This window comes from Lutra lutra, chromosome 15 (assembly GCF_902655055.1).
Source record: "Lutra lutra chromosome 15, mLutLut1.2, whole genome shotgun sequence".
Taxonomy (NCBI): domain Eukaryota; kingdom Metazoa; phylum Chordata; class Mammalia; order Carnivora; family Mustelidae; genus Lutra; species Lutra lutra.
Window position 1 is genome coordinate 66,534,796 of NC_062292.1, and position 71,049 is coordinate 66,605,844.

A 71,049-nucleotide genomic window follows, 5' to 3' on the forward strand; every position below is an offset into this window, starting at 1 on the left:
TGGGTTTGGGAGCAAAGCTGCCTACGTCGCTTACTAGTTATGTGCCCTTTGTCTCCTTATCTTTAGAATGGGAATAACAGTGTCTGCCTCAGAATTGTTGTGAGGACCACATGAGTTAATATGTGTCAAGCGTGTAGGACAGTGTCTTCTGCACAGCCGACTGCATTTGGATGTTTATTAGTATTCAATCAGGTTTAACTGTACCATAAAATAGGTACTTTGCTTATTTATTTATTATTAATTTATTTATTTATTCATTCATTAGAAAGAGAGAGCGCATGCAAGAGAATGGGGAAGGGCAGAGGGGAGGAAGAAAGAATCCAAAGCAGACTCTACACTGAGCACAGAGCCAATGTGGGGCTCAATCCTATAACCCTGAAATCATGACCTTTCCCCCCAACAAGGGCTCCACAGCACGTTCTGCATAAAAATCTCTCTTCCCAGCAGGTGGCATTCTGGGAGGCTGGATCCCTGTCCCAGGGAACATTGCTCCATGTAACCAAGTTGTCCACATCCTTGGCCATCTTTGTTTCTCAGGCAGAAGACAGCAGATGAGTGTTCTCTCAGCCGTGGTTGCCTGAGGTCTTACGGCTACTGAGCATGGCCCAGCCCATCCTGGTCCCACATGGTCCCACTGCAGCCTCCGCCAACAGTCACTGCCAGTCCTGGAGAATTCACCAGCAACCAGGAATCATGCCTCCATCTCTGCTTCCAAATGGTCTTGTAGTGTTTGTACCACATTTGTGTGTGTGACAGAATACAGCAGGCTCCGGGTTGGACAGGCAGCAGAGTAGATCCCCTTCTCAGTGGTATAGCTGGTGGGTGTGGAGAGGGTTACCTCTCACTACCTACAACACCTGGCCCTCCAGAGAAATAAGCCGGGTTCCAGGAGTTCAGCCTGAAGCACACAGTTAAGAGTAGTAGGTGATAGCTGTCCTCTGGGGTCATGAGGTGACACATTTTGCTCTTAAATACTAGGTCCTCACCCAGGAGCTTAAATTACATGAGATTACCCAACCCGAACGTCTACACTAGGATGACACCCAGATTCTCTGACAATCTCCTGAACCTGTATGTCAAACTTCTCCATACGTATCCGGCAATACAGTCATTTACCCCAGGGCTCTCTCTGAGCTCATCTGTGACAGTCTGAGGGGAGAGAGGAAAGGGACGCACATGTGTAGGCAGCCCCAGTCCATCACCTTTGGGTACGTATCTTGTGCCTCAGCCAAACATACTCCCACCACTCAACTACGGGACCTTGCCAGAAGTAGAGCTAAGATGGGTTAGGGTATCATGTTTAGGAACCCAGAGTTTCCTGAAAATCGCTGTATTCAACAATCATCCTTCCCTAAAACACTCCCGGATGATCTGTACAATTCAGCAGCAGAGAAACCCAGAGCAGCACTCTGTGGTTAACTGGTATCCTCACTTACAGTATAAAGAGTCCTGAGGGGAACTTCTGAGATCTCCCTCCTGCCTTTCTCCCTATCTGCATCTCGGGCTCTGGCTACATGTATCAAGACAATAGCCCAAAGGAAAGAGAGAGTCGCCGGTGACCACACGACCACAATGTCGAGGATGCACTTCATCTTTCACTGACACCAGCACTTTGGAAACCTGTCACCTCCTGAAAACCTAGAGTTTCCTAGAGAACTGATATCTCCAAGATCTTTTCTGGGAAGTCAAAGATGATGGTATTTGCTCATTCAACAAACATAATTTTGGTCACCCACTGTATGTCCAGCTACACTCTAGGCACTGGGATTCACATGTGGTCAAGACAGATCATATACATGATGTCACAGTGCCTACATGGTAGGTGGGAAGGACACTAATATGTAAAAGAAAATGAGATAATTTCAGCTCAACCCAATATTTAACACAAATAACTAAAGAACATTGGAATAGAAAGTGACTGAGAGAGAGGGGCCACTTGGGCTACATTGGCCACAAAGGGCCTCTGCGTGAGGATGACTCTTGAGCTGAAAGCTGAACGTTGTCTTGGAATCATTCACAGATCAGCGTGAATGAAGATGGTTCCAGGCAGAGGGAAGAGTTACAATAACGGTCTAGAGCTGAGGAGCTTGGCACAGCGAAGGACAGAGAGAAGCCTAGCCTCCCAGGAGCACGACACACACTCGGGAGGACGGGTGGACACGGGACCTGAGAACTGAGCTTCAGGCATCTTAGGGGTTCAAGAATTATTGTAACCAAAAAATTAGAGTAGTGGGGAAAGGTCCATCCAAGTCGGAATCATCTAAACTATATTTTCATCCCACACTTGTGCTAGGAACCTAGAAGTCCTCCGTGGGCCTCTTCATTTTGGTAGAGGCCCCCACTTATGGCCTTGTGCCATGTGGGGGGACCTCGAACTTCATCACAGAGGGCTCCAAACCGCCTGGAAATTTCTGTGTTCTTCCTGGGGCTCCTCTATCCAAGCTGCCTGAATATGTCATACAGAAAGTGATGGACTTGGTGGGGGAAGGCCAGACCCCAAAACCTTGTTCGTAAGTGAGAGTATGGCCTGGATAAGGGGTCATGGAGCCCTGTGTCTTAACCTGAAAATGCCCACTATAAAGAGTGACTACATTTCCACTAAGAAATCTGCACATGGTGCTCAATTATCCTATCTAAGGGGAGGTGTCTGCTGCACATCTGGACGAACTCGACACCTTACCGGCTTCCTGCTCTCCGGCAGGCTCAGACAATGGGTCTCAAAGTTAAGTAGATAATTTTTAAATCTGTATTTTTAAAAGTTAGGGGAAAACTAAATAATAATGTTAATAATTATAATAATAACCTGAACCAATAAAGAGACGTAAACACAGCGACTGATCGTTCTTTTCCTTCGCTGCCGTTCACTCTGCCCATCCCCCATCTCCTCGTCCTCTTCCCGACCACTCCAAGGAGGAATTTCTTCCCTGAGTATCTGCCACGTGAAGGCAAACGTGGTCACACACAGTCTCAGAGAAGTGGGAATGCTCCGTCCTGCTCTGACGGGAGATACCTGCTGTATTATTATTTCCTTGAGATGTCTCAGAAGATGCACGGACGCGCCAATCACAGAGCCATCTGGAGCACACACACACCTGCCCTCCTCACCTCTGGTGAGAGACTCAGGGAGGCACAAAGAGGTTTTTGTTTGTTTGTTTGTTTTTGTTTTTTGTTTTTTAGATTTTGTTTATTTATTTGACAGACAGATCACAAGTAGGCAGAGAGGCAGGCAGAGAGAGAGAGGAGAAAGCAGGCTCCCCGCTGAGCAGAGAGCCTGATGCGGGGCTCGATCTCAGGACCCTGGGATCATGACCTGAGTCAAAGGCAGAGGCTTAACCCACGGAGCCACCCAGGCACCCCCAGAAAGAGTTTTAATGAGAACACAGCCAGATGGTGCCGTGAAGTCAAAGGGGCGTGGACGGAGAAAACATCACTGGATTTGACACAAATTTATTTCAGGCAGCATTTATGGAGAAACGTTTTACTCTGAACCAGCTACATAATTTGTGGGGTGAGTCCAGAGTGAGAATGCAGTACCTCCAAGTGTTATGAAACGTTTCAAGACAGCAAGCCCTGCGTAGATGACATGCCTGAGAATCTGGCCCCAAATCCAGGTCAGGGTTAGGGTCACAGGTGCCATCCCAAACACCTACATCCTGCGTTCAAGCAACTCGGGAAAAAAACAGAAAAGTAGAAATCTAAATAAGCAGTGTTCCGAGTAGGAAGAGATGAGCGTGTCCAGGACGACCCCACCCGTCGCGGAAGTGCAGACGTGTTCTCATTTGGGCAAGGCAGGGCCGCTTCCGTGCGAGAGGAGCACCTGAGTTAGAGTCTGAAGAGTCAGTAGCAACTGACGCACGGCCGCGCAGAAGAAATACTGCTGGACAATGGGAAGTGGTAAGACAGGTTTCCAAGGGGTCGAGATTTCTGCGGCAAGAAGCCGTTTCATCAAAATTATGCTTTGCTCATAGGTGCAAACCGTGTTTAAGAAGCAGAAAAGGACATCATGCGCTGGGTAAAACTAACGTCCCCAGAGTTGGTTTAGGCTTGTTTTCCATTTCTTTAAAAATCTATTTTTGATCCACGACTCCTGTGGCGTGTAGACCTGGTGTCTGAGAGTCCTGGGTCCCTGGCCATCGGCCCTGGTGGGCGACTCAGGACTGGGGACAGCGGGCGCCAGGGCCTTCCAGTTGGAGCTGTGGGAGAAGAAGAGGATTTTCATCCCAGGGAAGGAAATCGGAGAGAGAGTGGGGAGAGTGGAAGAAAGAAGAATGAGCTGGTAAGTTGAAGAAACAGACGTAGAGGAGGCTCACCTGTGCCTTCTCAAGCAGAAGTGCCCTACAAGCAGCACCAGCAGGCTGCCTGTGGCCACGAACCAGAGCAGGGTCAGCAGGGCTGAGTTCCCACCGCCTGGGGCGTGAAGCAAGGATATCAATCTACGCGGCTCTCCGTGGGCCGCCACCATCAATGCTTCCCTCCTTCCTAGAATTTTCTTCTGCATCTGAAGACTTCATCTCAATTCCTCCTGAGTCGGTGTCCCCAATCCACACCCCATCTATTTCCCAAGTAACCAGGTCTTTCTTCCTTTTCTCTTCAGTACTCCAATCTCCTTCCTCCATTTCTTGAAATCTGATGGCGCTCACTCTCTGCCCTTCTTTCTTCAGGTGGTCCCACCTCTGTCCTCTTGTGCAGTGTGTTCCCATCTACCTCCAAACACCTCCCTCAGCAGCCCAGGACTGTTGCTTCCCAGCCAGGCCCCAGCTCTTTCTCACCCCAGTGAAGGACGATGTCCTGGCCTCCCAGACTGCTGTGTCTCACTCGGCAGGACAGACCGGCCGCCTCCCGGGCCGCCACATCCAGAGTCACTCGGAGATACCACGTCCCATCAGCATGGGGCAGGACGTCACCTCGCTGGGCGCCCTGCTGCTCCTGCTCACCCCGCATCCACATCACCCACACAGGCTTCGGGTGGAAGCCGGAGACATGGCACACCAGCAGCAGACGGCCGGGACCGGGAGGGGGGCCAGCGGACAGCCAGGCCTCGGGCTTCACTGGAGAGAAGACGAGGAGACGAGGCACTTAGGGGCACCTGGGCCGAGCTCAGTGACTCGGTGGTCTTAGCAGCTGGAGTAATCACTTCCTTCCCTCATTTAAGGAACAATCCCAAACTCAAACCCCACCCTCGAGCCTCTCAGTATATGTTACAGAGGGATGGTAAAGGGCAGAATATGAAGCTCAAAGTGTCGGGAAACTCACCTTGTCGTTCCAGTTCTGACTTCCCGGCTTTAAGGATTCCTGCCAGGAACCGAGGGCAGGTGTTGCTCAGAAGGCTCTGCACAATTTCCTTAATGTCTAAGTAGCTGTTGAGCACCTCGCAGGCCTTCTGAGCCGGACTCCCGGCTCCTGGAGACGGCTTCCAGGAGTTTCCTTGGAAACTCAGGAAATCGGAGCCTTGATACGCCGCATTCAAGAAGCTTCCAGAGGCCTTGCCGGCATGTTCCATACAGCCAGCTGACACCTGGAGCTCAAAGGGGTCTGGGGGTGGACAGAGCCATGTGGAAACAATTACAGGGAAGGGAAGTAAGCCGTCTAGGAACTTTTCTCTGCAATCACACAGCAGGTGGAGTCGGGTGCAGGAGGGGAGGGAATTTGTGGGAAGAAAATGTGAAGATATGAAGGTATTTAGGAATAATTGATGCAGACGGGCTAGATGGGAAGCGTTGGGGCGTTGAGGGCCTGACTGGAAGGGCTCCCTTGGCAATGGTTAGGTACAGGCTGGGCCTGATTGACTCTCAGGCCAGGGACAAGGGAGGGCAGAACTGGCTGGAAAGGCCATGTCTAGGGTCAGGGGTGGTGGGCGGAAGATCACAGGGAGACACGATTGCAAGGAGCCAGAACACGGAGGGGTATACGGTGTGAAGGGCTGTGTCCTTGCAAGCCCGTCTCTGGCGGGTGGGCGGGTGGACTGGGGAGGGTGGTGACTGGTGAGGCAGAAGAGAGAGCAAGAGCCCAGCAGGGACAGGGAACAGGTCGGCAAGACTGGGTGAGGTCAGAGCCCCTTTGGAAGCGGGCTGGAGCCTTCAGGCAGGTATGGGCTTGGGAAAAGGAACTCACATTCGAACTGAAACTCGTGGGCAAAAGCCTGCACCTCTATGGTGAAGCCGTGGAAGTAGAGCATGAAGAGGTTTTGCAGGTTCTTCAGCTCCTGGGTGCTGAAGTTTCCCCGGGACCAGGGCCACAGGAAGACGATGGTGCCCAGGACACTGTCCCAGCCATGTGTCTGCAGCTCGCCCAGCCAGCCTGAGCCGTGCGAGGACGCCCAGCTGCTGTTGGCAAAGGAGGAGGACTGGAGCACGCGGAAGGAGAGGGGCTCTTCTGTGGCTGGGTGAGGGGGTCCTGGGACCTGGGATGCTGAGAAGCCAGGCCATGCAGACAGAGTATGCGAGGATGGGTGAGGGAGAGTCCACATGGGAGTGAAACGATGTAGACAGTTACACAGACTGCACACATTCCCGTAGCCCACCCTGCTCCCCGGGTCTGCTCCCTCTCCCCAAAACCAGGAACAGAAAGTGAGCTGGCGCAGGATGCTTTGCCTGGAGGCAGTCTGGCATGCAGACTCGGAGGGCATCCAGTGGGAGCCATCCTCCCTCCCGCAGGTCCTCCCAGACGCCCCCCTGCGCGCCCAGCCTCAGGAGCCTTTCCAGGGCCCTTCCTACCCTCTGCACTCGCCCCGAGCTGGAGCAGTCCCTCGGAGAACAGGAGCAGCAGGAGCAGCATTGCGGCTCGGTCAGGTGAAGGATGCCTCTACAGGCCTCAAATACCACTGCCCTCCGAACCCTACTGCTCTGTCTGACTTCCCCTGCCACAGAGAGGCACACCTCCCCCTCTGCCCACTTCCCTGTCAGGGAAACCCTCCTGCCTCCTCAGCACAGCCTCACGTGGCTCTCATTTCCCTTCCCTCTCTGCCCCTCTCTGGCTTCCAGGTTTTCTCCCTGCTTCCCCTGACTGTCCCTGTGCACATGCACTGTCAGAGGGGTCCTGGGCCGGCTGGAAAACATCGGTTCTTCTGGCCTCGGAGGAATCAGGTCCACACGTGGGTTCTTGGTGTCCTGAGGGGGTGGAAGTGGCCCACAGTGCTCATGGCCTTTCCAGCAGCCCCTCGTCCAGCTGCTGCAACCCCTTCTCCCTCTCAGTGGTCCTCCCCAACCCTCATCCTCTACTTGCCCCTGTTTTTCCCTCTTGAGACTGCTCCCCCCACCACTCCCCTCCTTCCCTCCCTTCCCTCACCCCCTCTGTCTCTTCCTTCTGTTCTTCTCAAACCAGCTTCAGAAGACACAGGACATCTGGAGAGCTGCTGTACCACCACCACGACAGGGAGCAGTCGTGGCCATGCAGGCAGCCTGTTAATAAGAAAAGGCCCTTATGCCCAGCTTCCGCCATCAGACCAGCTACCACTGTTGAAAGGGTCCTAGGGTAGGCTTGCCCTGACAGTGGGAAGACAGGTAATTCTCGCTTGAGTGGTATGAGTGGGTCTGGAGGGAACACACAGGGGCCTTGGGTCCCCCACCCCAATTAGTCTAGAAGTCCATGGGCAAGCCTCACTCTGGGTGTGAAGGGTGCTCAGCTCATCGCCTGGGAGCACTGGTGTCTCCTGGGGCTGTCTGGCCGGAAAGAGTTCCACTGGAGCAAGGAAGGCATGCTGGCGGCCTGTTGTGTTGCTGGGAGAATTAATTACCATGTGGAGTCCTTATTTTTGTTCCCCTCAGGATGCTGGCCAGGGTAGCCTGAAACCAGTAGGAATACTGCTGTTCTGTTTGGTTTTCCTGGATTCATCAAGCTGATGTGAAGTCAGAACCTACCTGTTGTCAAAATATTCATAAACAATGAATCTTGGAACACTGAAAAAACAAAATTAATTAAAAAAATAAAATAAAAAAACATAAAGTCTCAAACATTAACTTTGGAGAAACCTCAAACAAACAAACAACAAAACAAAACAAAACAAAATATTTGCCAGGGACAAAGATGTCAGAGACGGAAGTCCCTTAGAGAAAACAAAACAAAACGAACCTAAAATCTCGACTTCTCCTGTAGAGAGGACTCACAGAATCGTGACCAAAAATTAGAAAAAGCCCACATCCCCTCTCATCCTGGTATTATTTCTGAATTCTAGGGGTAAAGAAAAGCCCTACAAAGTTTCAGACAAAATGCTGATTAGTTTCAAAGAAAAATGGCACTGGCTTCGGATACCTCCCACTCAACGCTATGGGGAAGCATTTCAAAATCCTGATCTTATTACAAGATCATCCCAAAGTTTTTATTCAAGCAAGTTTTCATTCTCTGATGAGACCAAAATTAATCCATATTTGAAGACTCAAAACCCCAAAGAATATGTCACACACTCTTTCCACCGAAAGCAGTTGTCTGAGTAAAACCAAAATCGACCTGAAGGAAGGACCCAAGAAATGATTTTTGTGAGAAATCCCCATACCCAAGTATGTTAAAAAGATAGAGTTAATTTTAAATAATTATTTAAAATGTATTTGTAAAGCTTTTCAGTGTTCCAAGATTTGTTTGATATTTCAGAAAAAAAGTTAGTAATAATTGAAGAATCACTTTCCTTATAACCTCAACAAAGCTTGGGTGAGGGATGAAAAGAAAGAGAGAAATAGGATTATTTCAAACATCTCTTATTGACCAAGAACACAGTGCAAAATGGAGTCAGGAAAATGGGATAAATCATGGTGTTTGTAGAAAACTAGACGGTGTTAGTGATGGAGAGGAGTGGAATTACAGAGATAGCGTGGTGCCATTCACAGAGGCCGATGACGCAAGTTTGCAGGGACGGTATTGAGGTGCACAGATCTGTCTGGGTCGCGTTGAGACTGAGGCTCCAGGTGGAGGTATCAGGTGGTTCGCAGCATGAGGGTTGTGGCATGGGGGCGTTACGAACCTGCCACACACATGGTGCCACAGCCAGAAGTGTAGGTGTCTACAAATCTGTCCCTCTTTCAAATTACATTTGTAAGTTAAATTTAATAAGTATTACATCTGTATCTTAGAAAATCTACAAGTCTCTTGAAGTTTGGTCATTTATTTGTTCTTTCTTTCATTCATTAAATAAACATTGATTAACACTTAACTATGTGCCAGGCTTTTTTTCCAGGTACTGAGAATATTAAATTAAGAGCAAATTAAGAGTAGGGAGGGAGGCTATAAACCCCTTGTCCTGGTAGAGTTCAGTGTGAATAAAAGGACTCACACACATCAACATATATACAAATTCTACATCCAACCGTTGGGAATGACCTACACCAAACATCCATGTCACAAGTAACTGTACTGATTTGAGGAATTTTAGGATCATGTACAAAATAAAATAAAGCAAAAGTAAGTTGGGGATAAAACGGTTGCCTTATTCCACGAGAAACCACGGTTACGTGGGTAAAACCACACAACAGTTTTCTATTTGGAGGTTACTGAATCTGCAGGTCACTGTAATGAGCTGAGCAAAACAAATCGTTTCCTGATAGCAACCCAACAACGGTGAACGAAACCAGTAAGGGGATTCCTTCTAAACTGAAGACATGCAGAAGACAAATTTTGCAGGAAAAATACATAACTTTAATTTTAATTTCTTGCTACCTAAAATGGCATAATTATTTCCTCCTTGGTTGACAAAATTTCCTTAGTGCATAACCACAGATTTTTACTAAAAACAAAACAAAACAAAACAAAACAAAAAAACTTACCATTTGTGGTCCGGTCTCTTTTAAGAGGAAATTTCCCCTCCTACACTTGTGTCTGTCCCTCAAGCTCCCAGATCCCTTTTGTAAAACTTCTTGCCCAAACTGAAAGGTTCCCTGGAAACCCATCACGAGTTGTGGTTCTAGACAAATTCCTAAGAAAGAAAGGGTTGGGGGGTGAGGGTGGGCATCACCTAGAATCGATTTAACACAGCAAATACGTTTTGGAACAAGTTTGTGTAAATGTAAGGAGATGTTCCATCTGCTACTCCTGGAAACTCTGTAATCCTATGAGGACCTTCCTGTTTTTCCGACAAAGATGTCTGATTTACGACTTTAATGATTTTGGAATAAACAATGTGAACTTAGCAAACTGTTAACAGAAAACTATGCCTCAATTCTTAGTACATCTACAGTCCGAAGCCGACCACAGTTTTGTGTAACAAAATCTCATCTTTGCCGCTGAAGGTTTTGCCCTTCCGGCCCAGCCTCAGGAGGAATGTGGACAGGAGTGCAGACTGCCCTAGACCGTCACTTAACCAAGCCTTTCCTGAGCCTTCTTCCTCTACAAGATATCGGCAAATGCTTAATCTTCCAACTGCACACACAGTCAGCTCCTTCCTGTGGCTAATTTCCAGGAGGTTTAGAATTCCGTTCCTTCCTCATCTAATTCTAAAGCCCAGTGACATTTTCTACCTGAGCCTCATTCTTTCTCAAAGAGATTTCCCTAGATAACAATTTCATTCATGCGAAGAAAGGAAGCCAACTTTGTCATGGATAACTGCAGTAAAAGGACATGAAGAGGGTTCTGGCTCAGATCATGGCCCTTGCCATGCCTTTCCTTCAGGTCCCACAAGAGGTGATACTGCCATAAACTCACCAAGGTGTCCGTGTACCTCCCACTTTTGGAAAACCTGTGTGCGACATCCTCGGCCCCGTCACTCACAGTCACCACCTGTCATGTCTGAGAGCAGTGGTGGCCATTGACATGAACTGGACCCACGTGTCCTGGAGAACAGTACACTCTGAGGTCCTCACAGTGCCTAATTCAATGAAAATCCCTGTCTTTCTCTGCACTTCCAGTTGCGTTTTATTGATGTGGCTTAAGACGTTTTTGGTTATGCTCACCACGTCTTACAGCGGTGCCCTGTAATAGAACTATCTGCATGATGGAAATGGTCTATTCTGTACTGCCTAGTATGCCATTTAATTTAATTTAATTTTTAACTTAATTTAATTTAGTTTTAGAAAGTGCAGTTTTAGTGTCTAAAGTACAAGTAATAATTTGCAGTTTTTATCTTCATCTCTATGGCTTTCTATAATTCAAATGTGTCCACCCACAGATGAACCAGACCTTCCCCTCACATCTGGAGTCCCAAAGACTGACGCTGTTCAGCCCAGACTGGAGCCCCTGACAGCTGGGCATGGTCGTGCTTCCTTTAGGGAGTCTGGAGGATTCACCACCACATCCTACGCTTCTCCATCCACGCTACCAACTTCATGATATCTTATATTCTATGGCTAACGATGACTAGCCCTTCATCCCCTGCACTACTAGTCAAGCAGTGTGAAGATGGAGCAGCCATTGGGGAAGGTTGGTCTCTCATGACTCACATGCTGGTTCTCTCCAGCTGGGAGACTTGACCCTTTTCAGTAGGTTCATGAACACATCCAAAGACAAAATATTTGAATAACAGGTTTGATGCTGAATTTCAGCCTGTGTATTTTTATTCCAATTGATTCAACATGTTGTCCATCTATTTCTAATTTAAATTTTTCTTTCTACTGCTCATACTCCAGGAACTTTTTCTCAGCTGTTCTTAGTTTCTGTCCTAGAGAGTGTATGTTCTCAGAGCAAGTGCTGTCTCATGAGGCACACACTTGTGTAGGTCATCTTATCAGTTAACAGAATTGGAAGGGGAGGTGAACCATGAGAGACAATGGACTCTGAAAAACAATCTGAGGGGTTTTGAAGGGGCGGGGGGTGAGAGGTTGGGGGAACCAGGTGGTGGGTATTAGGGCACGGATTGCGTGGAGCACTGGGTGTGGTGCAAAAACAATGAATACTGTTATGCTGAAAATAAAAAAAGAAACAGACCTGAAGAACTCTGAACTCTGCCCTTCTTAGGTTTTTCTTAGGACTTTACTAGGACTTTTAAAGAAATGTTTTATTTCAGAATAATTTCAGATTTAATGAAAAGGTGCAAAGATGGTATGGAGATATCTTTGACCTGGTTTTCCCTGAAATTAACATCTTACATAACTGTGGCAAATTTATTGAAACTAAGAAACGAACCTTAATATAATTATCATGAACTAAAGGGCAGATTTACTTGGATTTCACCAGGTTTTCCACTAATTTCTATTTTCTATTTTCTGTTCCAAGTTTCAATCCAGGGAACTAGGCTGTATTCAGTGACACATTTCAGTTTTTTCAGTCTTGCCTTGTTTCCATGACCTTGATTTGGAAGTGTACTGGTCAGATTTGTAGAATTTCCCTCACTTTGGGGATGTCTGATGTTTTTCTCATGACCAGTTTTGGGTTGTGGGTTTGAAGGAAGAATACCATGGAGGCGGCATGCCCTTCTCTTCAGACCATCTGAGGCACCTGTGTTATCAACATGACTTGTGACTGGTGATATTCACCTTGATCATTTGGCTAAGGTCATCTGCCAGGTTTTTACACTGTAAAGTTATTCTTTTACTGTCCACACTCTGTCCATTGGAAGTGAGCCCAGCCCACTCAAGGGTAGGTAATCAAGCCCTATCTCCTGGAAAGGAAATATTTACATAGATAATTTGGAATTCTTCTGGAAGGAAGATGAATGCCTCTTCTCCCATTTAAGATACTATTCATCATTTATTATATTTGTGGGGTTTGTGCATATTTATTTTATACGTTGGGGTTTTTTAAATCATTTTTAATTTATTTTCAGCATAACAGTATTCATTGTTTTTAGGACTGGGATGCCTGTATGACTCTGTTGGTTAAGCCCCTGACTTTTGGTTTTGGCTCAGGTCATGATCTTCAGGGTTATGAGATGGAGCTCCACATCAGGCTTCCTGCTCAGTGAGGAGTCTGCTTAAGACTCTCTCTCTGGGGGTGCCTGGGTGGCTCAGTGGGTTAAAGCCTCTGCTTTCGGCTCAGGTCATGATCCCAGGGTCCTGGGATCGAGCCCCACATCGGGCTCTCTGCTCAGCAGGGAGCCTGCTTCCCCATCTCTCTCTCTGCCTGCCTCTCTGCCTACTTGTGATCTCTGTCTGCCAAATAAATAAATAAAATCTTTAAAAAAATAAAATAAAATAAAAGACTCTCTCTCTCTGTCTCCTCCTGTTCCTCCCCCCCTAAAAAAATAAATACGTAAAATATCTTAAAAAATTTATTAAGACCATCATCATCATCACCATCAACACCACCACCACCACCACCATCACCATCATCATCATCACCATCACCACCACTACCACCATCATCATCACCATCATTATCACCATCAACACCACCATCAACACCACCATCACCACCAACATCATCATTGATGATCTCTGCAGCTTGAGAAAACAACAATGTCTTCCTTGAATGTGCTAATGTCATGGGTCAATCCATTTCTATCTGCCTCCCTGATTGCTAAATCTTTATACTTTCAAGGTCATGGTCCTAACCAATTTTATTGACTTCTAAAATAACACTGGTAGTGATTAGTTACATTGTTTAGGGGAAATTATCCTGCTGAGAACAGCTGGCAAAACTAGATTTTGAAAAATATCATCTATTTAAAGCATTAGAGAATGGAAAGAAAATGGAAAGTCCATGATCCAGGAAAGGAAAGAAGTCCTGAGAATTGAAAGCTAGCATTTGGAATCATTTTTTTTTTTCTCTGATAAGTCCCTTCTAATCCCAAGAGTGGCACCCAAGAGGCCAAGAAGTTGAACAGAAACTTCCACAGAACCAAGGGGCTAAAGGAGACAAACACTGGAATTTGGGGTCTAATTGGAAGAGAAGCCCTGGTAAACAGCATGGGCTCCAGGTTGAGACCTGAAAAGCTTCCATTCTAAAGCCCTCTACTATAGGAGTGCAAATGAGTCAGAAATAGAAAAAATAGAACAGACTTCACAGATATTGAAATCCACACTTGAAGAATTGCAATTCCTTGTTCAAATAGGGTCAGCTGACACTGTTAGGCCCCAGCACTAACTGCCACTGTGAGCGCTGCAAAGAGCAAATAAACAATAATGAATGTTTATTGTGTGAAATAAATTTAACTCTGAATTGATTTAAAATGTTAACTTTGCTCTGTGAAATAAATTAAAATATATGGCAACTGCAGCATGTAAATTAGGAGAATAGATGCAGTTAAAATGTGTTAGGGTCATCGCACTGGCACAAAGCGATAAAATATTAACTTGTAATACATTTGATAAGCTTTGGAGGGATGCAAATGTTTCTTGAATGACCAGTAAAAGAATTATAAAGGACCATGAAGCCAATGAGCTTACATGGGGAGAGGATATAATTAAAAAATACTTAATCCAAAAGTGCGCAGGGAGTCAGGGAGGGAAAGAATATAAAAGGGACTGGAAATTGCACTGCTGGGTATTTACCCTAAAGATACAAACGTAGTGATCCGAAGGGGCACGTGCACCCGAATGTTTATAGCAGCAATGTCTACAATAGCCAAACTATGGAAAGAACCTAGATGTCCATCTACAGACGAATGGATAAAGAAGATGTGGTATATATACACAATGGAATACTATGCAGCCATCAAAAGAAATGAAATCTTGCCATTTGCGACGACGTGGATGGAACTAGAGGGTATCATGCTTAGCGAAATAAGTCAATCGGAGAAAGACAACTATCATATGATCTCCCTGATATGAGGGAGGGGAGATGCAACATGGGGGGTTAAGGGGGTAGGAGAAGAATAAATGTAACAAGATGGGATTGGGAGGGAGACAAACCATAAGTGACTCTTAATCTCACAAAACAAACTGAGGGTTGATGGGGAGAGGGGGGTTGGGAGGGGGGTGTTATGGACATTGGGGAGGGTATGTGCTATGGTGAGTGCTGTGAAGTGTGTAAACCTGGCAATTCGCAGACCTGTACCCCTAGGGATAAAAATATATGTTTATAAAAAATAAAATTAAAAAAAAAAGGGGACTGGAAAAGAGGGAGGCGGGAGTAAGATGGTGTGTGTTAAATTTAAACCCCAAGTTTCAGTAGTTATCCTGAAATAAGTAGACCAGCTAAAAGATAAGGATTCTCCAGCTGAACAGAACACAACTATATCAGATCATGTTCATAAGAGAAACACCATGCATGTCAGTAAGCAGAAGATTTGAAAACTCAATCAATGGGAAAGACACGCTATGGCAACAGGAGTCACAAGGAAGCAGGTGCAAGGCTAACACTAAGGGATAACAAACTAACCACACAGGTGAGGACATGAGGCTGTAAAGGGAGAAATGCTTTTCAAAGAAGATGGGACATTTGTAAACTTGTACACATCTAGGCCTTTAGTCTCAAAATTATAAAGCAAACCCTGAAAAAAAGGAAAACATATTTTTAAAAAGAAAATATTTTTCAAATGTATAATAGTGGTGGAGATTTTTTGAAGTATACCTGTCTGAATGATAGAAAAAGCAAATCAGCAAGTATGTATAAGACTCACACAACACACTTAATGAAGAAGACTCGGCTGATACATTTAGAACTCAACACTTACCGATAGAAAAATACCTATTCTTTTCAAGTGCACATGTATCATTTATTTAGATGACCGGATAAAGAAAATGTGGTTTATACATACAACAGAGTATTATTCAACCTTAAAAGAAAGAATCTTGCCATTTGGGAACCCAGAAGACATTATACAGAATGGAATCAGCTCATTACAGAAGGACAAAAACTGCGAGACCCCACATACATGAAGCACCTAAAATCATCAAAACCCACAGAAGCAGAGAACAGAATGGTGGGGCGGAGGGGGAAGGGAGATTGGGAATTGTTTTTTAATGGATATGAAGTTTCTGTCATGCAGGATGAATAAGTCTTCCTGATATGTTGTATTTAGTGCCTAGAGTTAACAATATGGAATTGTGCACTTGAAAATACACTGAGAAGATAAATCCCATGTTAAGTGTTGTTGTTGTTTTGTTTTTAAATATATTTTTAAATAATATTAATTTTTAATAAATTAAAAATAAATATTCAATTTCTTGCTTAAAAAGATGTAGATATTAAACGTCTGTGATTTTTATGTATCAAAGATAAGTCAGTGAGGAGGAGTCAAGATGGCGGAGAAGTAGAAGGCTGAGACTACTTCAGGTAGCGGGAGATCAGCTAAATAGCTTATCTAAAGATTGCAAACACCTACAAATCCAATGGGAGATTGAAGAGAAGAAGAACAGCAATTCCAGAAACAGAAAATCAACCACTTTCTGCAAGGTAGGACTGGCGGAGAAGTGAATCCAAAGCGACGGGAAGATAGACCGCGGGGGGAGGGGCCGGCTCCCGGCGAGCGGCGGAGCAATGGAGCAAAATCAGGACTTTTAAAAGACTGTTCCGCTGAGGGACATCACTCCAGAGGCTTAACTGGGGTGAAGCCCAGGCGGGGTAAGCGCGGCCTCAGGTCCCACAGGGTCGCAGAAGGATCGGGGGTGTCTGAGTGTCGCAGAGCTTACCGGTATTAGAACGGGGAAGATGGCTACAGAGACAGAGCCGAGAGTGACTCTCAGCTCAGGGTTGCCTTGAACCGGTCGCAGGCTCGGTCAGCTCGGAGCACGGCTGGAGCCAGGGTGACGGGAGTCATTGGGCGCTGTGCTCTGAGGGCGCACTGAGGAGTGGGGCCCCGGGCTCTCAGCTCCTCCGGGCTGGAGACCGGGAGGCCGCCATCTTTATTCCTGTCCTCTGGACTCTACGGAAAGCGTTCAGGGAACAAAAGCTCCCGAAAGCAAACCCGAGCGGATTACTCAGCGCGGCCCCGGGTAAGGGCGGTGCATTTCTGCCTGGGGCAAAGACGCTTGAGAATCACTACAACAGGCCCCTCCCCCAGAAGATCAACGAGAAACCCAGCCAGGATCAAGTTCACCTACCAAGGAGTGCAGTTTCAATACCAAGGAGAGCGGCGGAATTCCAGAGGAGAAGAAAGCAAAGCACGGAAATCATGGCTTTCTCCCCATGATATTTTAGCTTTGCAGTTAATTTAAATTTTTTTTCTTTTTCAATTTTTTTTTCTTTTTCTCTTCTTCTGCTAAATTTTTTTTAACTTTTACCGTTTTCTTTCTTTAACGTTTTTTGAATAGTTTATCTAATATATATATATTCTTCCTCTTTTTATATTTTTTCTTTATCGGCTTTCTTTTTTTTAATAGTTTCTTTTTTTTTTTATTTCTTTCTGAACCCCTTTTTATCCCCTTTCTCCCCCCCTCACAATTCGGGATCTCTTCTGATTTGGCTAAAGCATATTTTCCTGGGGTTGTTGCCACCCTTTTAGTATTTTAATTGCTCCTTCATAAACTCTTATCTGGACAAAATGACAAGGCGGAAAAATTCACAACAAAAAAAAGAACAAGAGGCAGTACCAAAGGTTAGGGACCTAATCAATACAGACATTGGTAATATGTCAGATATAGAGTTCAGAATGATGATTCTCAAGGTTCTAGCCGGGCTTGAAAAAGGCATGGAAGATATTAGAGCAACCCTCTCGGGAGATATGAAAGCCCTTTCTGGAGAAATAAAAGAACTAAAATCTAACCAAGTTGAAATCAAAAAAGCTATTAATGAGGTGCAATCAAAAATGGAGGCTCTCACTGCTAGGATAAATGAGGCAGAAGAAAGAATTAGTGATATAGAAATGACAGAGAATAAAGAAGCTGAGCAAAAGAGGGACAAACAGCTACTGGACCACGAAGGGAGAATTCGAGAGATAAGTGACAACATAAGACGAAACAACATTAGAATAATTGGGATTCCAGAAGAAGAGGAAACAGAGAGGGGAGCAGAAGGTATATTGGAGAGAATTATTGGAGAGAATTTCCCCAATTTGGCAAAGGGAACAAGCATCAAAATCCAGGAGGTTCAGAGAACCCCCCTCAAGATCAATAAGAATAGGTCCACACCCAATCAACTAATAGTAAAATTGACAAGTCTTAGTGACAAAGAAAAGATCCTGAAAGCAGCCCAGGAAAAGAAGTCTGTAACGTACAATGGTAAAAATATTAGATTGGCTGCAGACTTATCCACAGAGACCTGGCAGGCCAGAAAGAGCTGGCATGATATATTCAGAGTACTAAATGAGAAAAACATGCAGCCAAGAATACTATATCCAGCTAGGCTATCATTGAAAATAGACGGAGAGGTTAAAAGCTTCCAGGACAAACAAAAACTGAAAGAATTTGCAAATACCAAACCAGCTCTACAGGAAATATTGAAAGGGGTCCTCTAAGCAAAGAGAGACCCTCAAAGTAGTAGATCACAAAGAAACAGAGACAATATACAATAACAGTCACCTTACAGGCAATACAATGGCACTAAATTCATATCTCTCAATACTTACCCTGAATGTCAATGGGCTAAGTGCCCCAATCAAAAGACACAGGGTATCAGAATGGATAAAAAAACAAAAACCTTCTATATGTTGCCTACAAGAAACTCATCTTAAACCCGAAGACACCTCCAGGTTTAAAGTGAGGGGGTGGAAAAGAATTTACCATGCTAATGGACATCAGAAGAAAGCAGGAGTGGCAATCCTTATAGCAGATCAATTAGATTTTAAGCCAAAGATTATAATAAGAGATGAGGAAGGACACTATATCATACTCAAAGGAACTGTCCAACAAGAAGATCTAACAATTTTAAATATCTATGCCCCTAACGTGGGAGCAGCCAACTATATAAACCAATTAATAACAAAATCAAAGAAACACATTGACAAGAATACAATAATAGTAGGGGATTTTAACACTCCCCTCACTGAAATGGACAGATCATCCAAGCAAAAGATCAACAAGGAAATCAAGGCCTTAAATGACACACTGGACCAGATGGACATCACAGATATATTCAGTACATTGCATCCCAAAGCAACAGAATACACATTCTTCTCTAGTGCACATGGAACATTCTCCAGAATAGATCACATTCTTGGTCCTAAATCAAGTCTCAACCGGTATCAAAAGATTGGGATCATTCCCTGTATATTTTCAGACCATAATGCTCTAAAGCTAGAACTCAATCACAAGAGGAAATTTGGAAAGAACCCAAATACATGGAGATTAAAGAGCATCCTACTAAAGAATGAATGGGTCAACCAGGAAATTAAAGAAGAATTGAAAAAATTTATGGAAACAAATGATAATGAAAACACAACGGTTCAGAATCTGTGGGACACAACAAAGGCAGTCCTGAGAGGAAAATATATAGCGGTACAAGCCTTTCTCAAGAAACAAGAAAGGTCTCAGGTACACAACCTAACCCTACACCTAAAGGAGCTGGAGAAAGAACAAGAAAGAAACCCTAAACCCAGCAGGAGAAGAGAAATCATAAAGATTAGAGCAGAAATCAATGAAATAGAAACCAAAAAAAGATTAGAAAAGATCAACGAAACTAGGAGCTGGTTCTTTGAAAGAATTAATAAGATTGATAAACCCCTGGCCAGACTTATCAAAAAGAAAAGAGAAAAGACCCAAATAAATAAAATCATGAATGAAAGAGGAGAGATCACAAAGAACACCAAAGAAATACAGACAATTATAAGAACATACTATGAGCAACTCTACGCCAACAAATTTGACAATCTGGAAGAAATGGATGCATTCCTAGAGACATATAAACTACCACAACTGAACCAGGAAGAAATGGAAAGCCTCAACAGACCCATAACCAGTAAGGAGATTGAAACAGTCATCAAAAATCTCCAAACAAACAAAAGCCCAGGGCCAGACGGCTTCCCGGGGGAATTCTACCAAACATTTAAAGAAGAACTAATTCCTATTCTCCTGAAACTGTTCCAAAAAATAGAAATAGAAGGAAAACTTCCAAACTCATTTTATGAGGCCAGCATCACCTTGATCCCAAAACCAGACAAGGATCCCATCAAAAAAGAGAACTACAGACCAATATCCTTGATGAACACAGATGCAAAAATTCTCACCCAAATACTAGCCAATAGGATTCAACAGTACATTAAAAGGATTATTCACCACGACCAAGTGGGATTTATTCCAGGGCTGCAAGGTTGGTTCAACATCCGCAAATCAATCAATGTGATACAACACATTAATAAAAGAAAGAACAAGAATCATATGATACTCTCCATAGATGCTGAAAAAGCATTTGACAAAGTACAGCATCCATTCCTGATCAAAACTCTTCAAAGTGTAGGGATAGACGGCACATACCTCAATATTATCAAAGCCATCTATGATAAACCCACCGCAAATATCATTCTCAATGGAGAAAAACTGAAAGCTTTTCCGCTAAGGTCAGGAACACGGCAGGGATGTCCGTTATCACCACTGCTATTCAACATAGTACTAGAAGTCCTAGCCTCAGCAATCAGACAACAAAAGGAAATGAAAGGCACCAAATCGGCAAAGAAGAAGTCAAACTATCACTCTTCGCAGATGATATGATACTCTATGTGGAAAACCCAAAAGACTCCACTCCAAAACTGCTAGAACTTGTACAGGAATTCAGTAAAGTGTCAGGATATAAAATCAATGCACAGAAATCAGTTGCATTTCTCTACACCAACAACAAGACAGAAGAAAGAGAAATTAAGGAGTCCATCCCATTTACAATTGCACCCAAAACTATAAGATACCTAGGAATAAACCTAACCAAAGAGACTAAGAATCTATACACAGAAAACTATAAAGTACTCATGAAAGAAATTGAAGAAGACACAAAGAAATGGAAAAATGTTCCATGCTCCTGGATTGGAAGAATAAATATTGTGAAAATGTCTATGCTACCTAAAGCAATCTACACATTTAATGCAATTCCTATCAAAGTACCATCCATTTTTTTCAAAGAAATGGAACAAATAATCCTAAAATTTATATGGAACCAGAAAAGACCTCGAATAGCCAAAGGAATATTGAAAAAGAAAGCCAAAGTTGGTGGCATCACAATTCCGGACTTCAAGCTCTATTACAAAGCTGTCATCATCAAGACAGCATGGTACTGGCACAAAAACAGACACATAGATCAATGGAACAGAATAGAGAGCCCAGAAATGGACCCTCAACTCTATGGTCAACTCATCTTCGACAAAGCAGGAAAGAATGTCCAATGGAACAAAGACAGCCTCTTCAATAAATGGTGTTGGGAAAATTGGACAGCCACATGCAGAAAAATGAAATTGGATCATTTCCTTACACCACACACGAAAATAGACTCAAAATGGATGAAGGATCTCAATGTGAGAAAGGAATCCATCAAAATCCTCGAGGAGAACACAGGCAGCAACCTCTTCGACCTCAGCCGCAGCAACATCTTCCTAGGAACATCACCAAAGGCAAGGGAAGCAAGGGCAAAAATGAACTTTTGGGATTTTATCAAGATCAAATGCTTTTGCACAGCAAAGGAAACAGTGAACAAAACCAAAAGACAACTGACAGAATGGGAGAAGATATTTGCAAATGACATATCAGATAAAGGGCTAGTGTCCAAAATCTATAAAGAACTTAGCAAACTCAACACGCAAAGAACAAAGAATCCAATCAAGAAATGGGCAGAGGACATGAACAGACATTTCTGCAAAGAAGACATCCAGATGGCCAACAGACACATGAAAAAGTGCTCCATATCACTCGGCATCAGGGAAATACAAATCAAAACCACCATGAGATATCACCTCACACCAGTCAGAATGGCTACAATTAACAAGTCAGGAAATGACAGATGCTGGCGATGATGCCGAGAAAGGGGACCCCTCCTACACTGTGGGTGGGAATGCAAGCTGGTGCAACCACTCTGGAAAACAGCATGGAGGTTCCTCAAAAGGTTGAAAATAGAACTACCCTATGACCCTGCAATTGCACTGCTGGGTATTTACCCTAAAGATACAAACGTAGTGATCCAAAGGGGCACGTGCACCCGAATGTTTATAGCAGCAATGTCTACAATAGCCAAACTATGGAAAGAACCTAGATGTCCATCAACAGACGAATGGATAAAGAAGATGTGGTATATATACACAATGGAATACTATGCAGCCATCAAAAGAAATGAAATCTTGCCATTTGCGACGACGTGGATGGAACTAGAGGGTATCATGCTTAGCGAAATAAGTCAATCGGAGAAAGACAACTATCATATGATCTCCCTGATATGAGGGAGAGGAGATGCAACATGGGGGGTTGAGGGGGTAGGAGAAGAGTAAATGAAACAAGATGGGATTGGGAGGGAGACAAACCATAAGTGACTCTTAATCTCACAAAACAAACTGAGGGTTGATGGGGGGAGGGGGTTCGGAGAGGGGGTGGGGTTATGGATATTGGGGAGGGTATGTGCTATGGTGAGTGTTGTGAAGTGTGTAAACCTGGCGATTCGCAGACCTGTACCCCTGGGGATAAAAATATATGTCTATAAAGCTGTAAAAAAAAAAAGGAAAAAAGAAAGGATGAATACCCAAGTTTTGTAGCAACATGGTCGGGACTGGAAGAGATTATGCTGAGTGAAATAAGGCAAGCAGAGAGAGTCAATTATCATATGGTTTCACTTATCTGTGGAGCATAACAAATAGCATGGAGGACAAGGGGAGATGGAGAGGAGAAGGGAGTTGAGGGAAATTGGAAGGGGAGGTGAACCATGAGAGACTATGGACTCTGAAAAACGATCTGAGAATTTTGAAGGGGTGGGGGGTGGGAGGTTGGGGGCACCAGGTGGTGGGTATTGTAGAGGGCACGGATTGCATGGAGCACTGGGTGTGGTGCAAAAATAATGAATACTGTTATGCTGAATAAATAAATAAATTAAAAAAATATATATATAAAAAAAAGATAAGTCAGTGAAGTTAAAAAAATGACAACACGTTTGTTCATGAAATTATGTGAGTTAATTTCAAAAGTTTAAAACCATACAAAATGTTTTTTGAGATGTGGAATTAAACTAAAAAAAATCAAAGATGAAAGTAGAACCAGAAATTATTCCATGTCTAGAAATTCAGAAATACCAATTCCAGATAACTAATGTTGATGAAAAAATATATTGAACTGACAAATTCGATGCCCCTTATCAAACTTTCTGATATGCAGCAACATCCCTGCTTAAAGGGAATATTTATTTATTTTTATTTATTATTTTTTATCATTTTGTCTTTATTTCTTTGAGAGAGAGAGAGAGAGGGAGGGAAGGACGGGGGGGAGAGGGAGAGAGAGAATCTTAAGGAGGCCCGTGCTCAGCATGGAGCCCCACGCAGAGTTTGATCCAAGACCTTGAGATCATGACCTGAGCTGATATCAAGAGTCAGACACTCAACTGCCTGAGCCCTCCAGGTGTCCCTAAGAGGAATTTTTAGACTTAGAAAGACATAGAAGAAAATAATGACTGAATATAAATTGCTTAAGCATCTACATTAAGAAGTTAGAAGTAACATTATGATTTATAATAAAAAATATGTACTTGGTCCCCATTTCTGGTATGGAGCTCCTAAAACCCTCGAACTTCCTAAGTGTTAAGAGTAATTTTTATACTAATGAAGTGACTTTTAGATTGCACCTAAGAATGGGGCCATGTTTAGGTTAGGAGCCAGCCCTCTGATTGGAGGATTGGAACTTTCAGTCCCACTGCCCCAGATCCTAGGAGAGGGAGGAGAGGTTAGAGGTTTAATCAATTGTCAATGGCCAGTGATTCAATCAGCCATGTTTATGTAATGAAGCCTCTATAAAGACCCAGAAGGACTGGTTTGGGGTGCTTCCAGGTTGGGGAACACATGCAGACTCAGGGGAATGGTACACTCGGGAAGACATGGAAGAAGCTTCAGGGTCTTTCCCACACCTTGCCCTGTTCATCTCTTCTATCTGGCTATTCCTGAGTAATATTCTTTTGCAATAAATTGATGATCTAGTAAAATAATATGTTTATCTGCGTTCTTTGAGCCACTCCAGCAAATGGATCGAACCCAAGGAAGAAGTCATGGGACCTCCCATCTATAGCTGGATGGTCAGAAACACAGGTGACCACCTAAACTTGCAACTGGCGTCTCAAGTGTGATGTGCAGTCTCAGAAAGGCTGAAAGTCTGATGGGTGGGATCTGATGCTCCCTCCAGATAGATACAATTGCATTGAATTGTTGTAGGACATCCCAATGGTGTCAGAAACTTTCTTGGTGTTTGTGTGTGGGAAACCCCCTCTTGCACACACTGGAATTTGTTGATTACAGCAGGTTAAATGCAAAGAAAATGCCTCCTTTTCTGGAGCTTCACTTCATTGTGCTTTGCAGATAGTGCATATTTTGCAAATCAAAGGGGTTTTGGAATCCTGCATTGAGCCAGTCCATCAGTTCATTTTTCCAACAGCATTTGCTCATTTGGCGTCTGTGTCACAGTTTGGTAATTCTTGCAATATTTCAAACATTTTCATTATTATTATATTTAAATTGTTGCAATCTCATGATAAAATTCAAATGGATGAGGAGTTGCTTCTTATGGATGAGCAAAGAAAATGTCTTCTTTTTTTTTAAACTTTTTATTTATTTTAAAGATTTTATTTATTTATTTGTCATAGAGAGAGAAGCGAGAGTGAGCACAGGCAGACAGAGTGGCAGGCAGAGGCAGAGGGAGAAGCAGGCTCCCTGCCAAGCAAGGAGCCCGATGTGGGACTCGACCCCAGGACGCTGGGATCATGACCTGAGCCGAAGGCAGCTGCTCAACCAACTGAGCCACCCAGGCGTCCCAGAAAATGTCTTCTTGAGCTGGGATTCACTCCTAGTAAGGATGGTGTGAAGATTCTTGAAACGGCAACAACGGATTTAGAATATTTCATAAACTTGTCCTCTAAAAGAGTGGCAGGGTTTCAGAGGGTTCACTCCAATTTTGTAAGAAGTGCTACTGTGGGTAAAATTCTACCAAACAGCATAACATACTACAGAGAAACCTTCATGAAAGGAAGAGTTACTAGTGCAGCAAGCTGCACTGTTGTCTAATTTAAGAAATTGTCACAGCCACTCCCGCCTCCAGTAACCACCACCCTGATCAATCAGCAGCCCCCAATATGAAGGCAGACCCTCTAGCAGCAAAAAGATTACTACTTGCTTAAAGTTTAGAGGATGATTAGCTTTTTTAACCATGAAATATTTTCAATTAAGATAAGTACATTTTTTTTAAGATTTTATTTATTATTTATTTTGACAGAGAGAGAGATCACAAGTAGACAGAGAGGCAGGCAGGCGGAGAGAGAGAGGGAAGCAGGCTCCCTGCTGAGCAGAAAGCCCGATGTGGGACTCGATCCCAGGACCCTGAGATCATGACCTGAGCCGAAGGCAGCGGCTTAACCCACTGAGCCACCCAGGCGCCCCTAAGATAAGTACATTTTAAAACAAAAGATAAGTACATTTTTTTGACATAATGCTTCTGTGTATTTATTAGCCTATAGTATAGTATAAATGTAACTTCCATATGCACTCGGAAATGAAAACATTCCTTTGACACACTTTATTATATTTGCTTCATTGTGGTAGTATGGAAGTAAACCCACAATATCTCTGGTTATGTTTGTAGAAGGAGGGAAATAATAAAATGATACGCTCATAGAGAGAACCAGAAAAGCCAAAAGTTACTTTTTGAAAACTTTATAAAATTGATGAGCCCCTGTAAAAATGAGAAACAGAAAGAACAAACTAAAGAGAGAACAAATTTCCAGGATCTTGTAAAAAGATGGTAATGACAATAAGGACATCATGAACAAGCTGATAAGCAACTGGACATTGGAACAACCTGGATAAATCTTACTTACCAAAGCTAACACAAAAAGAAATAGACAATTTGAGTAAACCTATATGTATTTTTAAAAATTAGCAGTTAAATTTAAAATCCTTCCCACACCAAAACAAACAAACAAAAACAATGTATTAGACTTCAATGATAAATTTTGCCAAATATTTAAGGGGGGAAAAAAAAGAAAAACTACAAAATCTCCCTGAGAATAGATACAAAGAAAGATTTTCCAAATCATTTTATGAAGCAAAAAGTCCTGACAAGGACATTATTCTAAAAAATGAATAAAATATTCAAACTGAATCCATATACATACATTATGACAAGATAGTTCATCGAAACATAATTTTAATTTATCATTTGAAAATCAATAAGTGTGATTCCCAACATTCAGGAGAAAAAAGATATAAAACATGTTATCATTTCAAGAAAAGCAGAAGAAGCACCTAATACATTTCAACAACTATCCATAATAGTAAGGAATATAAAAAGTTTTTATCAAATTTGAAAAAGTGCTTAATCTGATTTTTAAAAAAGTGAACATGAAGCACACAGCAATTATTATAACTAACATTAACTCCTGAATAATTCTTGTCTGATATAAGTAAAAAGATGGGGGGTACCTGGGTGGTGCATTCCGTTAAGCATTTGACTCTTGGTTTTAGCTCAGGTCATGATCTCAGGGTCATGGGATTGAGCCCCGCATCTGACACCATGCTGAGTTGGGATTCTCGCTCCCCTGTCTCTCTGCCTCCCTGCCCACTGCTCTTACTCTCTCTCTCTCAAATAAATAATCTTTAAAAAAAAAAAAAAGATGAGAATGTCAGCTGTCAATAGTTCTATTCATCAGTGTACTGGAGGTCACAGTCAGTGTAATTGGACAAGAAAATGCAATAAAAGATGGAGGATTGGGAAAAAAATTGAAATTTTCATATTTAGTGATGTCAGGAGATTATGTATAGAAAATCCAAAGGATCTACAGATAAAATATTAAACATAATAAGTTAATTTAACATGAATACTAGAAGCAAAGAGAAAATATTTTAAACATATTTTTATATACTAGCAGAAATTGCACAGACATGTACACATACACACTCCCTCAAAAAGAGTTGGAAAGCCCTTGTATTTGAGAGTGAGGATCTATTTCTGAAGGCCATTCATTCAGAGGTCATAATTAAATCATGGGTGCATTGAGGTTTTCTAGGAGGACAATCAGAGGAAAATCATAAGCCCAAAAAACCACCTTGGAGGGATGATTTGGAGAAGGGAGGCGACAAGGAGAATAAATAAAAGGTATAAGAAGAAAATGAAGGAGCTATTGAAAGACATCAGAGATCACAGGACTATCAAAATTTTTAAGCAACTAAAGTTCCAGCCTAATTGATTCAAAAGGAAAAATGAAACATGTTAGATCCCAATAACTAAGATACTCAGAGGAGGACAGTCTGCAGGTATAGCTTGATATGGCCTTTGGCCCTCTCTTCCATCATTCTGTTTTATTTGTGAACTCCATTCCTGGGTCAGCTTTGCTTTTGGAACAAAACTCTATAGCGAAGTTTTGAACTTTGAAGGCATATGATGCCATCCAAAGAGAGAGCCCCTCCTTCCTCAACCACCAAATGGAAACTCAGGCTCTAGTTGGATTGGACCAAATTAGGTCACATACACACTATGAACCAGTTATTCTAACTAAGCAGGGGGATGAAGTTATATTCATTATCTTAGACCATGATTCTCATCTGGAGTCCATTTTGCTCCATAGGAGACATTTGACAATGTCTGAAGATGCATTTGGTTGTTAGAACTGGGGAAGTGTTACTGGCATCTAGTGGGTAGAGGCCCAAGATTCTGCTCAAAATCCTATAGCACACAGGACAACCCTCCCTAACAGAGAAGTTTCCGGCCCAAAATGTCAATAGTACAATGCTGAGAAATCTTTAGAGAAGCATTTCTCAAACTTATTTGTACATCAGAACGAGCAGAAATGTTTGTTACAATACAGATTTCTGGTTCCTATTCCTGCATTTCCTGATTCAAGAGGTCTAGGGTAGGCCTGAAGACTTCTGTTGCTAGCAAGCTTATAGGTACTATTCCTGCTGCTAATTCATCATCACGCTCCAAAAAACACACTCATCAGGGCCCCAGGTGGTAGCTAAGTGTGCCTCGCTCTAAGGTAAGGTGCAGTGTAATGCGTCCTGAGAGTGACCAGCTGTGCTAACGGAGAAGAGAGGAAGCTACGTATTTCTCCTAACCTTCCCCAATCCTAAAGTTCACATTCTCCTCGAATGGGAAAATTGCTTCCAGTACTTTCGGCTTCCCCAAAGTCTCTGCTTATTCTGACCTCCCTTCCCAAATTTCTATAAAAAATACACTCAAAGTTTCCCCGTCCTTCCTCCTCCTGCTGTTTTAATAAAAGTGAGTTTGAATTTTTTAAATGGGGCTTCTAAAAAACTATGGAAGAGGCAAAAGAATGATGAAACATCAATGTAAATCAAATATGACTGAATTGCTACAGCACAGATATTTTTTAAAAATCCCTCTTGAGTCTTTCACAGGGGTATTTAACCCCCTGCTGTGTTACCCGCCCTCCTCCATCCTGCTTCTCCTCCTCACTGGAACATGGGGAGCAGGGGCCCGTCCAGAATCTCAGCAGCTGGACTGTGGTCACAGCGAGGACTCGAGAGATTTTCTCTAGTAGGCTTCAGGGCAGAAAGGAGTAGAGCATGGTATTTTTTTGTAATTGAGAAATATCTTAGAAAGAGGGAAATTGAGAATATCAACTACGGGGTTGGGGAGAAGAAAAGCTATAAACTTTGAAAAAAAAGCCCGTCAATGTGGCAATTGACATCAACTCAGACCATTTTTAATGAGCAAATGCTCATGCACAGAAGAGATCTTGCCAGAGATCCACCTGGGGCAAGCTCTTCTCTCAAGGAACTCACAAGTAAAGGGAGAAGAAAGTCAGAAGTAGCTCAACGCCATGGGTACAGAGTGAAGTAGATCTCTGCGTGATGCCACACTTCCGCTGTAGCACTAAGGAAGGCTTCCTGGAGGAAGAAGCATCTCAGCTGTGCCTCCAGGGTTAGAAAGTCATCGAGGCAGAGACAGAGACATTGTGGCAAGCATGCTCAGCAGCTCTGCAAATACAACCATCGCAGCATGATTTTCGTTAGCTTACTTTGACAAAGGACATTTCAGCAGAAGCAGAACAAAAAAAGCTTTAAAATAGAAAACCAAAGAGACATCACCCACAAGTTGTATACCATATTCCGTTTATTCTAAGACACATTCTTTTCCACATCTCACATGTAGATCAGGGCGACCGTACTATTGATACCATCTCATAATAAATTGACGGTTTTCTATTACTTTTCTGTTAGTTGTAAGTAGTGATTTATCTTGCATCCTATGGGAACTCGACATGATCAAATAACAGGATTGTTTGATGAAATAAGAGGCTGACGGCTTGAGCTTCTAGGCTTCTGGGTGCTTCTTCCAGATGGAAGAGGAGTCATGACAAGGGTTCATGAGATACTCTGATATGACCTGTGAAGAACACAAGCAAAAAATATCTCTACAGAATAGACACTTGTGGTCCCATGTTCACAGTGACATTTTCCACAAAGAGCCAAAACATGGAATTAACCCAGGCATCCATCGAAAGATGAATGATAAACAGTGTGTTGTGTTGGTGCAAAGGAATGTCATTACTCAGCCTTGAGAAGGAAGGAAATTGTGACACGTGGGACAATATGGATGAACCACAGGGACCTTGTGCTGAGAGAAATAAGCCAGCCACAAAAAGACAACTCCTAAAGGTTTCAATTATATGAGGTCTCCAGAGTCATCAAATTCCTAGAGACAGAGCATAGCATGGTGGGTGCCAGGGCCTGGGGAGCAGGGACGGTGGAGGTGTTGTTCAGTGTGTATACACTTTTAGTTTTTCAAGATTAAAAGAGCTCTAGAGATCAGTTGCACAAAGATGTGAGTGTACTTCATACCTCTAAGCTGTGTATTTGAAGATGGTGAAGATGGTAGGTTTTAAGTTTTATGAGGGTAGGTTTACCACAATTTAAACGATAGATTTATGTAAGGAAGATGGGACTGGGAAGAAAGGGGAGAGTCTGGTAGAGAGACTGAGGCTAAGGTGTTGTGATTGAGGCAATGGTTGAAAGAGCCGATAGGCAGACAAAAAAGATGAGAAACAAAAACTCACCAGCGTCTCAAAAACCCACAGGAAAGACCAATCAAAAGGATCAAGAGGGGCACTATTATTGCCAATGATATCAAGCCAACGGAGATGGGGTTTCCTGAAAATTGGGGAAGGACGCAGGATGTCACTTCAAAACCCATTCTCTGAATTTTCTGGCCTTCCTTTTCCTACTTGATGGTCACCTACTCTTGATGTATGTCCCCTCTGTCCCTCCACCCCTACTCTAGCCCTCCTCCCCTCTCCCCCTCCCCCCCTTGACTCCCTACCACTCCCCCTCCATCCCTCCATCCTTCTCCCTTCCTTCTATCCCTCCTCTTGTCCCTCCCCAGCCCCCTCTCATGGGTCAACCCACCTGTGGCCAGTGCCTCCTTCTATGCTTGAGGACCATCTCCCCCATGCCCAGCTGGGCCCCAGCTCTTTCTTACCCCAGTAGAGGACCATGTCTTGGCCTCCCAGACTGCTGTGTCTCACTCGACAGGACAGGCCAGCTGCCTCCCAGGCCGCCACATCCAGAGTCACTCGGAGATACCACGTCCCATCAGCATGGGGCAGGACGTCGTCTCGTTGGGTGCCCTGTTGCTCCTGCTCACCCCGCATCCACATCACCCACACAGGCTTCGGGTAGAAGCCGGAGACGTGACACACCAGCAGCAGATGGCCGGGACCGGGACGGGGGCCAACGGACAGCCAGGCCTCGGGCTTCACTGAGGCAGAAAGGAGCAGAGAGAGTATCAGATCATGACTCTACTCTAGAGGACAGGGATTTGGAAACTCACAAGTCTGGACAGTGACCCCTTCTCCTCCTTTGGAAACCAGATTATTGATTAAGTCCCTCTCTTCATAGGTACCTCCTCTTCAATTTAAGGAAAGTGGTGGGAAGTGAAAGGGAAAAGCCTTAGCGGGGAATGGGACTAACCTTTTCTCTGCAGTTCTGTCTTCCCTGCATCGAGGACGCCCAGGAGATACCGAGGGCATGTTTCAAAGAGGAGCTTCTCCCCAATGTCCCGGATGCCTTTGTACTGACTAGTGAGCTCACAGATGCGCTGTGCCCTGCTGCCGCCCTCTGGGGCGGGCACACAGGAGTAATTCTTGAGGCTCACGAAGTCCAGTCCTCCCAGAGCCCCCCGCAGGAAGCTCTCAGTGCCCCTGCCAGGGTGCAGCTGACAGCCGGCTATGGCCTGGATCTCAAAGGGGTCTAGGCACAAGGAAAGTGGACAGTTACTAAGAAGCAAAGAAGAAAGAGATGAGGGAAGAACCTGGGATTCGGGATTTGGGTGATGCAAAAGGTCTGAGGCGTGACATGATGAGCCCAAATCTTCTCACAGCAATCCGAGTTTTCAGGAAGCTGAGAACCAGGGAGAGGAGCATGCACAGGTCACTAACGGTAGAGAAGGAGGTGAGATGACGTATAAGGTCAGAGGGGAGAGGGGGCTGAGTGTGGAGGCTGGGGGCCAGCCATCCAGGGTCAGTAGGAGGAGTGCACTGGAAAGAGGGCCAGGCAGGAGCCTCCAAGAGGGGGATTGTAGGAAGAGGTCGGTCGCTCAGGCATTGCGGAAGACAAGTGGGGCATCCTGCTTGGGGTTTGAAAGAAGCAAGTTACCCAGGAGCCAACCCGGAGCTGTGACAAAGGGACTCCTTCACCTGGCAGAGCAGAGGGTGGGCAGCAGGACCAGTGTGGAATGCTCTGTGGGGGTGTGGGGTCAGGGGTGCAACTTCTCCAGAGAAGTGTGTGCGTGCAGCTGGGTGATGCAGGAAGTGGGTGTGTTGGCTGGCGGTGGGGGGGTCGGAATTAGAGGGAGTCGTAGCCTGAAGCAGGGGAGAGGAAAGTCCTTGAGAGCCCCCGCGTCAGAGGACTGGACTCACTGCATCTGGAACTCGGAGGCGTGGTTCTGCACTTCCAGGACAAACCCGCTGAGATAGACCTGGATGAGCTCCTCCAGCTCCGCCACCTCCTCGTCACTGAAGTTGCCCTTGGACCAGGACTTCAGGAAGACCGCCCTGTCCGCGGCACTGTCCCAGCCGTGAATCTGCACGTCGCCTACCGAGCCCGAGCCCTGGGTCTGGGCCCAGCTGCTGTTGGTGAAGGACGAGATCTGGATGACCTGGTAAGAAGTGGGCCCCTGAAAGGCTGTGGGGAATGGAAGGGTGACAAACGTAAGGAGAAAGGGAGAAGCGGGGGACGATGAGAGGACGGACACTGGGAAGATCCAGAGAAAAGGGACCCAGGGTCTGAAGAGCAACAGAGTCCAAGACATTCGTCCCCAGGGCCTCAGACCCCATCCCCCGGTCTGGAGGGTGGTGGGCGGGGCTGGTGAAGCCTGACCCTCCGGGGCTTTATCTGGACCCCGTCCCCATGCTGGTGTGGCCTGTTGCCCACCTTCCTCACCGCCTTGGCCCAGGCAGAAAACCATGGACAGCACCAGCAGCAGGAGCAGCATCTCCCCAGAGACTCTTGGAGCCACTGCTGGTCTCAGGCTTCAGCAGCTCTGCTCAGAGCTCAACAGGGACTTCCTCTTCAGCTGGCAGATCTCCAGGTCTGACATTTGGGCTTTGAGCGAAGCAAGTTATACACACGCCAACCAGGAGAGGAGAGCTGCACCTCCAACAGCCCGGGCCTCCCACTCGCCTCTCGTTTCCACTCCAGCCCGACTGTAACACTGACTTTTTTATTTCCCCGGCCTTCTGCTGCTTCCCTGTCTTTAGTCCCTTCGTACTTACTATCTGAGAAGAGCTGCCGTGACATTAATAGGTCACGTTGCCGGCCCAGTCCTGTCTTTCCTCCACCCTAAAGAAGAGGGTCATGTCAGCAGCTCCTGGAGCTCACTCTGACCTGGAAGGAAGCTTTAGGTTTATCCATCCAGCTCAGACTTCTCCCAGTCTCTCTGCACTGGCCCTCTGTTGTCGCCAGTCCCTGTGTCCTCAGGGTCCCTGTTGTCCCTGTTGCTCGTGTCATCCCTCTGCCTCATCCCTCTCATCCACGTTCTCATGGTGGGGGAGTGTATATTGACCATCACTCACAAAAAGGCAAGGTGTTGCAGACACCACCCAGAGTGCCGTGCTACAGATCCAAACCCCAAATCAAATACAATCAACACTGCCATGTACAATGCAACAAAACTGATCTTAAAACACAGCCATTTGTGAGAGTGAAAGTGACATTTTCTACTGGCATATGGTTTTCTTTTCAGTAGCTCTCTAGCTTTGGAGCTTGGAGTAACAAATCTTCTTGAGGCCCGGAGAACCTAGGGAGTCAAAGATAGATTTCTCTAGAAGGTTCACAAGCAATAGAGCCTCTCTCCAACCTCGATCTGCATTTTGGCCTTTCTGACACTAAATGAAAGATCACTAGGTGACCAAGGAGCTTGTCACTTCTCACCAAAAGTTTAGAGGCGTTTGTCCTAAGATGCCATCCTGTCTTCTCTGAGAATGCCCTTGGCACATTGTAACAATATATAGAGCATCGCTGAGTGGACTATTAGGTCCCTAATCAATGTTAGCTGTAAAGAGAATCCTTGGATTTTCTCCAATCAGGAAGAAATGACAAATTTGCATAGATCTACATATCATCTAGCAGAAAGGTGGTAATAACATCCAAGCATAGGGGCCTTCACCAAGATGATCCATTCATGTAGATGAAAAATGCAAAATGAGGATTGTAACGATCTCTATGCCTTGGAAATAAATGGCTCACGATATTAAGGGTGGCCTTTATCCAAGACTGATCACAACGTATGTGAGCCAGGGCAATATTCCGGGAATCCAATTCCTCTTAGAAGCTCATTCGCTTTTTGGGTCAGAGCCAATGGCAGCAGAGACTTAATCTTACTTGCCGTCAACATTGTCATTTTTCTTTTCTCTGCGAGCCTTGAGTCTGAGTAGAGCACCCAAGACTCTGTTGGTTGTGCTGTTGGTTCACTGGCATGCACATATGTTAAAACTTAGTGGTGTGTGAGCACAGTGAGCAGACTGATTCTCCCACAGGACAGATACTCCCCTGAGAGCCACATGGCAGCACGGGGAGGCAGGGCAGCTGGGCTGGGAGAGGATGCCGGTGCATGACCGTGAGTGCCTGCCCTCCGTATCCTGGTGCACACTCAAGGGGAACCTGAGAACTTCAGCCTCATTCCCGGGCCAGGCACCTAAGAGGTGCTTCTGCCACCCCTCTCTCCTCCCCACTGTATGCTGCCCCTCTTACCACCACCACACCTGCTCCATGCAAACCAGACCTCAGGCGTTCCTGCAAGAGGTACACACAGAGCTTAGTTGTGACACAGCTTCTCCACACTCAGGCTATAAATTCTCCTCCCCAAATGGCCCGTGGCTCCCAAACAAAAGCCTGAGGGGACATGGATCTCTGGACATCCAGTGTACTCCGGTCAGGAAGCTCAGATGACGAGGTCCTGCCTTTGCTGGTGAAAAGGAGAGAGAACAGGATTAATGGGTGAAAACTTACCTCTGAGTCCTCCAAGATCCCCACAATAGGAATATAACCCTCAAATTCTACCCCAAAAGCAAAGAAGATAAACATCTTGGAGCCAAACGTGAGATTTCTGCAGACTAGGGGCCAGCAGGCGCCCCTCCCTCGAAGCGCAGGCAGCTGCCCTAGGCCCCTGCTGTGTGCATTCTGCGTGGGAGTCTTGGTCACAGCACCTGGGGGCCCTAAACTGGCCAGAGGAAAGTGAGCAAAGGGGCAGCCCGTTGTATTGCTTTCTTTCAAGTTCTGTGATTTTAACCAAAGAATAAAAGTTAACAACAGATCCAAAAACTACACGTGTGTCTTGACCTACTTGTTTATTATGCACTCATTCATTTATCCAGCAAGTATTAATGGGGCACCTACTGTTTGCATCTGCAGCAGCTCTGCACTACCTCCTCACCATCCAAATTCTCATTGCCCATCCTGCCCGGTCCCAGACTTGGGAGTCAGTTCACGGACTCCCTTGTAAGTTCAGGAAACAATTGGCTTAATTTAGCCCAAGGCCCACAGATGCTTAAGAGTCAGAAAGAACCTCAAATTTGATCTTCAAGGGGCTGACTCCTGTGACAGTGACCCAACTCCCCAGTACTGGGACACAGAGAGGTTCGAATTTCTGAGATAGACTGAGCAGAAAACCCACTGTTTTTTACTTTCTTGGTGGGTCCAACCAAACTGCATGTTTTTGGGTTTTGACTTCTTCTTTGTTTATGTGATGTTGTTCCTGCGGGGGGGGTGCTTGCTTTCTGCTGCCGTCTGTCTATGAAGAATGCATGCGGTGAGGTCCACACAATCCCAACAGCGTGTACAGGTCTGGGTATGTCTGAATTTCAAATTCAAGTGCCAAATTCTAGCTTATTATCATCCCAAACCTACTGTTGAAGAGGAAACTTCTAGTATTCTATTTGTTATGACTTTGTAGGCCATTTTTCATCTCCAAAGATTTTCCACATTTCCTTCCATTCTTTTCAAAATGGAGCATCTTGTACTGAAAGTCCGGAGTTTCATACCATAGTGTGAATATGACATCACAGCGTGACTATCTAATTCCTTATTTGGTTTCTTATTGAGGTGAAATACAATATAAAATTGTTTTAAAGTGTTCAATCCAGGGGCATCTAGCACATTTCAATGGTGTGCAACCATGAGCTCTAACGACTTCCCAAAAACGTCTGTCTCTGCAAGAGAATATCCCACATCCAATATGCATCCGCGACCTCCAGCCCTCCCGCATGCCAATCTCCTGTTAACTGATAACTGTCCTCATGTCCATGGACTTACCTATTCTGAGACTTTCATATACATGGAACACACAACACGAGCACTGTCAGGTCTGGTTTCCTTCACAGAGAGTTGTGTTTCTGGGTTCATCCACGTTGCATCATTGTATCTTTCCTTTTCTATGATGGAATGATGTTCCGTATCTACCACATCTGTCTCGCCCTTTATCCGCAGATGGATATTTGAGCTGATTCTTCCTTCACGACAGTGAATACTGCTGCGTACCCATATTTGTTGGAACATCTGTTTTCTGTTGTTATGGGGTTATACTTAGAGGTGAAAAGTCTGGGTCAAATGGTTGATTCTTGGTTAACTTTTTGAGGAACTGCCAAACCATTTTCCTCAGCAGCTCAGTCACTTTACGTTCCCCCGACCACATGAGAGGGTTAGCATTTTACACAGTTACTGTATTAGAAGGAAAAACGAATACGTTTTTAAATTATGTGTTTATTTACTGGGGCATTTGGGTGGCTCAGTGGGTTAAGCCTGGGCCTTTGGCTCGGGTCGTGGTCTTGTTGGGTCTGTTATCAAAGGAATGAGACTGAGACAAAGTGAAAGTTATGCAAAGCTTTATTCTATGCCAAGCATTAGAAGTCAGACTGACCGGCCAGGGCTGCCTCCAAAGAAAGCAACGACCCCTCAGTCTTACAAGCTAGTTTTATAGGGCACAACTGCAGACCTCTACGTATGTGGCTTTGGCTGATTAGATGTTTCCACCTGTCTGGCCTTGTTTTAGGTGTGTGTTTTAGTAACGGTTACCTGGAACTGATATCAGTAACTGCTGAGGCGTTTATTAAACAACAAAATCTCTACCTAGGCAACATGGAGTTTCTATGGTTAAGTAGACCTGGGCAGGCCCTAGGGGTTTAACAGGTTTTATTGTGGAATTGGCCCCAACAGTCTCAGGGTCCTGGGATCGAGCCCCACATCAGTCTCTCCGCTCAGCAGGCAGCCTGCTCCCCCCACCCCGCCCCACCCTGCCTGCCTCTCTGTCTACTTGTGATTTCTCTCTCTCTGTCAAATAAATAAATAAAATCTTAAAAAAAATAAAAATAAAATAGAATATGTGTTTATTTACTAACTTAAAATAAACTGAATGTGTATTTTAAAAAACATAGTGATAATAGCGGCTTTGTAGTTGCCATTCTCTTTAATATTTGACTTGATAGAAGGCAGCTATATTTTCATAACTGCTTCCAAATCCCATCTGATGCCTACAGTCTCCGGAGAACAATACACACGGAAACATCCTCGTGGTATTGTCGTAAGAACAGTCTTGAACTCATGGAGCCTCTGGGCAGGGGTCAGGAGCTCCCAGGTACCCCTGAACACACCTTGACACCACCTGGCCTACATCCGGTATTTCTCCAGGGGATACACAAAGGTATTCCACCTTCTTTATTAGTTAAAGTATTTCTAAAAGGATATATTCTCCTAAATAACTGTCTCGTTATGCTGAGCTAGCCTAAGACAGATTAAATGCTCGATCTTTTCCATTTATCTGCCAGTCTTCAAGAGAACGAACTGTTTGTGTAGCTTCCCGGGTGACCAATGAATTACTTTTCCTGATGCAAGTGCAGGAATGTCAGCGTATTTGAAATGCTTGACTCCATCCTAGTCATTGTTTCTGTGAGGTTCTAATTGTCCCATCTTGATTTGGGATCCTTTCCTTTTTTTTCCCCCCTGATATGCCCTGATATAAAGTTATCAGTTATTTTTATTTTTTTTAAATATTTAATTTATTTATTTATTTGACAGAAAGAGAGATCACAAGTAGGCAGAGAGGCAGGCAGAGAGAGAGGGGGAAGCAGGCTCCCCACTGAGCAGAGAGCCCGATACGGGGCTAGATCCCAGGACCTGAGATCATGACCTGAGCCGAAGGCAGAGGCTTTAACCCACTGAGCCACCCAGTTGCCCTTATTTTTATTTTTTATCATCTTAATTTAATTTTTTTTTTTAGTGTTCCAAAATTCATTGTTTGTGCACCACACCCAGTGCTCCATGCAATATGTGCCCTCCATAATTCCCACCACCGGGCTCACCCATCTCCCCATGCCCTCCCCTCCAAAACCTTCAGTTTGTTTCTCAGAGTCCACAGTCTCTCATGGTTCCTCTCCCCCTCCGATTTCCCCCAATTCACTTTTCTTTCCTTCTCCTAATGTCCTTCATGGATGGGACTGGAGGAGATTATGCTGAGTGAAATTAGTCAAACGGAGAAAGTCAATTATCATACGGTTTTGCTTACTTGTGGAGCATAAGGGATCCTTTCTAAGTCAGCCTGCTTCTGAATTCACAACACCCCTTCCTCGCTGAGCTCTCCATCTGTTTGTGGGGCAACAGAGCTGTTACGGACTCCAGTAGAAGTGATGATGGAAACAGAGGCAGAAGAAAAATTATTAAATTTCCTCACCTACTGACAAGCCCTTAAAACAGGGCATAGTGACTCTCCGCTAGGGACTCAACTACTCCCACCTTAAGGCTTTGCTAAGGGCAAAGGGCAATCCTAGCCTGACTGACCTCCTACCCCCAACCAGGATCCTGTAAGTCTACTTGAACAATTCTTTTAGGAAACTTGATCTTTAAACCTCCAAGATAGTGTCAACAATCATTCCCAAGCATATGGCCCACTGATAGATATCTAAAGGATCTCATGAGATTTTATTACTGATAATAAATAACCTTTTTCCCAAACAATAGCTAGCCCCTCAAGGTCCTAGAAACCTTGCTTCCAAAATTCCTTAGAGACTTACGCCATCCTTAACCCCCTCCCAACTTACAAGTATATAATAGACCATCCCTCACATGCCTGGTGCAGCAGCTCTTCCAGCCCACAGGTCCTGTCCCCATGCTTTAATAAACCACTTTTTTGCACCAGAGATGTCTTAAGAATTCTTTCTTAGCCATTGGCTCTGGACCTTGTCCCACCGAAACTCAACTATGTTCTAGAACTTCATCAGAAGCTTGCTGCCCCAAACTAGCAATCAGTCATCTCCGCATGGCTCTCTGGTCCCTTGTAATGGAAAAGTAGAGACCCAGCTTAGTATTGGTTTTTGGGCTTTTTAAGCAGTGAACCTTTTATTTTTTTTTAAAGAATAAATATTGTGCAGAATCCCAGGTATATGGAGAGGCCAGCCAACTTCTACAAGGCTTCAGAGAGCAGTTGGTGGCCATGGGGCTGGGCAAGTAGCTCCAGGGCAAGTCTCAGCACAGAGGGCAGCATCTGGGGGCACAGTCACCCATCAGCGTTATGTGGAAACCAGACCAGCAAGACCATTGTGACGAGTGACTATCACCCTGAGGGAGTGTGACAGGTGTAAGGGCTGGACCTCACTGTGTCCAGAAAAGTCTGCTGTCACAAGGCCACCTTTCCAGAAATTCAACAACAAAGGCACTTCATTCCTCCTTTACGTGTCGGAGACCATGTCCTTATCGAGGAGGATCATGGGGTCAGCAAGGCCCAGACGTGCTCTCAGTTCACATTGGCAGGTTGGGCGCTGGTGTGGGTTGCAAGATGGCTGTAGACTCCTTGACAACCCAGTGGGAACCCCGAAACCACCTTGTCAGACTGCCCAGGGATCTCTGTGTTTGTGATACATCTGTGACCCCAGGAGCTGCTGCGTGTCAGTACCAGGAAGGACCACGAGACGCTCTTGCCCTTGACACAGGCCTCTCCAGTCCATGTAAGCGAGAAAATGCCCTTGGGGACAGAGAGGACCCTTCGACACCCACAAGGAGCTCTCGCGTCTTTGACCCCTTCCACCCTCTTTTTGCTGTTTTTTGCTTACTTCTCTAGAATTTCTCAATCCTTCCAGGCTCTCAGGCTCTTAAGGTTTTACTAGCACAATGTCTGGAGGGGATGTTTCCCAATGCTGTGCCTATACCTTACCGTTTGGCCTTCCCTTCGTGCCATTATCCATGGAACATGGAATCGCCCGCCCCCAGCACCCCAACCCCGGGTCCTGTGCGTGACTGTCCCACGTGGGGGCTGCGATGCTGGGCACCACTCCTGCAGTAAACTGCCCACACGGAGCACCACGCACATTGTTGCTCCCGCATTTCCCATGATAACACATTTATACAGCGGCCACTACTGTAAATAACCTGGGGGGAGGGCAGGGGTGTCTGTGACTCTTCAGAGCCCAGATTTCTGCTGACCACCAAAGCTTGAAAGGAGGGGTTAGTGTTTCTGTTTTTCCCCAAAATGAACTTAGCCGTCATTTTAATGTGGGGGATTAAAAAAAGGCTCTCCGCCGTTCTGTTCCAGGGCCTTTGGCTTTCATGGGAAGTGGGGTCCTCAGCACGCAGATTCTATTTTTGCAAAACCCTGGCTTGAGCCACTCCTTGCCTCACGGTGTTTGGGAGCAGCAGGACCTACCTACCTTATTTCTCTGAAGACGTAACATTTGTGACACGTTCTCTGGTCATCCCCTCCCACTCACCCACTCTGTGTCTGCCGTGACCCTCACGGTTCAGACCAAAATAGCCGCACTTGGAGCCAATCACATCTGTGCGCAGAGTCTCTTAAAGTCACTCTGTGGGCGCGGAGCCCCGAGGAGTGAAGAAAGCTGCCAGTGCTGCTCTTGGCGCCTCCTTCTGGGTAATGCCATGACCTCTGCCGGCTCGTCTCTCACCTCTTGGTTCAGAAGGGGAGAGGGAAAGCGGAGGTCCGAGAAGCCTGGCTTTGCTCACTGAATGCACTGATCCTACATGAACAGGCGGGACGGCTCAGCCTTGAGGTTAGGACTGAGCAGGACCGACCCTGACTTTGATTTTGTTTGTTTGTTTGTTTTAATTTTTATCTATTTATTTGACAGACAGAGATCACAAGAAAGCAGAGAGGCAGGCAGAGAGAGAGGAGGAAGCAGGCTCCCTGCTAAGCAGAGACCCCCGATGTGGGGCTCGATCCCAGGACCCTGAGATCATGACCTGAGCCGGAGGCAGAAGCTTAACCGACTGAGCCGCCCAGGCACCCCAGGACCTGCCCTGACTTTGTGTCTGGCCACAGGGTTTGTGAACACGGCTGTATGGAATGGATGATCTCCACTCGGTCAATGTAAAACTCTTTCTGTTTTGTCCTTTTTTAACATCGGTACATTAGAAGATTGACACAGAGGGGAAAAAAGAATACTGTAATGAGTTCATATTTATACTTTCAACTTATGTCTAGAAGCACAGAGTTTTACTCATTTATCTCACAACAACTTCTTCTCCCCCTACAGAAAATCCTGGTTGCTGGTAGATTGATATAATTACATAGTCACCCATCCCACACTCTACCCTGTATCCCGCTGGACCATACATGCAAGAGGGCTTAGGACAACACCAACACTATCATGAGCAATACAGTTATCAAAAACAATTTAAGTATTATCTTCTGACCGTGGGGTATATCACTGGAAAGAAGTAAATTGTTATGCTTTAAAGTCTTTTGAAATAGTTCCTGACTTGTGGTTTGTCACCAGCTTGATAAATGGTTCTGCGTATAGCTGTGTTTCACTTTCAATGGGGAGGAACTGAAACCCTCGTTTGATTTATAATGCTACAAACTGTCTATGGGGAGCAGGACACCCCAAATGGCTAGGTAAGGGACTCAGCACACTCTCTCCCTAAAGATCAGTGATAATACTGGGCATAAAATTCTGAATAAACCATTTCAGAATTCCACAAAATGGCCAAAAGCATGCAGCAGATTGAGAAGTACTTTATTCAGAAACTGCTGTACCCTCGTGACCAGCCCAGAACTGCTCCCCCACCCCTGGCGCAGTGATCCCAGAGGCTGAGGACCTGCAGTCTTGCTGTCACCAGAAGGGAAGGCCAAATTTGGAGCTCCACGAGGAGGCCCAAGTCCGGGGAGTTTGTAGGAAACATAGCAGTCCGTGGCAGGAATCAAAGGTCAATGTGACTCTTGCCTACAGCAGTGATTCCAGCTGACACAAAGACTGGAGCCACTGAAGTTTCACAGATGTCAGGGAAATGAGTCAGCCATGGTGGATGTGGAGCTCTTTCATATTCCTGGAGGTGTGGAACGTTGCACACATACCAAGGAGAGAGCAAAGCTCGTCACAGTTTTCTGCTTATCCGTGGCCAGACATGCAGTTTTGCATAGACAAAGGAGAAGCCAGGGAAGATCTGTAACCTGCATTTTTCCTTAAGAGTTAGGGAGAAAATGAAGAAGCGAAAGGAATGTGGGATTTCTGGACCAACTAAGAAACACTGGTACAAGAAGGGAAGTGTCAGCCCTTCAAAGGCTACAGCCATATGAGGGAGGAACATCACAAAGAAAGTCTACCAGCACGACACTGACTCTAATGTGGGTTCGGTTTGTTTCGGTTTGATTTTCACGGAGCATGTACTACACACAGGAAATGAACCTTCATCATGACCTTGTCCCGGAGGAGCCTGCACCCTGGAAGCGGAAGAAAGACCCAAGTGACCATATGCAGCGTAGAAGTGAGGTGCACTTGTAGCAGAGTTGAAGGGCTTCCCACCTGCGGGTCAGGGAACGCCTTGCAGGATGGAATCCAGACGGGCCTCCAAAGAGGAGGACTATGAACAGATGGAGAAGACAAGGAAAACATTCCACACAGTTACAGAATGAAACTCGTTCATGTGAACAAGCGACTATAAAGCAGAAACAGGGAAAAAATTAAATGGAAGATGGAAGGAACAGCACCATCACTCTGTGGTCCTAGGCTCCGGGGCCCTGGGGCAGGCATGGCGAGGCAACTCACGGGATGTCTTGATAGGAGCTGTGAAAGAGAAATGGGAGCTATTGGGTGCGTTGGAGGCAGCAAGTGAGGGTGAGGGAGTGTCAGGAGACAGACACTAAGAGAGGTAAAAATGGAATGTGAACGAAGATACCGGGAGGAGAGGAGGAAACACAAAGGACTCACCAGCGCTTCTTAAGCCACAACACGAGGGCTACCAGAAGCATTAGGGGCACTGTCACAGCCAACAGGATCAAGTACACGGAAAGGTGCTGTCCTGTGGGTATTGGAGAGACACACCAATGTCATTCTCCACCCACTGCCAGTTCTACTCTGCCCCCTGATTTCCCCCCACCTCAACATGTGCGCTGGGTACGAATGTCGTCTTCCACCGGCCTTGTCCCTGTGCTCTCACACCTGCTCATCTCTGCCTAAGTCTCTCAGATCTGCGCCCCTTGTGCTCCATCGGTCCATCCCTACACTCCTGAAGTCACTCTCATTCATTCCGTCCTGATACTGCTCCCACCTCGTCTGGCATCATGAAACCTTCCTCTGCCCTAACCTCTATGCTCAACAACCACCTTTGCACACCTACAGACCCCATCTTTCTCACCCCAGTGGAGGACGATGTCCTGGTTTCCCAGACTGCTGTGTCTCACTCGACAGGACAGACCTGCCACCTCCTCGGCCGCCACATCCAGGGTCACTCGGAGATACCACGTCCCATCAGCATGGGGCAGGATGTCGCCTCGCTGGGTGCCCTGCTGCTCCTGCTCACCCCGCATCCACATCACCCACACAGGCTTTGGGTGGAAGCCAGAGACGTGACACACCAGCAGCAGACGGCCGGGACCGGGACGGGGGCCAGTGGACAGCCAGGCCTCCGGCTTCACTGGAGAAGGCATGAGGGGTATTCAGATGGGGTCTCTAGTGCACAGCTTAGGGGTCTTTAGCCACATCAGTGTGCACAAGATTAGGAAACTTGTACCCAGCAACCCTATCTGTCTTGAATTCTTCCTTGTTCCAACTTTGAAAGGGATGGTAGAAAGGGACAAGACTTATACGGAAAAGTCTTTCAGGAAAGGGGTGTACAAACCTTGCCTCTTGTAATCCGCCTTCGCTGCATCGAAGAGACCCAGGGCAAATCGGGGACAGGTGTGCGTGAGGAGCCTGTGTGTTGTTTCTCTGATGCCTTCATACTGGTTCAGGAGGTCACAGACACTCTGGGCTCTGCTATCACCCTCTGGAGCTGGCACCCATGACATGTCTTGGAAACTCAGGAAATGCGATCCACCATAAGCTGCCTGTAAGAAGCTTTCCGCAGTGTCATTAGGATGTAGCTCACAGCCAGCTCTCACCTGTACTTCAATAGGATCTAGGAAGAAGGAAGAAGGAGAAACAGATTTGTGGGAGGGGTGAATGAGAGAAACAGTATAAGAACTTTATTAAAAAGTGGAGCAAGAAGAATTTATAGGGGTGTGGGCATAAGCCAAGGATGTGTTTGATCAGGAACAAGGAAGAGAATTGGTGGGATGGGGAACGGGCTGTAAAGGATACATGCCAAGAATTAAGAATTTGACTCGAAGAAGTCAGGGAAATGCTAGGTGAGCTGCAGGTCAGAGGGTGAGGGTGGGGGCAAGAGCCCATGTGAAGGAGCCTCAGGTACAGCTCTCCGGGGCACATGACATGGGCCGTAATGGGGGTTGGGTTGTGGACGTAGACCTTGGAAGATACTGAATGGAGGAAGAGATCACAGATTAAGGCAGGAGGACAACTGTGTGTCTCTGTGTTTTACCACAGAAGGGCGACCACTGGGGCAAGATGAAAATACACAAGAAAAAAAGGAGTCAGAAGAAGCAAGAGTCCAGGAAATCTTGAGGAGTCAACATCTGCAATGACTCCCAAGAAGTGTATGCATGGAGATGTTTATGGCAGGACAGGAATACAGAACAGTGGTCCAGAAGGGCATGGGGATGTTGCCCAGAAATAGAGGAATTTTCTGAGGGCTTTCCTTAATGGACTGGATTGAACTCACATCCAAAGTGCATTTGACCTGCGTATTCTTGCGTCTCCCGAGTGAATCCAATGAAGTAGACACGGAACAGCAGCTCCAAATCTATCATCTCCTCATCGCTGAAGTTACCCTTCGACCAGGTGTGCAGGAAAATGATGGTGCCAGACTCGCTGTCCCAGCCTTGACTCTGCATGTCACCCAGCCAACCTGAGCCCTGATGTTGTGCCCAGGACTGGTTGGCAAAGGATGAGATCTGGATGACACTGAACAAGATGTGCTCCTGGGCGGCTGAGGAGAGAGAAGGGTAGAGGGTCAGGTAATTTAAGGGGAAAAGGGAGGCAAGCAGGAAGGAGAAGATGGAAAGTGAGCCAGTTATGAGAGATGTGGGGTTGGGGAGAGAGCGAGAGACAGAGAGAGAAGGAGGCAAGGAGAGAAAGACAGAAAGAGAGAGGGAGGGAAGAAGGGGGAGAGAGAGGGAGAGAAAGAGAGACAGAGAGAGAAGGTGGGGGAGAGAAGGAGAGAGAGTCAGAGACAGAGGGAGGAGGAGCGAGTGAGGGAGAGAGAAAGAGGGAGAGAGGGGGGAAATGAGAGAAGGAGGGAGGGCGGGAGACAAGTTATGACTGGGCTAGTGATGGCATTTCCCTCACCTGGTGCCCTGTACTCACCACGTCCTTTCAGAGAGTTAGCCTTACCTGGAGACAAGAACCCTCAGGGTTGAGCACTCTGGTGACCTGAGAACCGTGACCTGCCTTGGGAGAGGCGAGCACACCCCACCTGGATCAGGGACTGGGCAGCGGACAGAGCTCTTACCTTCCGCACTGCCACCCCCGAGGAGAAGAGCAGCCAGCAGGACAAGCTCCAGAGAGGGCATGTCACTTGCAGGCAATTCTGGAGCTGGCTCTGTTCTCAGCAGCTCCCTCTGTTCTCAGCAGCCCTGCCCCTCGGTGTTTCTGCTCTCACTTCCTTTTTCCACCAACAAGCCGTGCCCCCCACCAACTGCTAATTGAAACAAAAGACGATCTGCTGCTCCTTCAACCTCCAGCCTCCTACTCTGGCTCTCATTTCCTCTCCAGCTCAGACCAAAGCTGTCCTCCAGCCTGGCTTCCAGCTGCTCTCCTCGTCCTCAGCCTCCCCCCTGCCCGATTCCCTCCTCGAAGTTGTGTGTGACGCTGGAAAGTCTCTGTACCTCTCAGAGACTCGCATCTCACTACAACAAAACACAGGAACAGCGCGGTGTCGCCGAGCCCTGCTTGTCCTAACAGATCAGAGTTCCAGTTTCTCCACTAGCTCTGCTTGTGTGCCCTCCTGCCTCCTATCTGGACACTCCATCCTCCTCTTCCCCTTGTCAGTATCTTCACGGCCCCCTCTTTCCCTCCACCTGTCTCCTTCCCTGAGGCTCGCTGGCTCCTTTTAAATGGGAGGACCGGGGTTCTTAGGCTCTGCCATCTCCCCAGGCACATGTCTAAGCCATAGCCAGTTCTCTACTGTCTTTAGAGATGAAAGCGCAGCCACCCCAGAGCATAAGACCATCAAAAATACAAAGTAGATGTCCTCCTCTTGAGTTCACTAGAAAAGTGAGTTCACTCACTAGAAAGTCCCCCAGCACGTGCCTGGTACCAAGTGTCTTAGGAGGCGAGTGAACATACCGAGATGGACGGGTGTGTTTAAACCAAGGAATGAAGTACATCATGATAATTGCCATTTCAGGGTCTAGCGTCCCAGGTGCAGGAACGATGTTCTCCAGAGAGGCCTTTTGACCTCCTGGCTGCTGGAGTGTTCGTAATTTGAAGTCTTGGGAGGGGGCTGAGCTTGCCAGCCTGAGGATGTGGTGGACAATGTGTCTGGCAAGGGACTGGGGGGTCAGAGGTGCAGCTTTTCAGGTGACCCACGCAAGGGGAGGTTGTGAATGCTCTCACGGACAGTAAGGACTGTGATCCGACACAAACACATTGTCAAAGAGGAGTGGTGTCTGTGAGTGTTCGAAGATACACTGAGAAGTGCCAGGGGATTTGTCAATGGTTCTGATTGGTTAACGTGCGCCCATCTTTTAAAGACCCAAGCCACACGCTATTACAGCTCCGTTTAATAACTTCCAGAGCTCACAGAGCGCAGCGGACACTGACTGAAATCCCATTTGCAGCCATTTCTCTCCCACAGTTGGCAGCATCAGCAGTGAAGCTGGAGTTGCCATCAGCGAGCTCTTTCTATTACGACCACGGATATGGGGCGATTTCTGTGTGCCACGAACTCCTCCAAGAACTACCAACCACAACTTCAGCCCCACCCAGATCCTGCACGGCCCCCAGATCCCATCGTCCCCTGGACCTTCTTGTCAGTGGCAATCTCTGGTGTTAGGAACCCACAGCCCGCCGGATGCCGTCTGGTTATCACGTTCCTCCGTAGGAAACACACAGCCCTCCTGCTCCCTCCCGGGGGGGTTAGGGCCACGGAGGACCAGCCGGCGGGATGTGTGGTGCTGCAGACATAGACCCCATGCTGGCCTCGGAGCACCTGGTCTGCAGAGCTCGGACATCCCACTGCCTGGGATGACGGCCCCAAGACAGAGGCCGCGTGCTCTGTGCTGGTGTCAGAAAGCAAGCCGCTGAGATCCTCAGGCTTACTTATGACTGCAACCCAACCGTCCATACTGGTTAGTATCATAGAGCCTGTAGACCCAGGTAATGAGCCTTCTTCCCCCTTCCTGAGCTCAGAACCAAACAAGGCAGAGATACAGAGCACAAGATCGTCCATCAGATTGTCAGCTTTGCTTCTGATAAAGCCGCTAGTGACTTCCCGTGACGTGTGCAGCCCAAGTGGTTCTGCTGACAGTGAACCCCAAATGAAGCGGTCTTGTTATAAACTGATTATTTGTGCCCCTCCCCCAACAAAATTCATATACCGAAGGCCTAACCCTCTCCCAGTAGGGTTCTGTCTGAAGATGGGACCACTAGAAAGTAACTGTGGTTACACAAGACACTAACGGGGACCTCACAAGAAGAAACAGCATTCTCCCTGCCTCTCTCCCTGTCCCCTGGCACCAGGGAAAGGTCATGTGAGGAGATATCAAGAAGGCGGCTGTCTGTAAGCTAGGAAGAGAGAATTCCCTGGAATTCAAAGTGTCTTGCAGTTTATTTATTTATTAGATTTTATTTATTTATTTGACAGAGATCACAAGCAGGCAGAGAGGCAGGCAGAGAGAGAGAGGAGGAAGCAGGCTCCCTGCCGAGCAGAGAGCCCGATGCGGGACTCGATCCCAGGACCCTGAGATCATGACCTGAGCCGAAGGCAGAGGCTTTAACCCACTGAGCCCCCCAGGCGCCCCTGTCTTGCACTTTAGTCTCAAGAACTTGGGGAAGGTGACTGTGGGATTAGGCTGGGCTAAGCTGCCAGAATCTACACAGGCTAGAGGAGACCGGGATGACCCTGCAGGCATGGGAAGAAGGCGTGGAGACTTGTTTTACACCCCTTTTCTCTCCTGGACTCACCCGTGATGCAATCCATGTGATTGCCCCAGGAAAGAATACGGAGTGATGAAGGACAGGAGAAGTATGTGGGGAAGTTCGGCCCCAGGGGAATGAGGAGAGCAGGTACAGCTCAGCCCAGAACGGGGCTGTGTCCAGCCAGTTACCCAAACAGAAGCTGGAAACCTGCGTTCCTGGGAGCCATCCCCTGCCTGCTACCAGCTACTTCACGTGCCTCTTCCCCTCTGACCTCATTCCCACCTGCTGGAGCGTGACCCGGGGCAGCCCGCACCGTCTTCATCTACTGGGCACTCTGCCTCGGTGCCAAATTAATGTAAACTTGCTCTGTAAGAGTGGGTTAGCATAAGTACAGCCATCTTAGCTTGGGCAGCCATCTCAGGCCCAAGGGCTGAACTTTCCCCTACTTTACTTTAGTTCCAGAGACCCCCACCCTGTTTTAGTAACAGGAATACCTAACCCTGTAAACACTTCCAGGAAAAACAGCTATACCTAACCCTGTAAACACTTCCAAGAAAGTACCTAACCCTGTAACCAGCCCGGCAACAGCTAATCAGCCTACTGCAGAAAAGTCTGAAACTTCTCCTCCTCCCCCTACCCCAAGCCTCTTATAATGACCCATAAAAACCCCTGCCTTAACTAGCCTCAGGGTCCAAGTCCCTACTCTGCTGTGTCGGGTATACTTGGGCCCAAGCTTAAGCTTGTCAAGTAAACCTCACTGTGTGACTTGCATTATCGAGAGTGTTCTCTGTCTAATTGAGGGGTGGTCGACTCTGTACCCTAACAGCTCATATCAGGCTTGTGCTTAAAATAGTTCACTTACTTGCACAAGAAACACTCTGGACTCCTCCTGAGTATATCCGTCTCATACTGACGTGGGCAGAGAAGGGGGTGAGAGTGCCTGTGGGTACACGCCGTCCCAAAAGGATGGTCTGAGATGGGTGGGGCCATCTGCCATCAGAATGCAGGCAGAGGTGAGAGTCTTGGCCATCCAAGGGTAGCCAGTGCTCGGCCTCAGGCACCAGCCTTCCCCAGGCTCCTCTGTCTGCCTCAGTGGTGCCCAGAAGTCCTCGTCCCTGCCTGTCCCCCAGGTTCACCTCCATGGGGAAATGCTGGCCCCTCGGAGAGAGCTCTCCTCAGCTCCCACTGGGATCGCAGCTCACATGATCTCATCACCCCTGCTCTGCCATCCCCTCCCTGCCAAACCTCAGGATCTGCCCACTTCCCTGTTTGAGAAATCTCGCTGCCTCCCACAACCACATGGCTTCTACTGGGGTCCTTTCATTTCCTCATGAACACGCCTTCGCGTTATTCTCCCCTTCCTGGCTCCCAGCGGCACCCTGCCTCCATTCTCTGTCCTCCACTGGCCCCCGTCCTCAGCACTGAGGGCAAGATCGACCCCACAGGGACCCCTGCAGAATACAAGGGCGTGTCTGAGGAGAGAGGCCGATGTTCTCTAACCCAGCTTCAGCTTTAGCCTTGTCTGACCTGGCCTGTGTGCACCTTCATTTCCATTTACAGAAGCTTTTTCTCTCTCCCTTTCCTGGGTCTCATTTCTCGCTTTCCCATCTTGTGTCCACACTGTTCTCTCGTTAGCCTTCATCGGAGCTCCCCACTCCTCCTTTATCACCTCTCCCACTTGTCTCCTCCTCCATGCATGCAAAGGCTTGCCGCCGCCCGGGCTGAAATCTGGAACGAACGCATGGCTCACAGCTTGGCCCTTCCGTTTCTCTGTGCAGTTATATACGGACGGTACTGTTTGTTTGTTTGTTTTCCCAGACAGAAGCCAGACATTCTCGTAAGAGTGAGGCTTACATGATCAATCTGTACAGCCCCACGCTCCCAGCAAAGACTGACTTTATACCCTAAAACTTAGGGTTGAAATTTAAAAATGGCAATTGGCTTGCATCAATGACCATCTTCCTATTGACGTCATCCGTTCATTTTCTTTAAAAAAAAAAAAAATCCCTTAATCCTTTGACGTGTACAAGGAATCAAGTCCATTGAACTGGGATTCTAATGTCATTCTGCTTATGGTATTAATTTTACTAAAATATCGTGCCGAGCTACAGCTCAGGATATCCATTTAAAGGATATTTTTGAAAGTACACATTTGACTTTTATTTTATTAAAGATTCGAATTAGCACTATCTTTAAAAAGATAGTGCATTTCTCTCTCTCTCCTGAAAAGACTAGAAAGGGCAGTTCAGGGCTGTGGCCTTCTGTTGGATCAGGGACTTGGTGGCTAGCTTCCTCTTTTGTTTTGGATTTTTTTTTTTTTTTTTTTAGTGTTTTGTTTTGCTTTGCTTTGTCCTGGTATGGTCTTTACCATGCATGGTCCTCATTCTGAAGGTCACCCCGTCCTCTGAGGAGGTTGCTGGAGGTCCTTCCTTCAAACCCAGTGTCCCGCCGGTGATCATGAGAAAGGAGGAGGCTGAGCACACCCATCTCCCCTGACTCAGTTCTGCATCACAGAAGTGGTACATTCACAGTCAGACCACGGACACACAGCCACAGCAGCTCACAGGGGGCCTAAGGGAGCAGCCTTGATCCTGCCCAGCTCATAAATGGGACTTGATGTATTCTAGAGGAAGTGGAAAATGGATTCCGGAGACAACCAGGGTCTCTGCCGTGGAGCCCCATTTGACAATCCATCTGCCCACTTAGGCACACGGGTATACGGTTGGCGAGCAGTTTCGCTCGAATAAGGTAACGGGTAATCACACTGCTCAAGGCTCAAAGACCATGGGTGCTTTTCTCAGCACACGTTATACCCAAAGTAGGTCTCGTACTTGTTCCTGCCTGAAGTCACACCTGGCATGCTCGCTGAAGTAGTGTTGGTTGTGCCCTGGGAATGGAAGGAGTCATGATTAGGCCAACAACTGCCTCTGTCTTGGAGTAGCCCCAAAATTTCACCTCCAGAAGAATCTCAGTACTCCTGTATGCCGTCAGCCTCCTGGGAGCAAATCTAGGATTCAAGAGACAGTCTTTGAGTAGATCTCCAAACGCCGTCAGAAATGTCCAGTTGCCAATCCCACCCACGGCTCCGCTGATTACGGGCTACTGCTCTGCATTTAAGAGATAACGTACAATGGTGGTACATGAGGTGTATGTTAGAGTATCTAGTGTAAACGCCACTGCTGCCCCAAAATCATGACCTCGGTTCAACAGAGACAGCATGGTCATTCCTGCAGAGAGTGTCCAATCAACCCTTGAGCTCGCCACAGCGTGGGAGAGAGGCATACCCGGCCAGATCCTGTTGTGCTGGGCACTTTCTCTTAAACGCTGGCTGATGGGATCACCTTGCTTCATTTAAGATACTGAAGCAGATCTAGGAAACTGGTGCAACTGTTGGAACCAACTTTCCCTGACAATGTTGTTCATAGCACCAAGTAGCTTCTTCCTTCTGAGAACTGATGGGAGGAATTTCTTTGTGGCCTGAGGACCAGGAAGAGCGGTACTTTTCCCAAATGATCTGCCGGTCTGCGTCTTTCAGGACCCTTCCAGACCCTGTCTCAGTCACCTCAGATCCCTTTCGTAATTTACAGCCCACATACTGCCAGTGTTCAGAGCATCAGAAACTTGTTAACATTTATCCCATTTTTGGCCTCATCTTTCTTTACCAGTCGTGTAGTCCCTTGGATTCAATCCGTGTTATTATTGATGGGCTCAGTCTTACATGCATGATCTTGTAAGTAATGTCAGTGACCAGCTAGCAAGTCACTGTGAACTTAAGCACGGGTTTGCAAAGCCCTTGATTTGGGGAGCTTCTACTGTCTTAGGAACAAGGACACAGAAGCTTTGCTCTAATCTCCACTGCCACCCAGAGGTAAAATACAGAAGTTTATCCCAGCCTGGAGCCTCCCGTGGTCACAAAAATCCTGATGTTTTCAACCAGAGGGTTTGGGTGTTGCACATATTTTGATTCTTTGCTTAGAAATGGAAATATTTTATATAATATTATATACTTTTATTTTTTCCCTTAGTTTTTTATCTCTGGTGCAAATCATTATCCCAATCCCGTCTCTTTATTCTATAGAACTTAATTTGAAAATATTTCCTACGTTGGTTTTCCTCTGCTGTGTTTTCTGTGTAGACTCAAGTGCAGGGGCTTGAACTAACCCTTCTCCTCCATCCGTGGCCCCTGGTCATCACTTGGTCTGAGCAGACTTCCTCTGTAAACTTCCTCGTGTTCAGGCCCATTCCCGTCTGTTCCCCACGTTCTCCTGTACGGATGCGCTGTCCTTCTGTTTCTACATGTTCTTAGAAAATGGGGTGCTCCGAGGTATACAACTTCAATTCCCACGAAAGGTATTACGCTGTGAGCTTCATTTACTAACACATCTCACTGAGCACTGTTCTAAAGACCTCCCCATAGTGATCTGGGTATACACACATTTTATTTTTAGAATTCCAAATACTTCTCTCAATTTCTTATTCAGCTTATTTTTTATTTTTTTATTTTTATATAATTTTATTATTATGAATTAAACTGTACTCAGTTTATACTTGGTTGATCAGAAAGCCTTAGTTTTGCAAAATAAAATTTAACAGGTTTTATTTTTTATTTTATTTTTTTTTCCCAAGAAGTCCATCCACTTTATACATTTTGTGGTACCAAAGCAACAATGTCCAAAACAGTGGAACTGTCTGTGTTGGCCCCGCTCCTCCTGGACATGCCCATTCCTGCTCCCTAAGGGTGGAGAGCCCAGGACCCTTGCCTGGCAGGATCTGACTTAGCTCCAGGCCCTGTAGCTGGAGCAGAGTGTGTGTGTGTAGGGAGGGTGGGGCACAACCACCATAGGCCATTTCTCTCCAAGGCTCTGCAGTTTCCTCTCTGAGAACTTAGTTTAAGAAATAATTCCCCACCAATGGATCGTAAAAATATTCTCCTTTGTTCTATGCTACTAAGTTTGTAGTGTTGTGTTTTGCATTTATGACTTCATTCCTTTGTCAATAAGTCTTTGTTCTATTCTTTCAAAAATGACTTAGATACTTGTAGTCATTTATTCTTCTATATAATAAAAAAATAAGCTTACTACGTACCTCTAGAAATCCAACTGGAATCTTAATTAGGAATTTACTAAAGTTATAGAATAAGTTAAAGAGAATTATAATTTTTTATAACTACATCTATACTACTCCAGTTAATTAGAAATATTTTTATGATCTTTAATAGTTTTTTATAACTTCACTGTAGAAGTCTTGTATATTCTTTCTTTAGCTAATTCTTAGCTATTTTATAGGTTTGTTGCTATTTTAAATGGCATCTAATTTTATCTTACTTGTTCTTGTTTCTTGCATAAAAAAGTGGTGTTCATTTTTTTCAATGTAAGACATTTATTTCAAAATGAAAATTCACATATATATGCATACATGCATGCATAAATATACACAAAAAACCTTTAGTTCTATTTTTTTAGTTAATATCTTAGTGGTATAATTACAAGTGCTTTTAATTTCTTCTGTATATTTTATATTTTTTATGCTTTCTACAATAAAATGTATTGTTCTTGTTGTTTTTAACAGCACTTAATGTTTATGGTCAGACATTTTTTAAAATTTACTTTGTGCCTAGAGAACTTACTACGCTTTGGGGCATCTGGGCGGCTCAGCGGGTAAGCATCCAACTCTTGGTTTTGGCTGAGCTCATGATCTCAGGGTCCTGGGACTGAGCCCTGCATTCAGGCTCCCTGCTCAGTGCAGAGTTCACTTGTCTCCCTGCCTCCCTTTCCCCTTTCCCTGCTTGCACTCCCTCTCTCTCAAATACGTATATAAGTAAAATCTTTCCTTAAAAAGAGAACTTGTGGGGCGCCTGGGTGGCTCAGTGGGTTAAGCCCCTGCCTTTGGCTCAGGTCATGGTCCCAGGGTTCTGGGATTGAGCCCCGCATCGGGCTCTCTGCTCAGCAGGGAGCCTGCTTCCCCCCCCCCCCGTGCCTCTCTGCCTACTTGTGATCTCTGTCTGTCAAATAAATAAATAAAATCTTAAAAAAAAAAAAGAACTTGCTACATTTTTATGGTAGGTCTAATTGTTTGCTTTTTACTCCACTAGTTTCTAGTAGGAATTATATCATCTCAAAAACAAAAAAAAAGCTTCTTATTCTCTTGAAATCCTTACAATTTTTATCTAAATAAGTTCCTAAATTCTCTTATTACTCCCAGTATTTTGCTTCTCATTTCCTTATATACAATCATACGATCTGCAGATAACAATGGTTTTTCTTTAGTTTTTATTTCCCTTGCTTTGCTGGGTTAAGAGGGGCTTGTAGGATCTTCTACAGAAGAGCAGATACTCCCGTAGCTGGGCATCGTGTCCCTCACTCAGTAGAGCGCATTTCAGCCTTCAGCGTCAACAGTGGGTCGTACACGCTGTTTGCAGCTACATTTCTCTCTGGTCTGGGTTGTTCAGGTTTTATCGGAAGGGACATGTAAATGCACCAAATGCCTTTTCTGTACCTCTGGAGAGGATTACACGACTTTATTTTCTTAATCTGTTAAAGTAATTCTATTAAGAAATTTTTAAGGGCACAGTCCTTATATTCTACGGGTAAATCCCACTTCATCTGACACTGGTTTCTGTTTGCAAATACTTTGAGTCTATATACCTACTTTCCCTGTATGTATGCATAAATGAGGTAAGCGGAGAGTCACTCATTTAATAATTGTTTTACCTTTTTCTGGGCAAAGCCTTGCTGGCTTTGGTGTCCTGACGATTTTGTGCTGGACCCTTTTCTATCCTTTTCTCTACCTGGAACAACGCATCTGGAGTATAATTACCTGCTGCTCGTCTGGTTTGAACCTAGGACCCTGCACAACCAGCAGCAGCTCTGACACTCCCTCCTATCCCTTAGCAAGCACGGTGCATTCAGACTTTCTCCCTCTTCTAGGATTTGTTAAGATAAAATTTTATCTATAGCGAATGTGTTGATATAAGTCATAGACAACACGTTCTTCTTCAATCTACATGCCATTCTTGTAACATGTCTACTTTCTCATATTTATTACTCTTTCGATCAGTTTGGAGAGAAGTTTTATATTTTTACTAATTTTCTCAAAAGACCATCTTTGGTGTTTTCAGTCATTTCTATCTAATTTTTTTTGTTTGCTTTGCTTTTTCTTTTAATTTTTAGTGCTTTTAGATGAATTTTCTACCTTCTAAATTTTTACTGATTTTGTCCTTTTTCTAGCTTCCTGATTAAAATCTTAACTCATGGGGCGCCTGGGTGGCTCAGTGGGTTAAAGCCTCTGCCTTCGGCTCAGGTCATGATCCAGGGTCCTGGGATCGAGCCCCGCATCGGGCTCTCTGCTCAGCGGGGAGCCTGCTTCCTTCTCTCTCTCTCTCTGCCAGCCTCTCTGCTTACTTGTAATCTCTGTCTGTCAAATAAATAAATAAAATCTTTAAAAAAATTTAAAAAAATAAAATCTTAACTCATATATTTATTTTTTTAAATTTTTAAAATTTATTTTCAGCATAACAGTATTCATTGTTTTTGCACCACACCCAGTGCTCCACACAATCCGTGCCCTCTCCAATACCCACCAGCTGGTTCCCCCAACCTCCCACCCCCCCACCCCTTCAAAACCCTCAGATTGTTTTTCAGAGTCCATAGTCTCTCATGGTTCACCTCCCCTTCCAGTTTCCCTCAACTCCCTTCTCCTCTCTAACTCCCCTTAATCCATCTTGTTTACAAATAAGTGTTTTGAAGCTATAAATTCCCCCAATACTTGTTACTTCACAATCACTTTGAACCAGAAAAAGAGAATATGTGCTCACCAGTGTAAAAGCAGTATCTGTCAATGAGACTGTGAAAACCACAGTCTTTAAAAAGCCCAGAATATTTAAAACTGAACAAATGCAGAAACAGAGGGGTGTGAGGCCAGAGACACACCTTCCTCACCATCCCGGTCTGCATCTCATTAAAAACACTGAAGAACTGAAGTTACATGTCACCACAGAAAAGGGAACGAAGCATAAGCAAATTATTTCTGAAAGGTAGTGACCGTAGCAGTGATCAAATTCGCCAGTGAGTGCACCTACCCCCATACTAAAGTCACACAGAAAGTGGATTTCATGGCAAAAAAAGGCTAATACTAACTCTGCTGATACACGCCCTCGGTTGGCATCTCCTTCCTTCTTGCTAATGAGGAAGGACATGTTTGTGTGCAGACGTGTCCAGGCCTCATTTGAGAAGAAATGTCCTTTCCCTTCTTTTTCACTGCTGGGGCTCATCCTTGCTCTCAAGTTCACTTCTAATCTTTCTGGAAGGGACAAATTCCCTGGGTGCTTGTAGCTTGCTGTGGATTTGGCCAAGTAAACTTCCTCTCATGTGAGAATAAGAAAAAGATTATTTTTTAGGTGACCACACACAATTAAAATAATTAAGAATAAAATGATTCATAATGAAATTATTATAAATTATAAACGTAGAGATTCATAAACGTGATCACACAATGATGAGTTAACTCTTCTCTCATGTACAAAGCTGACTGTAGCCATCTAGTCACATGTCTGGATGGCCTAAAAAAAATGGCTCTTACATGCCATTAACAAGTTTACAACAGGAGCGCCTGGGTGGCTTAGTGGGTTAAAGCCTCTGCCTTTGGCTCAAGTCATGATCTCAGGGTCCTGGGATCGAGCCCCTCATTAGGCTCTCTGCTCAGCAGGGAGCCTGCTTCGCCCTGTCTCTCTGCCTGCCTCTCTGCCTACTTGTGATCTCTGTCTGTCAAATAAATAAATAAAATCTTAAAAAAAAGTTTAGAACAAAATTAGGATCTAATGAATAAAGTAAGAAAAGATCAAATACTAACTAACTAAACACACTTTTACTATTCAACCCAACTTTACATTTTAAAATATCTCACCTTTCGACTCAATCACATTGCTTTTATGTCCAACAATCAGGAGAGGGACACAGTGTGGGAACCAAATGCTTAGGACCTGCCACGTCTGAAGAGTGGGACTGGCCACCATCACACTCTCAGCTGCTTCCTGTCACCCCATGGAGTCTGACAAAACTGCCCCCCCCTTCCAACTGCCAGATCCAGAAAGTTAACATTTCAGCTTCTCCTTTCTCCCATGTTCAATCACAAACTGGCCTCGTGCTTATACCACAATCTAGAACCTTCCGTGAGGAGGTTCTCCCAGTGGACACGTCCATCCCTTCAATACGAGCCCACTGTGGCTGAGGTAGAGCCTCTGTTGCTTGCGGGGAGAGAGGAAAGCTATGTAAGCACCCCATGTGGAGGTTCACAAGGACCACCTTGGGTAGGGAAGAAATGGTTTTCACAGATTTGTAGAGAATAACTTGGCAAAGACAAAAGCTGGGTCAGACAAGCTGCAAAGATTTCTGAAGTTTGCCGCTGGGTGGTTAAATGTAAATATAAATAAGTAAGAAGCTTGGAGGAAGAGATTATTCATTGTATCTTAAACATCTGGCTGAAGAGCTGCCTCTCCTACACCTTGGAAACACTCACAGAGAGTATGTTTACCATTACAATAGGAAAATCTCAATACATGATGAAATCAATGAATGAATGAATGGATGGACATATTGTGTCAGGAAGAATTCTAGAAAATGTCTTGCATGTTGAATGTTTAACTGTCATGACCACGACGCTTCCCGATTTATCATGTGCTGGTGCAGTTTTCCGAAGAAAACCCTGGAGAATGGATTTCTGCCAGTCACTGATCAGCAGCAGACCTGGCATCTCAATTCCTGGCCAGAAGTTTGCTAGAAATCCTTGAAAACACCCAGGACAGGGATTGATTCTGATGGCGGGTTAACGTGCAAAAAGGGTGAGTGTTACAAGATGAGGACACATGAAGAGAAAAGCAATCAAAGAAAAGGGCTAGAGGAACATTTTCAAGAATCCAGGGAAGGGAAGAGGGAAGCAAGGAAGAATGTTGCAAGGAAGAGAGACATTATCCCAGTGTCCCCATGAGACCACGTCCACATCTATCAGAGGGAAGCTTTTGGTCACTAAGGATAGAAGTCCACCCTGTTGGGCTGAAATCATGTGGCGAATCTATTGCCTGATGGAACTGGGGAGCCCAGAGTCATTGGGGCTCCAGCCCCTTCTGTGGGTCTGTGTATCTGCCTTCACTTTTCTGATGCTTTGGTTTTGTTATTGTTGCTATTTTCAGCATCACTGAAGTATGATGACAAATGAACACTGGACCTATGGACCATGCGCAGTTTTCTAGCCTCCCAGGAAGGAAGGTTCAGAGGCACCCTGGGCCATGTGGACCCTCGCAGGCTCTAACAGGTGCAGCAGAACCTCTGACATGACATGAACGAAGGTCTTCCTGAGGAAAGTCCTCCAACAACTTCCCAGAGAGGACGGCCTGAAGACCCACAGGAGCCTTGTGCACTTGGGGCCTGCAGGGAGCTGAAGCTGAATGCCCACATCCTTCCCTGTAGTGCCTCCAGTGAGGGCACACAGCATTTCAGAAGGAAAATGCAGAACTGGTCAAGAAAATGTCTACTGAAGCAAATCATGAAAATTAATATTTTATGTAGTATTCGTCACATGTTGGAATACTTCACTTGTCATTTTCTTTTAAAAACATAAAATGAGGGGGAGGAGTCAAGATGGTGGAGAAGTGGGAGGCTGAGACTACTTCGGGTAGCTGGAGATCAGCTAAATAGCTTATCTAAAGATTGCAAACACCTACAAATCCAACGGGAGATTGAAGAGAAGAAGAACAGCAATTCTAGAAACAGAAAATCAACCACTATCTGAAAGAACTCTACGGAAAGCGCTCAGGGAACAAAAGCTCCCGAAAGCAAACCCAGCAAACCCGAGCGGATTACTCAGCCCGGCCCGGGTAAGGGCGGTGCAACTCTGCCTGGGGCAAAGACGCTGGAGAATCACTACAACAGGCCCCTCCCCCAGAAGATCAACGAGAAACCCAGCCAGGACCAAGTTCACCTACCAAGGAGTGCAGTTTCAATACCAAGGAGAGCGGCGGAATTCCAGAGGAGAAGAAGGCAAAGCACGGAACTCAGGGCTTTCTCCCCATGATTTTTTAGCCTTGCAGTTAATTTAATTTTTTTTTCTTTTTCAATTTTTTTTCTCTTCTTCTGCTAAATTTTTTTAACTTTTACCGTTTTCTTTTTTAACGTTTTTTAAATAGTTTATCTAATATATATATTTTTTTTCCTCTTTTTATATTTTTTCTTTATCAGCTTTCTTTTTTTAATAGTTTCTTTTTTTTTTCTTTCTGAACCCCTTTTTATCCCCTTTTTCCCCCCTCACGATTTGGGATCTCTTCTGATTTGGCTAAAGCATATTTTCCTGGGGTTGTTGCCAGCCTTTTAGTATTTTACATGCTCCTTCATATACTCTTATCTGGACAAAATGACAAGGTGGAAAAATTCACAACAAAAAAAAGAATAAGAAGCAGTACCAAAGGCTAGGGACCTAATCAATACAGACATTGGTAATATGTCAGATATAGAGTTCAGAATGACGATTCTCAAGGTTCTAGCCGGGCTTGAAAAAGGCATGGAAGATATTAAAGCAACCCTCTCGGGAGATATAAAAGCCCTTTCTGGAGAAATAAAAGAACTAAAATCTAACCAAGTTGAAATCAAAAAAGCTATTAATGAGGTGCAATCAAAAATGGAGGCTCTCACTGCTAGGATAAATGAGGCAGAAGAAAGAATTAGCGATATAGAAGACCAAATGAAAGAGAATAAAGAAGCTGAGCAAAAGAGGGACAAACAGCTACTGGACCACGAGGGGAGAATTCGAGAGATAAGTGACACCATAAGACGAAACAACATTAGAATAATTGGGATTCCAGAAGAAGAGGAAATGGAGAGGGGAGCAGAAGGTATGTCGGAGAGAAATATTGGAGAGAATTTCCCCAATATGGCAAAGGGAACAAGCATCAAAATCCAGGAGGTTCAGAGAACCACCCTCAAAATCAATAAGAATAGGTCCACACCCCGTCACCTAATAGTAAAATTTACAAATCTTAGTGACAAAGAAAAGATCCTGAAAGCAGCCCGGGAAAAGAAGTCTGTAACGTACAATGGTAAAAATATTAGATTGGTAGCAGACTTATCCACAGAGACCTGGCAGACCAGAAAGAGCTGGCATGATATATTCAGAGTACTAAATGAGAAAAACATGCAGCCAAGAATACTATATCCAGCTAGGCTATCATTGAAAATAGAAGGAGAGATTAAAAGCTTCCAGGACAAACAAAAACTGAAAGAATTTGCAAATACCAAACCAGCTCTACAGGAAATATTGAAAGGGGTCCTCTAAGCAAAGAGAGACCCTCAAAGTAGTAGATCAGAAAGAAACAGAGACAATATACAATAACAGTCACCTTACAGGCAATACAATGGCACTAAATTCATATCTCTCAATACTTACCCTGAATGTTAATGGGCTAAATGCCCCAATCAAAAGACACAGGGTATCAGAATGGATAAAAAAACAAAACCCATCTATATGTTGCCTACAAGAAACTCATCTTAAACCCGAAGACACCTCCAGGTTTAAAGTGAGGGGGTGGAAAAGAATTTACCATGCTAATGGACATCAGAAGAAAGCAGGAGTGGCAATCCTTAGAGCAGATCAATTAGATTTTAAGCCAAAGATTATAATAAGAGATGAGGAAGGACACTATATCATACTCAAAGGAACTGTCCAACAAGAAGATCTAACAATTTTAAATATCTATGCCCCTAACGTGGGAGCAGCCAACTATATAAACCAATTAATAACAAAATCAAAGAAACACATCGACAAGAATACAATCATAGTAGGGGATTTTAACACTCCCCTCACTGAAATGGACAGATCATCCAAGCAAAAGATCAACAAGGAAATCAAGGCCTTAAATGACACACTGGACCAGATGGACATCACAGATATATTCAGAACATTTCATCCCAAAGCAACAGAATACACATTCTTCTCTAGTGCACATGGAACATTCTCCAGAATAGATCACATTCTTGGTCCTAAATCAAGTCTCAACCGGTATCAAAAGATGGGGAACATTCCCTGCATATTTTCAGACCACAATGCTCTGAAGCTAGAACTCAATTACAAGAGGAAATTTGGAAAGAACCCAAATACATGGAGACTAAACAGCATCCTTCTAAAGAATGAATGGGTCAACCAGGAAATTAAAGAAGAATTGAAAAAATTTATGGAAACAAATGATAATGAAAACACAACGGTTCAGAATCTGTGGGACACAACAAAGGCAGTCCTGAGAGGAAAATATATAGCGGTACAAGCCTTCCTCAAGAAACAAGAAAGGTCTCAGGTACACAACCTAACCCTACACCTAAAGGAGCTGGAGAAAGAACAAGAAAGAAACCCTAAACCCAGCAGGAGAAGAGAAATCATAAAGATCAGAGCAGAAATCAATGAAATAGAAACCAAAAAAACAATAGAACAAATCAACGAAACTAGGAGCTGGTTCTTTGAAAGAATTAATAAGATTGATAAACCCCTGGCCAGACTTATCAAAAAGAAAAGAGAGAGGACCCAAATAAATAAAATCATGAATGAAAGAGGAGAGATCACAATGAACACCAAAGAAATACAGACAATTATAAGAACATACTATGAGCAACTCTACGCCAACAAATTTGACAATCTGGAAGAAATGGATGCATTCCTAGAGACATATAAACTACCACAACTGAACCAGGAAGAAATAGAAAGCCTGAACAGACCCATAACCAGTAAGGAGATTGAAACAGTCATCAAAAATCTCCAAACAAACAAAAGCCCAGGGCCAGACGGCTTCCCGGGGGAATTCTACCAAACATTTAAAGAAGAACTAATTCCTATTCTCCTGAAACTGTTCCAAAAAATAGAAGTAGAAGGAAAACTTCCAAACTCATTTTATGAGGCCAACATCACCTTGATCCCAAAACCAGACAAGGATCCCATCAAAAAAGAGAACTACAGACCAATATCCTTGATGAACACAGATGCAAAAATTCTCACCAAAATACTAGCCAATAGGATTCAACAGTACATTAAAAGGATTATTCACCACAACCAAGTGGGATTTATTCCAGGGCTGCAAGGTTGGTTCAACATCCGCAAATCAATCAATGTGATACAACACATTAATAAAAGAAAGAACAAGAATCATATTATACTCTCCATAGATGCTGAAAAAGCATTTGACAAAGTACAGCATCCCTTCCTGATCAAAACTCTTCAAAGTGTAGGGATAGACGGCACATACCTCAATATTATCAAAGCCATCTATGAAAAACCCACCGCAAATATCATTCTCCATGGAGAAAAACTGAAAGCTTTTCTGCTAAGGTCAGGAACACGGCAGGGATGTCCGTTATCACCACTGCTATTCAACATAGTACTAGAAGTCCTAGCCTCAGCAATCAGACAACAAAAGGAAATGAAAGGCATCCATATCAGCAAAGAAGAAGTCAAACTATCACTCTTCGCAGATGATATGATACTCTATGTGGAAAACCCAAAAGACTCCACTCCAAAACTGCTAGAACTTGTACAGGAATTCAGTAAAGTGTCAGGATATAAAATCAATGCACAGAAATCAGTTGCATTTCTCTACACCAACAACAAGACAGAAGAAAGAGAAATTAAGGAGTCCATCCCATTTACAATTGCACCCAAAACTATAAGATACCTAGGAATAAACCTAACCAAAGAGACTAAGAATCTATACTCAGAAAACTATAAAGTACTCATGAAAGAAATTGAGGAAGACACAAAGAAATGGAAAAATGTTCCATGCTCCTGGATTGGAAGAACAAATATTGTGAAAATGTCTATGCTACCTAAAGCAATCTACACATTTAATGCAATTCCTATCAAAGTACCACCCATTTCTTTCAAAGAAATGGAACAAATAATCCTAAAATTTATATGGAACCAGAAAAGACCTCGAATAGCCAAAGGAATATTGAAAAAGAAAGCCAAAGTTGGTGGCATCACAATTCCAGACTTCAAGCTCTATTACAAAGCTGTCATCATCAAGACAGCATGGTACTGGCACAAAAACAGATACATAGATCAATGGAACAGAATAGAGAGCCCAGAAATAGACCCTCAACTCTATGGTCAACTCATCTTCGACAAAGCAGGAAAGAATGTCCAATGGAAAAAAGACAGCCTCTTCAATAAATGTTGTTGGGAAAATTAGACAGCCACATGCAGAAAAATGAAATTGGATCATTTCCTTACACCACACACGAAAATAGACTCAAAATGGATGAAGGATCTCAATGTGAGAAAGGAATCCATCAAAATCCTCGAGGAAAACACAGGCAGCAACCTCTTCGACATCAGCCGCAGCAACATCTTCCTAGGAACATCACCAAAGGCAAGGGAAGCAAGGGCAAAAATGAACTTTTGGGATTTTATCAAGATCAAAAGCTTTTGCACAGCAAAGGAAACAGTGAACAAAACCAAAAGACAACTGACAGAATGGGAGAAGATATTTGCAAACGACATATCAGATAAAGGGCTAGTGTCCAAAATCTATAAAGAACTTAGCAAACTCAACACCCAAAGAACAAATAATCCAATCAAGAAATGGGCAGAGGACATGAACAGACATTTCTGCAAAGAAGACATCCAGATGGCCAACAGACACATGAAAAAGTGCTCCATATCACTCGGCATCAGGGAAATACAAATCAAAACCACCATGAGATATCACCTCACACCATTCAGAATGGCTAAAATTAACAAGTCAGGAAATGACAGATGCTGGCGATGATGCCGAGAAAGGGGAACCCTCCTACACTGTTGGTGGGAATGCAAGCTGGTGCAACCACTCTGGAAAACAGCATGGAGGTTCCTCAAAAGGTTGAAAATAGAACTACCCTATGACCCAGCAATTGCACTGCTGGGTATTTACCCTAAAGATACAAACGTAGTGATCCGAAGGGGCACGTGCACCCGAATGTTTATAGCAGCAATGTCTACAATAGCCAAACTATGGAAAGAACCTAGATGTCCATCTACAGACGAATGGATAAAGAAGATGTGGTATATATACACAATGGAATACTATGCAGCCATCAAAAGAAAGGAAATCTTGCCATTTGCGACGACGTGGATGGAACTAGAGGGTATCATGCTTAGCGAAATAAGTCAATCGGAGAAAGACAACTATCATATGATCTCCCTGATATGAGGGAGAGGAGATGCAACATGGGGGGTTGAGGGGGTAGGAGAAGAGTAAATGAAACAAGATGGGATTGGGAGGGAGACAAACCATAAGTGACTCTTAATCTCACAAAACAAACTGAGGGTTGATGGGGGGAGGGGGTTGGGGGGGTGGGGTTATGGATATTGGGGAGGGTATGTGCTATGGTGAGTGCTGTGAAGTGTGTAAACCTGGCGATTCACAGACCTGTGCCCCTGGGGATAAAAATATATGTTTATAAAAAATAAAAAAATAAAACATAAAATTAGCTAGCCGCTGGAAGTTTGATGTATGTGTACATGGTGATGTGATGTCCACAACCAGGGCAGTTAACTCGGTCACCACCTCACATCTGGAACTTCTCCTTCTCTTCTTTTCTTTTATTTTTCTTTCTTGTAGTGAGAACACTTGGGATCTACACTCTTGGCAAATTTCATACAATTTCCCTGCCTTCTTGCTTGCAGGCTTCATCCTTAGGCTTGCTTCTTGCTGCTGAAAAAGGATTGTATTTATTTCAGGCTTCATACCCTGACCTTATCATCCAGGACAGGAGAGGGCATTTCTTTTTCCTACATCCTCCATAAAAATCGGGCTGTGATCAGGGAGATTCAAATCAAAACCACATTGAGATACCACCTTACACCAGTTAGAATGGCCAAAATCAACAAGACAGGAAACAACAAGTGTTGGAGAGGATGTGGAGAAAGGGGAACCCTCTTACACTGTTGGTGGGAATGCACATTGGTGCAGCCACTTTGGAAAACAGTGTGGAGATTTCTCAAGAAATTAAAAGTAGAGCTTCCCTATGACCCTGCAATTACACTACTGGGTATTTACCCCACAGGTACAGATGTAGTGAAAGAAGGGCCATCTGTACCCCAATGTTTATAGCAGCAATGGCCACAGTCGCCAAACTGTGGAAAGAATCAAGATGCCCTTCAACAGATGAATGGATAAGGAAGATGTGGTCCATATACGCTATGGAGTATTATGCCTCCATCAGAAAGGATGAATACCCAACTTTTGTAGCAACATGGATGGGACTGGAGGAGATTATGCTGAGTGAAATAAGTCAAGCAGAGAGAGTCAATTATCATATTGTTTCACTTATCTGTGGAGCATAAGGAATAACACAGAGGACATGGGGAGATGGAGAGGAGAAGGGAGTTGAGGGAAATTGGAAGGGAAGATGAACCATGAGAGACTATGGACTCTGAAAAACAATCTGAGGGTTTTGAAGGGGAGGGCGTGGGACGTTGGGTGAGGCTGGTGGTGGGTATTATGGAGGGCACATATTACATGGAGCACGGGGAGTGATACATAAACAATGAATTCTGGTACACTGAAAAGAAATTAATTAATCAATTTCTTATTAATTAATTTAAGTTAATTAATTAATTAAATGATTAGTTAATTTACTTAATTAATTTTAAAAAAGAATCAGGCTGTGTGTGACCTGTGCCACCGAGAGCAGTTGCCTGGCCTTGAACCATCACTTTGGGTGATACAAATGGAATCTATCTGATGACTGGCCTGACCGGCAGGTTACCTGTCCATCCTTCAACCTGTCACATTGACAAATATGCTTTCTCCTAATGTCCTCAGGCTGATCAGAGCCCAAGGTAACACATGAGGGTGGAGTCAACCAACCCAAATCCACATGATGTCCATGCAAGCATGACAAGGTGGACTGGAAGGTAAAGAAACAGCCAAGCAGTCTGATCCAGGCAGGAAGATTGCAGATGACCCATGATTTACTCTTCCCATACTCATATTTTCACCTTTGCCACCTCTCCCATCTCAACGTTATTTTCCAGAAATGGCCAAATGTGTAGGTCTGGGCCCTGCATGTGGTCTCTCTGGACATTTTCCAACCATGGGCCCCACTCTCAGCTCTAAAAAATCAAAACAAAACAAAACAAACAAACAAAAAAAAAACCCTAAGTCCCTGTCCCCTGGTTCAACTCACATAAATTGCTGACTAAACTGGTTAGAAACAACAATGAACACCATAATCAAATCAGGAAAGCAAAATTTTCAAGGTACAAAGACAGGGAAGACCTTTTCTTCCCCACTACTTGAAACTCAGAATGTCCCTGCTTTGTGGTCAGAGCTTGAGAATGGTTTGCTCAGTTAATTAATGAAACCGAGAGTAATTAAAGTCTAGTCATGGATGACTCCACTCCCACTGGATGGGGGTCATCAGTCACAGAGGGTCCATCTTCATTATTCACGGAGTCTGTCTATGTTGATTGGCCTACCTGCTGACTTTGATTTGTAAGCCCCAGACACATGTGCTTAACACTATTCATGGACATGTAGATTGACCTGACATGAGTCAACCACAGGTATTCCAGACCAAGGTTGAACCAAGTGTCTTTCTGCCTTCCTGTATTAATTCTGACACTGTAAACAGATATCCTGTTCATGATCAATTTGGTGCCACATTTTCTGCACCTCTGTTGTCTTTCCAGGTGACTTCAGTGTTTTAAATGGCCCTGAAGCCCAGAGCTTCAGGTTGACTGGTGTCCTAAGCTCAAGAACTGGTGTCCTAAGCACAAGAAGGTGTAATGTGCCTCATGACAAAACACCTGCGTAGGTAAGGCTCGCTCAGACTCCTGATGCAGAGCTGTGGGCTCTGAGCTTACTGATAATGAGTAAACAATGCAGTAAATCCAGGGAAAAGAACAGGACATTCATGACATCAGTGTGGACCCACACCAGAGAATAGCAAAATAACATCTAGGAGGCTATGATGATGCCATGATGACGCCAAGAAAAAGGGGAAAAGGAACTCTGTTCTTGGATTCATGAGAAAATGACTGTTTCTTTTTGTTAGTTTCTAAAACTGTCTTGGGCAGCATAGCCACGGGACTGAAAGCCAAAGACCTGGTGATCACAGTACCCAAGCTGGGAAATGTACGCACTTCTGAGCTGGTGTTTTATTGTGGGGAAATACTCCATACAAAAAATTATTTACAAATACATACATATTAAAGAAGCTGTCTTTACTTTTTTTTTCTTTTTTTAAGATTTTATTTATTATTTGACACAGCGAGAGAGGGAACACAAGCAGGGGGATTGGAAGAGGGAGAAGAAGGCTTCCCGCCGAGCAGGGAGCCCAATGTGCGGCTGAATCCCTGGACTCCAGGATCATGACCTGAGCTGAAGGCAGATGCTCAACTGGCCGAGCCACCCATGTGCCCCGCTGTCTTTACTTTTTTTAAGATTTTATTTATTTATTTGAGAGAGAAGGAGACAGAGATAGAGAGAACACAAACAGAGGGAGGGGCAGAGGGACATGGAGAAGCTGACTCCCTGCTGAGCAGGGAGCTGGACTACAGCTCAATCCCAGGACCTTGAGAGTAATAGCAGAGCCAAAGGCAGCAGCTTAACTGGCTGAGCCACCCATGCACCCCAAGAACCTGTCTTTAAACAGAAATACACATGAAACAAGTGGCAAGGATCATGAGCAAAGACCCCCCAGAACCTGAACCCTGCCTTTCCCCTAGGAGCAATGGCTCACTATCTCTGACTCAGAGTCCTAGAAGCTGTAAATAGCAGCCGCGAATGCCAGGAGGCACTGTATGCGTGGTCTCTGCTGGATCTCCATTCATTCCTGACCACAACACCCCTGTTCTCTTTCCTGAAGCGGTTCTCTCCCTTCAGGGACTCACAGACTCGGCTACCTCTCAGACATCACATTTCTGCACCTGTGAATCTCCCTGCTGATTTTGCTAAAATGCAAATTGTGATGCAGGAAGTCAACTGAGGCCAAGACCTTATATTTTAAGAAGCCCCAGGGTGACAGTTGTTGCTGCTGCTCAGAGTCCAGCAAACATTTAAAAAAAAAAAAAAGCCTAAATCGTGCATTTCTGTTTAATCTAGAATACTTGGAGCAACAGATTCATCCAATAGGTTTGTGTAGTTAAATAATACAAATCTTCACAGAAAACGTGTTTCTACTTAGGAGACTGGAGATGTCACCAGAACAGGGAAACTGTGCACTCCCTTGGCCAGGTGACAAGACTTTTAACAAGAAGAGCAGCAAACATCTCAACAACTACAAGCATGTCTGGAAGAAGAAAGAGGAGGAGGAGGAAGAGGAGGAGGAGGAGGAGGAGGAAGAGGAGAACCTATGGATTTAGCATAAATTCAACACGGGTTTTTATTGAGGACATTTTCCATGCAGGTGAGACACCTTCCCAAGTATACAAATATGAAGAACATATAGACTTTGCTCTCAAGGATCCTAAGAGTTAGAAGGAAAACTGTCCTAACTGGGGAAAACAGGCACCAGGGATGGGGAATAGAACTGTCAAAGTGCAGGAAAAGGTGGTGGGAATTCTCACTCCACAGACAGCTTCCACTTCTGAGTAAGGGAGGGCTCTCTGGAAGAAGTGTCTGTTGTCTGTCACCCATGGAGGTGCTGGGACTTCATTTTACACTGAGTTAAATTTGAGAGTTAAGTTCCAGAACCAAGTCAGAACAACAAACCCCACTGAATTACACTGAGCTTCTATTGACAACTGATCATTAAGCACAACTGAAAGTCAAACTTGCGCCCAGAGAGTTGTAAGGACTTCACCACTGAATTGGGTTTAGGTAAGTACTGGAGCCTGGGCTGTTGGGATCTCGTTCAGAATGGAGGTCAGTGCACGGATGTCTCCAGTGTGTTTTCCTGGGAGCAACAGAGGAAGAGTCATTCTGCAGCGGGGGGAGGTGAGGACTGCAGTGGGGAAGGGCACTGGGAGCTGGAGGGCTGAGGACAGACTGAAAGGTGGGACACACATGGGAAAGAGCAGGAAGGTGGCTCCAGAGACTTACCAGCACTTCCAGAGCCACAACGTCAGACCGGCCAGAACCACCAGGAACACTATCACCACCAGGAAGACCAAGCCCATGGAATGGGGCTTCTCTGTGGGTTTGGTGCACAGAGGGTGTCACTTCCCATCTACCCTGGGTTGAACTGCACCTCCCTGGTCCTCCTTGCTCTGGTCACCCTCTGCCCCACCCACTCCCCTTCCCGTTTTCACTTCTCCCATCCCTCCTCAGAGATGGACCCTTCACCCAAATTGATGCATCCTCCCATATCTGTAGGACTGAACTCCCAGTTCTTCCTTTCTTGGATTCCCATTTTTTTTTAGTCACTTTTTTCTAGCAACCCCAATTTTTCATCTGGTTCTCCTGCTCTGCTGGAGAACCACCCACCCTCTTTCCCAGCTGGGCCCCAGCTCTTTCTCACCCCAGTAGAGGATGATGTCCTGGCCTCCTAGACTACTGTGTCTCACCAAGCATGACAGGCCAGCAGCCTCCCTGGCTTTCACATCCAAAGACACCTGAAGATACCACGTCCCATCACCATGGGGCAGAACATCACCTCGCTGGGTGCCCTGTTGTTCCTGCTCACCACGCATCCACATCACCGACACAGGCTTTGGGTAGAAGCCAGAGACATGGCACACCAGCAGAAGATGGCCAGGACCCGGACTGGAGCCAGTGGACAGCCAGGCTTCTGGTCTCACTGCAGACACAGGACAGATAATCACAGACTGAGAGGGTAGTTCTTCACATCACTTTATATAGACATCTTTCCACATCTAGAAACCTGTAACCATCATCCCCTCTCCCTCTTGACTCTTTCTTACCCTGAATTTGATGGAATGTTATAAACTATGAGTGCAGAGTAGAGAATTCATAGAGAAAGAGAGCAGAACTGACCTTGTCGCTGGAGATACGCCTTCCCTGCTTCAAGAAGACCCAACAGGAACTGGGGGCAAGAGTCAGTGAGGAGTTTGTATACTATTTCATTGAAAACATGGTATTGATTGAATACTCCGCAGACCTGCTGAGCCCTACTTCCTCCCTTTGGAGAAGGCCACCATGACGTGTTCTGGAAACTCATGAGATCTGATCCTTGATAAGCAATCTGCATGAAGCCTACTGATGCTTCTCCAAAGTGGGAATCACAGCCTAACACCAGCTGAACCTGGAAGGGATCTGGGGAAGAGAGACTGAATTATAGTAGGGGAAGTGAAGGAGAGGAAATGAGATGAATGCAAGTCAAGGATGCTAGAAGTGGAAGGGTGACGTTGGGAACTGGAGCAATGGAGGAAAGTTTGACTTGAAGGGAGGCTCAGACTAAAGGGAAGTGGTAGTCGCAGGAGGTGGAGGCAATGGTGAATGACTGAGGAAGGAGCAAATGTTGGAGGAGAGACATGAAGGGTGTGGAAAGAGAATAGGGGAGGACTCAGTGGGAGAGCTGGGGTAAAAACAATCTAGGGCAAAGGGAGTGCAGTGGGGTACAGGGAACACATAGACATCACTGCTGGGATTGAATGGAGAGAAAGCACAGTTCAAAGTCAGTCACAAGTGAGGGAGTAAGGGTGCTTGGCTGGAGGCCAGGGAAAGGGGTGGTCAGGGGAGACACTAGTGAGAGATGGAGAGCACGACCTGTGGTCAATGAGAGGAGTGGGAAGCTGAAGAAAAAGTGAAGCTTCTCAAGAATCAGGGTCTGGCTCTACCCCTGCCCAGATTTGTGTGATTCACTTTTCAGATAGAAAGAGGTGAAGTTCAAAAGCCAGTGTAGTTCATTTCCTAGAGAAAGAAGGAACTCAATGAGACACACACACTTGCCATGTGCAACCCAACCCAGAGGGAAATGAACTTACATTCAAGCTGCCATTGGCTGACGTGGTTATGATATGTTGAAGGAGATCTAATGGAGTATGTGTAGAATAACTTTTCTACTTCCGTTAGCTCCTCATTGCTGAAGTTGCCTTTAGACCAAGGCTGCAGGTAAATGAAAGCACCGGTCTTATTGTCCCATCCGTGAGTCTGCAAATCATCCAGCCAAGCTGAGCCTTGATTTTGTGTCCAGGAGGGGTTGTAAAAGGATGTGGTCAGGATGATTCGGAAGGAGACTGGCTCCTGGAAATCTGTGGGAAAAGGACAGATAAACTCTGGAGTGGAGAGCATTGGGAAGGAGAGAGGTGCCAGGGAGGGGA

General features: G+C 45.1%; 3 protein-coding genes across 7 annotated transcripts in view; all 3 read right to left on the reverse strand.

Annotated features, from left to right (window-relative positions):
- Positions 1-3,433: 3,433 nt before the first annotated feature.
- LOC125085497 (T-cell surface glycoprotein CD1c-like) lies at positions 3,434-45,287 on the reverse strand. 3 transcript variants are annotated; one of them, XM_047703902.1, is made up of 6 exons: positions 45,188-45,287; positions 44,399-44,665; positions 43,460-43,738; positions 42,977-43,255; positions 4,311-4,407; positions 3,434-4,193 (listed from the first exon to the last, which is right to left on the reverse strand). In XM_047703902.1, the coding sequence occupies exons 1-6, from the start codon at positions 45,246-45,248 to the stop codon at positions 4,019-4,021; spliced, it is 1,158 nt and encodes a 385-aa protein (XP_047559858.1). In that variant the 5' UTR covers positions 45,249-45,287; the 3' UTR covers positions 3,434-4,018. The 3 variants fall into 3 exon arrangements, with proteins under 3 accessions (XP_047559858.1, XP_047559857.1, XP_047559859.1); XM_047703901.1 differs by lacking the exons at positions 42,977-43,255; positions 43,460-43,738; positions 44,399-44,665; positions 45,188-45,287 and adding exons at positions 4,770-5,048; positions 5,254-5,532; positions 6,112-6,408; positions 6,714-6,829; XM_047703903.1 differs by lacking the exons at positions 3,434-4,193; positions 4,311-4,407 and adding exons at positions 41,342-42,405; positions 42,550-42,640.
- On the reverse strand, positions 28,957-32,194 carry LOC125085502 (T-cell surface glycoprotein CD1b-like). Its single transcript, XM_047703912.1, has 5 exons — positions 31,763-32,194; positions 30,818-31,096; positions 30,327-30,605; positions 29,905-29,998; positions 28,957-29,234 (listed from the first exon to the last, which is right to left on the reverse strand). Exons 1-5 carry the CDS (start codon positions 32,154-32,156, stop codon positions 29,213-29,215), a joined length of 1,068 nt encoding a protein of 355 aa, XP_047559868.1. The 5' UTR covers positions 32,157-32,194; the 3' UTR covers positions 28,957-29,212.
- A 22,095-nt stretch (positions 45,288-67,382) lies between the features above and the next one.
- The window catches only part of LOC125085496 (T-cell surface glycoprotein CD1a-like), a 24,186-nt gene continuing 20,519 nt past the window's right edge, over positions 67,383-71,049 (reverse strand). Inside the window, exons 2-6 of one of the 3 annotated variants that reach the window (XM_047703897.1) lie at positions 70,714-70,980; positions 69,764-70,042; positions 69,288-69,566; positions 68,870-68,960; positions 67,383-68,723 (exon numbers count right to left, since the gene is read on the reverse strand). In XM_047703897.1, coding sequence (XP_047559853.1) covers positions 68,627-68,723; positions 68,870-68,960; positions 69,288-69,566; positions 69,764-70,042; positions 70,714-70,980 — 1,013 coding nt within the window. In that variant the 3' untranslated portion in view covers positions 67,383-68,626. Of the gene's footprint in view, positions 68,724-68,869; positions 68,961-69,287; positions 70,043-70,713; positions 70,981-71,049 lie in introns of those variants that run through there. The other 2 variants (XR_007122954.1, XM_047703898.1) reach the window with 2 other exon arrangements.

Excerpts from the sequence above, each read along its gene's own strand:
- LOC125085502 (XM_047703912.1), bottom strand. The coding sequence starts at position 32,156 with ATGTCTTGGACTCTGTTGCTCTTCAGACCCTGGGTCCCTTTTCTCTGG. Across the intron at positions 30,606-30,817 it reads GACAGAACTGCAGAGAAAAG|TGAAGCCCGAGGCCTGGCTG; the intron begins GTTAGTCCCATT and ends TTTCTGCCTCAG. Across the intron at positions 29,235-29,904 it reads TGTGGGTTTTTGAGACGCTG|GTCATATCAGAGTATCTCAT; the intron begins GTGAGTTTTTGT and ends TGTTCTTCACAG.
- LOC125085497 (XM_047703901.1), bottom strand. The coding sequence starts at position 6,774 with ATGCTGCTCCTGCTGCTCCTGTTCTCCGAGGGACTGCTCCAGCTCGGG. Across the intron at positions 6,409-6,713 it reads GCTCGGGGCGAGTGCAGAGG|CATCCCAGGTCCCAGGACCC; the intron begins GTAGGAAGGGCC and ends CTGGCTTCTCAG. Across the intron at positions 5,049-5,253 it reads GTCAGAACTGGAACGACAAG|TGAAGCCCGAGGCCTGGCTG; the intron begins GTGAGTTTCCCG and ends TCTTCTCTCCAG.